The sequence below is a fragment of the Cavia porcellus genome, unplaced genomic scaffold (assembly GCF_034190915.1).
Source record: "Cavia porcellus strain 051 isolate PalLab524CR breed Dunkin Hartley unplaced genomic scaffold, mCavPor4.1 scaffold_4, whole genome shotgun sequence".
Classification (NCBI taxonomy): Eukaryota; Metazoa; Chordata; class Mammalia; order Rodentia; family Caviidae; genus Cavia; species Cavia porcellus.
This window is the reverse complement of record NW_026947487.1, coordinates 56075018-56135965: the sequence shown is the minus strand read 5'-3', so window position 1 is coordinate 56135965 and position 60948 is coordinate 56075018. Positions and strand designations below refer to the sequence as shown.

At 38.9% G+C, this 60948-nt stretch overlaps 1 pseudogene; it reads right to left on the bottom strand.

Annotated features, from left to right (window-relative positions):
- Positions 1–2729: 2729 nt before the first annotated feature.
- On the bottom strand, positions 2730–31438 carry LOC100723858 (liver carboxylesterase 1-like; annotated as a pseudogene).
- Positions 31439–60948: the final 29510 nt, after the last annotated feature.

Genomic DNA, 60948 nt, shown 5'->3' with positions numbered 1-60948 from the left:
TGTCTCTGTGAAAATGTATCATTTTTCAATAGATTCTGCTTGGATTTTGTATCACTTCCAATGTGTATTGGCTGAATTCTTCTGTTAAATATACAAGAAGCAATGAGCTTCATGGGTTGCACATGGCATTGGGACCTGGCTTCCCAATGACAGCATACGGACTCTGCCGATTCTAGCATAGTTGTGTGAGGGATGATTCTGAAAGTGTTTTTATTGCCTTGTTCCACACTCAGCTTCAGGCCTGTCCTATACACCTACCCTTCAGGAATGGTGTTTGTCTACACATTCACTTTTCCCTAGCAGATTTCAGGTACTCAACATCTAGTATTTTCTAGTTTGAAGGTGGCATCCATGGAGTTCCTCTTGCCTTGGTCTAGTCTCAACTTCAGGGGACTTGTTTTCTTCAACCTTGAGATGGGATTTTTCAATGATTCTGCCTTTCCTAGAAGTAAAACATTTCTAATGATTTGAACCCAGAATAATTTCCATACTAAGAAGTGTAAAGTTTTGAAGTTTTCATTTTCCTCCACCTCAACAGATCTATGAAGAGAGTCCCTGAGAGAGATCATGTTTGCTGATCTTTCCTAATGATTGTAGGATTTGTTCTTTAAAAGAAAGGATCTGAGCATGGCTTCACATCTGAACTTTTGGCAAGTTTTCTTTAGTTTTACTATCTTCTTCCAATTTTTCCCATGAACACCCAATAAAAGTCCATGTAGAAGGGTCTGTAAAGGGTGTAAACACCCCTGTGGGTCTGTGGGTCTCGAATATTGTGGTTCTGTTCTTTGTTCCTGTTTCCTGGTGTAAAACTTTCCCAAACAGTAGAATCTCTTAAGTAACCAGTCTTTTTTGCTTGCTATTGATTTGATTTATGGCTGTCATTTTCTAGGTAGCTTCAGGATGGGGAATGGTCACAGGGAAAAATAAGCAGGATTAGTGATATGGGACCTAAAGTCCTGCCTCCACCACTCGTGGGAATGGAAGGGGCCCAAGGGTTGAGTTGATTGGCAATGATCAATGATTTAGCCAATCACGTCTACAGAATAAATTCTCCACAAGTAACTTAAAGGACAGGGTTTGGGGAGATTCTAGATGGCTGGATATGTGATGTTTCCTGTAGAGTGGAACATCTTAGAGGCCATGGAAGCTCTGTGCCTCTTCTTCCATACCTTACCCTGTGTATCACTTCCATTTTTATTGTTGGGGTTAAAACTTTAAATGTATTTCCTTGAAATTGTAGAAGATGCCCCTGTCCTCATCTAATATACTTCAGTTTGTTAGTTGCCCAGTAGTATTTCTGTTACTTTTGTTTTCTTAAAAAGAGCTGGTCACTATGATGCATATTGTAAAAATTCATCTGCAATTGAAAAGCCATTCTGCTTATCCCATATAAGCCCTAGACCACCAGAGATCATGGCCTGATATTTTGGAAATGACTCTGATCAGTGCCTGTCGATGTAAAATAAATCTGCATTCAGATCCTGGATGTCATTTTGACATTTCTGTTTGCCATTGCAAAATCAGTGTGTTACTCGAGCAGACTAATCAAACTCAAGAGGGGGGGGGTGAGAATTCAATTTGCAACTAGTCCATAAGAATCACAGGTATACTGACCTCCAAGAGAGAGACAGTCCTGTTAGATTGAACCTTCTACCTGTGTGATATGAGACTAACCTCAGGTAGAACTAAACAGAAGACACTTAGCTGGTGTCTGCTACAGAATTGATTGGTACATTAGGGCAAAAGAAAGAAAAAAACCCTGATACCTCAGTGTCAGAAACAGTCAGTGTTGTGAATATACAAAAAAGAATTTTCTTTGTATTCAAGTTCCAAAAATAGTTACTCATGTCCTAGAGACATTTGATCAATAATCCTTGATTAAATTAGCCAAGTGTCACATGACACCCCCCCCCCTCCATCTACAGATGGAAACTAAGTTAAGGCTTCTTTCCAGCTGTCCTCAAAGTACTTGTCTTCCCCCTGATTTCTTTTCCCAATCATTCTCCTTGTAACTTCTGCTCCTTGAGGCAAAGTTTATGACCTTGAGGATAATCTAGCTGTTTCTTTGCAGGGGTGTGAGTAAGACTCTGGAGCTTTCCATATCCCAGCTGAATATAGAAGTTACCCCTCAGATTCTGAAAGAGTGTGATACTTTAGGGAAGGACTTATTCCAGTATGGTCATTGTCTGGACACAGTTTTGGAAGGCTCATAGTCATAAAGGGGCATAGGAGACAACTGTGTACATTGAAAAAGGGGTTGTAGACTCATGGAAGGATCAGTATGACAATGCAACAGTGCCAAAGACTCTCCACTGAACTTCTCCATTTTCCTTTTCTAGAAACATGCTTGGCATGTGCCATATCCATCTCTATGGGCATCTCCAAATACAGAGGTAATCCACCCTGACTATGCTACCTTGATGGGCTCTGAGCCTACAGGCCAAGCCATCTCTATAGAGGTGAAACCTTTCTTTAAATGCATCTTCTCTACTTACTCTCTCAGAAGAGGATGGATTCATTCCCAGTCCAAGACACAGACACTGGTTTGATCTTCAAAAGAACATTTATTTCACAAATTGAAGATACAAGGACAAATATTCTTTCTCCCTGTCTGCTGCTCATGCCCAACAGACAGCCTCCACAAGATGTAACTTCAACCTACAAACAACTTCTGTAGAATACACAAATGTTGGCAGCTCCAATTTCCCGAGGCAGGCTGATCCTCTCACTTACTGTTCCATGTGTTCTCTTTGGGTGAGTTCTCTGCTGACTCCTTGGCCCTGAGATCAGTCTGGAAAGTCACTTCCTTCTCTTTCAGCCTCTGGGCAGCCTGGGTACTGGCACCGATTTGCAGGTTTCCTTCTTTTTGGTCATACTTTGGAAAGTGGGGCAGCCCCTCCCCTTTGGGGCTCCTAGGAACAGAAACAAATATAAATTTCCCAAAGCTGTTGTATGGTCTCCATGTTTCTCTGAGATTTTCAGGGATCCTTGGTTTATTTTCCCAGAGACCTTTGTACCTCCAGAGATGGTGATCTCTCTATCGCTATCTATGGGTTTGTAGACACTAATTTTCAGGATACATGGGTCACAGGATCATGAGTTGGATCACTGAGTCTTTAGAAGCCACTTTTCCTGATAGCTATGTCCCACCACACCCATCTCATCTCACTACCTACCCCCCCATTACACTTTTGCAGCCAGCCCCACCCATTGCAAGAAAAGTTGGCCCAGAATTTCATTACCATCTTCATGAGGTTGATCTCTTCTTCTGAAGCATGTTCTAGAGGAAGAAAGAAAAAACTCTTTGCTATACAAAGCATGGTTGATGGATCTGAAGCAACAACAGCATGACTTAAAACTTATTAGAATGGGATCATAATGTATATCTAAAATGTACCAATAAGTTTAATTAATTAAAAAAAGAGATGCATTATCTTGACCTTTGCTCCACATCTACTGAGTCAAAATCTGCATTGCAAGAATACACTGCATGCATTTCCAGCCTGAGAATGGCTGATCTAGGTCACGAGCATGCAGTCCATCCATGAGTTTATTGCCTTTGTCTTTCATACCTGTTCCCTCTACTTCAGGTAATAATTCTACACTCCTCTACTTGAATGGATTGAGGGTTCCTCTAGATTTTTTCTTAATATCCCAAACACACCTACATTTTACAGTCTAAAAGCTATCAGAACTGCAAAAGTCTTAAGCAGAGGACTGGGTGGACCCAGCCATGAGGTGGGTCACAAGTGACATGCAACTGTCGGCAATGAAAATGTTGAAAACACTGGTAAAAGATTTTCTTTAAATATTACATTTTAAAATAGATTAAAATTTAGAATGTATGAATTTTAAATATATAGATGTAGACAGGCAGAGATGTATAGATTTTTTACTAGACCCTACTCAAAGTTAGCATCTGTTCTACCCTTCTCCACCTTCACATTCTAATAGGGGCTGGCAAGTCACAAATCAAGAAGTGTTATTCTTTTCCAAGAGCAGGACCCTACAGTGACCCACTGTCTGTGCTCTCGATGTCCCAGACCAGGTTTCTGACAGTGACTATGGCTGGGAGCATTTAATACGCATTCTTCTGCATGTATTAGAGCAGGAGAAAGCCTGGGGACTGTCCAATGCAGCTTCTCTGAGGGAACTAAGAAAAGGAAAGAAGGATAAATTTGCTCATGGCCACCATATCAAGCCTGGAAGTCAGGTCTCCTTGTGGACAGCAAAGGGGTCATTACCTTTTAAAAATGGGATCCCCAAGACAGAGTAGACCTCATCCTCATGGTCTGCTATCGCTGTCTTGGGTTTCAAGTCTGATGAGACATTTGGATGAGACTGAAATTGGTACATGCAGGTGGGGGCTCTGGCATCTGAGAAGACATGAGTCATGCATGGTTCACATTATCAGACACAGTATGACCGATGTCAAGGTCTGTAGCCATGTAAAAACCTATGGATTTCAAAATTGTGGAGAAGCAGATTTCAGGAAACTTTTGAATTGGCTTAGGGCTATAAACCAGGTGAGGTGAAAATGGGACTTGAGTCAGGTATTGGTTCATTGAATGAATGAATGCATGAATGAATACTGACAATTATGGATCACTTAAAATGACATTATAAGGACACTGACTTATTTCCCATACACCCCTTTGCCCCCTGATTCATGTATAAGAATATTTACACTTACATACATCCAGTTCACAGTGGATGTATTGCATTGGCAACAGACAGGTGCTGATTTATTTCAAGATGTGCAGACTTGGGGGTTGTCTGCTATTCAGCCTAGTTTTGAACATTCCCTGTGTTTTTCTTACCCACTCTGAGAGGAGTAAAGCAATTCCAAGCTGCTCCTCTGGAAGCAAAGGTAACTAAATTCCAGCTTAGAGAGAGAGAAAACAACTTGTGTGTTGTGCCTCAGGAAACTTCAATACTCAGGTTTCTTATTTCTCTGTCACCTCACATACCCATGGTTCCTTATTAGTTCAAGGAGAGTTAAGGTAATGGAATGGCAGCAGATAAAAGTCAGAGAAAGGTGAACCTATCTTCCTTCCCACTGCCTTTTTCTTGCATCCCCCAAACCCTCCTGTCCAAGTCTCAAGAAGACATCATTTTTTCCCTCTGAGTGGATCATTGAAGCCATCAATCCCTGCTCCTCAGGACTAACTCAGGGACCCCAACCTGGAAGCCAGACAGGTTGCACTGATCATAATGCCCACAAAAAGTAGTGGAAGTCAGCCCTATATTAACCCGGCAGAGAAATCCAACATCTTTTTATTCTTCAGATATCGTAAAGAACCTGAAAATGCCGGAAAAAAGAAAAAACAAAACAACAGCAAAATCACGCTAATCCCACCATTCAGAGAAAATCTCTTTTGACGTTTTAGCATACATCTCTTTTATGTATATAAAAACAGAATAATATCTATATGTTAATTTTAAGCATACACAACCATTTCTTCATGAAATTTAAGACTTATTCAACACTGTATGTTATGTATGAAGATGAAGAATAATTTTTTTATTTATTTAAAGAGAAAAAAAAACAATAAAAGGGTAGAAGTAATACAGAATTTCAAGAAAAAAATATACAGTAAGAAATCACTAGTTAATAGATTACATATTATCATCTTAGAAACAGTTGTCCAAATTACAAAATTAAAGCATACAAAGTGGACATTAAAACAGTGAGACTGCAGACAGTTCTGTTCAGTGATCCAACAAAAACTCAGTAATATGGTTTTCTACCCTACACACTTAAATATGCATGCAGTTATATCCTTTAGATCACTTTCTTTTCCTCTCTTTTTTACAATAACAATTACACATTTTGGGTTTTATTACTCCTACAGTTCTTATTACTTTTTTTCTGAAGAGAAAAAAAAACCCAAATGTGACAAAGCAAAACAGAGTCAGTTAGAACAGAAGGATGGACATAGTACATGATGCAAAAAAAATACCAGGTGATCAACAATGGTTACCATTATGCCTCTTGCTATCTTAAAAAGAGTTGCCTATATCATCAGGTATAATAGAATTGAACAAAGCAGTACAGAACAAGACCAATAAAACCTACATTGGAGACCTTACAGAACTTCAAAAGAAGATAATAGTCAAACCATAATGGGCATCATAGTAAATCTTATTGCCCTCAGAGTGGTTGCTTATACCCTCAAACCTGATACTATCAAACAAAACAGAATATAGTAAAATCAGTCAGAACAAGATGGGGAGAGCAATACAGGTGCTCAAATCAGTCTAATAGGAAAACAAAAAAGTTATTATAATATATCTTGCTATTTTTGTTTAGTTTTCCTTAATTAAAAAAATAAGAAAAAATAAATTATTTAAAAAAAAAAAAAGGAAAAAAGAGGGGGAGATTGAGATAAAAGAGGACATAGCAACAGAACAACACAGGTCACAACCGAACAATTTAAGCATCACTGTGTTTCACCACCAGATAACCTGACATAATAGTAGATACCATAGTGTCTCTTTCCTTGAAATATTTGAGTATAACTTTGTATACTATAGCATCAAACATATCAAGACAGTGTGAAGCCATTCAAGAGAATTAAAGTATTATAGGGTATTTAGAACCAGCTAACAGAAAACGAACAACAGTCTCTATATTATCTCTTTGCCTATAAAAAATTTTGTTTATACTATTGCATATATTAAAATATAATAAGACACAACATATTAAAACCAATGGAAACAGATGAACAACAGCTTGATGAGACTTCAAAACAACATGATATTAAATCAGCACTAGCTATTATGATATCTTGTTTACTTCAAAATAGCTATTTGTACTATCACAGACAATAAAATCGAACAACCCAGATTAAAACCATTCCAATTAATGAGTGAAAACATTATATGGCTTCAAACCAATATGTTTGGGAATCATGATTGTCACATACTTTTATGTGTTCTTATCATTTCTTACACTAGGGAAACTATTCGGTATTTATACATGTGACTTTGATTTATTTCACTTATGAGTATGGCCTCAAGCTGCATCCATATATTTAGAAATATTTCAATGTGATTATTCTTTATAGCTGAATAGTACTTCATTGTATAAAAATACCACAACTTTTTTATCCATTCCTCCGTTGATGGACACTTAGGTTGTTTCCAAGATCTGGCTATTACAAATTGTGCTGCTATAAACATGGGTGCACATGTGTCACTGTGGTATGATGCTTTCAGTTCTTCTGGGAATATGCCTAGAAGTGGAATAGCTGGGTCAAATGGGGCTTCCAATCTCAACTTTCTGAGAAATCTTCAGACTGACCTCCACAACAGCTGCACCAGTCTACACTCCCACCAACAGTGCAGGAGAGTTCCTTTTTCCCCACAGCCTCTCCAGCATTTGTTGTTGATGGTTTTCTTGATCTTGGCCATTCTTCCAGGAGTGAGATGAAATCTCAGTGTGGTTTTAATTTGCATTTCTCTAATGACTAATGATGATAATCATTTTTCATGTATTTATTTGTCATTTGTATTTCCTCATTTGAGAATTGTGTATTCATCTCAGATGCCCATTTTTGGATTGGGTCTTTGAATTTTGGGGATCTGATTTTTTTAAGTCTTTATATGTTTTAGACAGAAGTCCTTTGTCTGAGGGGCAGTTGACTAAGATTTTTTTCCTAGTCTGTGGGTTTTCTTTTCACTATGTTGGAGATTTCTTTTGATGTGCAGAAACTTTTTAATAAGAGGTGAGCTTAGTTATTGACTCTGGGAAGTATTTCCCATGAGGTTTGAGTCCTGTTCATGAATTCTCTACCTGCTCCTATGTCTTCAAGGTTTTTACCCAACTTGTCTTCCAATAGATTTAGTGTTTCTGTTTTAATGTTTAGATCTTTGATCCATTTAGATTTTATTTTAGTACATGGTGATAGGCATGGGTCTAGTTTTAGTTTTCAGCATATGGAGAGCCAGTTTTTCCAATACCATTTATTAAAGAGACTGTCATTCTTCCAGTGAACATGTTTGGCCCCTTTACCAAAAATAAGGTGGTTGAATGTGTTTGTAGTTGTGGTTGTATCTCCTAATCTATCCCACTGATCTTCGCCTCTGTTTTGGTTCCAGTACAATGTTGATTTTACTATGGTGGCTTTGTAGTATAACTTCAAGTCAGGGATTGTGATGCCTCCTGCCTTGCCTTTGTTGCTTAGAACTCTCTTTGCTATTCTTGGTCTCTTGTTGCTCCAGATGAATTTTAGGAGTGATTTCTATAGATCTATGAGGTATGCTGATGGTATTTTTTATTGGGATTGCATTGAATCTGTGTAAGAGTTTTGGGAGAATGGCCATTTTCACAATATTTATTCTTACTATCCATGAGCAAGGAATGTCTTTCCATTTTCTGAGAGCATCTTCAATTTCTTTTTTCAGTGTAATATAATTTTCCCTGTATAGATCTTTCACTTCTTTTGTAAGAGTAATTCCTAAATATTTCTTTTTTTTTTTTTTTTTTTTTTGGTTGCTAGTGTGAAGGGTATGGCTTCTCTTATTTCTGTCTTTGTGAGTTTGTTGTTAATGTATAGGAGTACTATTGATTTTTGAGTGTTGATTTTGTATCCAACTACATTACTGAATTTATTTATTATATCTAAGAGTCTTTCAATGGAGTTTAGCTAGTCTTCTATGTAGAGTTTCATGTCATCTGATAATAATGATAATTTAATTTCTTCTTTTCCTGTCTTTACCCCTTTTCTCTCTCTCTCTTGTCTAATTGCTCTGGCTAGTATTTCCAGTACTATATTCAATAGGAGTGGTGATAAAGGACATCCTTGTCTTGTGCCTGATCTTAAAGTGAAGGCCTTCAATTTTTGGTCATTTAGTATGATACTGGCTGTTGGTTTGTTGTAGATGACCTTTATTATATTGAAGTAAAGACCGTCTTCCGATTTTCTGTAAAGTTCTTATCATGAATGAATATTGGACATTATCAAAAGCTTTTACTGCATCTATGGAAATGACCATGTGATTCTTACTTTTGGCTTTATTGATATGGTGGATTACGGTTATTGATTTACATATGTTGAACCATCCCTGCATGCCTGGGATGAATCCCACTTGGTCATGGTGTATAATCTTCCTGATGATTTGCTGGATCCTATTTGCCAATATTTTATTGAGGATTTTTACATCTGTGTTCATTAGGGAGATTGGTCTATAGTTCTCTTTTTTAGTTGGGTCTTTCTCAGGTTTTGGTACTAGAGTAATATTTGCTTCCAAGAATGACTTAGGAAGGATTGCTTCCCTTTCAGTGTCATTGAAGAGTTTGAGGAGTGTCAGCATTATGTCTGACCGGCACAGCTCCAATGAAACAGGAGACAGGAGACGCTTTTGTGGACGACAGTTAACTGCTAGTTTATTTACGTGGGCTCTGGTTTATATATTTGGCCGTGACCAATCACAGGCTGCCACAAGGAAGCAGGGCGGGAATGGGACGCAGGCTCCGGCTACCATATCCAGCTGTGGCCAATCAGGAGTTGCCACAGAGTATGGAGTGAGCACGAAGTGCGCACGGGTTGGCTAATTTAAAGAGGGACGTAGCGCATTGCGGAAGCTGGCGTGGTCCTTAGTCCCAGGTGGGGTATGGTATGTTGAGCGCCTGCGCCCAACATCTCCCCCTTTCTTTATAACTGACGCAGGGTCTCCAGAGGTCGGTGCCCCTCGTGAGGTGTCACGCTGCAGTCATGACAATGCCTCACTACTCGTTGGTGCTCTTTTGGAGGGGGCAGGAGTATTGTTTTATGAGCCCAACCCGCATGCTCACCGACATGGGGACCAGGGTGTCTCCTGGCCAAGGACGACACCCCCTGCGATGCTTTGCTCCACACCTGCATCACAGCATGGCGAGCCATGCTGCCGGGCTTTGACCAGATTCCATGGTCAGCAATGCTTGTTTGATACTTTGTCCCTATTCGTTTGTCTGCGAATCCGACAGAGCAGAAGTAGACTGCCGAATGCGGCAAGTGTAGTCATGATAGCCAGAGCCCCTGTTCCTGCCCATTCCTTTATGAAAGCCAATTGGAGAGTTGGCCCGAGCTGGATCACAGGAAACTCGTCTGAGTCTGCCATAACTGGAATCGGTGCGAACTGGAGTACCTGCATAACGACAGCTGAAAGTGTACTGTTATCCCAACATTGTAACATATAACAGGTTGCGGTGGAGCAATTTAGAAAAGTCATTGGCTGCAAGGGCTGTACGAGATGCAAGAAGGAGGGGAAAAGGAGGCTACTAACCAGGGGAGTTGGCCAAGGTGCCATAGTTAATGGGAGTTGTGTGTATACTTGCTAGGTCTGGCTTGTGAGGCTCCTGTTGGTTCCCCTGTTCTGTGGTTGACGTTTCCTCTGGGTCGGGGTCTGGTGGTTTGCAGGGACGTATCAGGCGTTCCGGGACCAAGACAGGTTCGCTGCCTTCTTCCTGTGGGAAGATACAAACCGCCCCTCTCGCCCAACTAAGTACTGGGCTGGGGCCTCTCCACACCCCATGCAGGAGGTCTTTCCAGCGTACCCAACCATGTTTGGGTGCGACAGGGTTGGCATGTAGCTGTGCTGGCGTGGATCCTTGTGGGTTGATGTTTACAAAATTGTAAGTAAAGAGAGCGAGATTTAGTCTGGCCCTAGGTGTCATGCCCTGGGCAATACCCTCCTTTTGTTTAAACAGAATAGACTTGAGGGTTTGATATGGCCTAACTTTAATTGCTCTTGAATAAGTTTGGATGCGGCTTCTGCTTTGTCTCGTGGTAGGGGCCACTGATTTATCCAAATGGGGTCATTAGAGACCCATGTCAATTTGAGAGGGGCAGAAGCCGAGTCAGTGACCCCCACTAAAAACCCAAACCTTGCCTCTGAGCACGTGGTTGTGCCTGGATGGGGAAAGGCCTTCCTTGCAGGTCTTTGCCTAATCCTTTGCCTGGTTCATACCCTTGATTTTTAAGAATTCTCCTGGCTGTGTGAGAATATTCATTGCACAAGGTCAAGTCTAGGGCAGAGAGCACTTCTCTCCCCCATAGGGTAACTGGAAGCTGGAGAACATAGGGTATGAATTCTCCTGAGTGTCCCTCATTGTCTTCCCATTTAATTATCTGACTACTAATTTTAGGTGCATGAACTGATCCCAAGCCTTGCAGTGTTTGTTGTGCCGTCTGGGTAGGCCAGGTTAGTGGCCAGTCCTTTTCAGCTATAATAGAGCGGTCTGCTCCTGTGTCTAGCAGTCCGGATATTTTTCGCCCATTGAGTGACAACATTAGCATGGGGCGCTCATCCAAGAACGAGGGCGGCGAAGGCTGGGTCTGATGATCCAAATCCTCTGTCTCCTCTAATACCAGACAATGATGGATAATCCCCATGACGGCTGGATAACACTAGCATCTGAGCGATGCGGTCTCCTGCCCCTACGGCTACTGGGCCTTTAGGAGCCTGCATCATCACCTTTATTTTTCCTGTGTAATCAGAATCTATAACACCCGGTAAGACCTGTATTCCTTTCATGGAGAGGGATGATCGACCAATTATCAACCCTACTGTGCCTTCTGGTAAGGGGCCGGACATATCTGTCTCTATGGCCTGTATCCCCATTTTCGGGGTTAATACGAGTCCAGTGGTGGCACAGAGGTCAAGTCCCCCTGAACCCAGAGAGGCTCTCCTCGGTTCTGACCTGCCCATGTTGGCGTCATTGGCAGTGTCTGGTCTACCATATACTCTCTGGCTGGGTAGAATCGGGGGCCCACCCCCCGGGGGGGCCCCCAATCCCATTTTTTGGCCTCTCTGTGTTACGGCCCTTACCCGTGAGGGGCAGCCCATTTACATCAAAGGTGGAGCGGCACTCCGCGGTGGAGTGATTTCCCTTTTTACATCTGGGACACTTTCGGTCTTCAGGAGGGGGGGGTTGTTCTCTTCCAAGTCCCCAAGATGGACAGTCTCTTTTTATGTGTCCCTGTCTGCCGCATTTGAAGCAGCCTTCTTTTGGGCGGGCGCCATTCTGTGGCGCCACTCTGCCTTCCTGACCTTCTTTAGTTAGCTTCATTAGCATGGCTGCCAAACCTGAGTTGGTTAATGGCCCCCCAATCTCCTGACAGAGTTTCATCCATTCCTCAAGAGGCCTATTTTTGTATGGACTAATGGCAGAGTGACATTCTTTAGTACATTGCTCAAAAATGAGCTGCTTAATGAGCGGCATGGCTGTCTCAGCGTCCCCAAAAATTCTCCCCGCCGCCTCCATCATGCGGGCCACAAAATCTGAAAAAGGCTCGCTCGGGCCCTGCAAAATTTTTGTCAAGTGGCCTGAGACTTCTCCCCTAGCCAAGACCCGTTTCCATGCTTGTATGGCTATTCTATTTACCTGTGCATACACCTCTTGTGGAAATATCAGCTGGTTATTGAGATACTGCCCTTGTCCTAATAACATATCCGTGTTCCAGGCAGCCTGATTGTTCTGGGCATTAGCTTGGGCCTGTTCTGTGGCAAGTTCAACATTCCAAGCTTTCCAATCAAGATATTGGCCTGGGCTGGGCACTGCCTTGCACAAACTGGCCCAATCAGCAGGTGTCATGGCATTTCCTGCCAGGGCTTCTATTAGGGACAGGGTATACGCCCCGTTAACACCGTACATGGTGCTGGCCTCCTTAAGATGCTTTATCGCCTTTATATCTATGGGCAGGTGGGCTCTGTTTCCCTGAGCATCTACAGCAACCGGAAAAGCCTGGAGAAAACGGCCCAGGCCTCCTGGGTCCTCTCTTTTGACTTGATGCCAAAGGTCTTCCTGGAATGTCCCAGGGGACGTCTGGACCTGTTGCGGACAGCTACATAGCTGATGGCAGGGTCTCCGGTGAGCATGATAATCTGGCGGGTCGGGAGGTAGAGCCGTAGGTCTTATATGGGGCGGCCCTGGGATCCCATACTCACTTTCATTGACCCATTTACTCTGAGAAATCCTGCATTGCAGCTCATTTATGGCCTCAGAGTAAGGCCCTCTCGACTGCGTGTGTGTGACTTCCCCTCTTTCGGTGGTGTCTGCATCCACCATTTTGTATACTTCTTCTTCCTCCCCCTCATTATCTGATGAGTCCTTTGTTTCTGGGTTGGGTGGGGTCACCTCGCCTGCGGCACTGGGCTCACGAGATTGCTCACGGGAGGATTCTGCCTGATGGCAATCAAGCGCCATGGCGCCAGCCCTTATATGGTCATGACAAGAGGTGTCTGCAAGGCAGCTTCTCACCACTGCCCAAAGGGGTCTGACTCCTGGCTCTAGGAGGCCATTTTCTGCTGCAAAGTCAAGATCTCTCCCTAATTTATCCCAGCTGGGGATGGTAATGGACCCCGTGGGACCAAACCAAGGTGCTACCTTATCGACCTGATCGAGGAAGTTTTGAATTTGTTCTCGTTTCATTTGTAATCCCTTTTCTCTCAGTAAGTCACTTAAGGCGACTGACAGTGGCTGAGTAGCCGTGTTACCCATGTTAACCAGAATTTCAAGAGTTTCTTTTTATTTTTATTTATTTATTTTTTTCCCTTTTTCCTTTTTTTTTTTTTTTTTTTTTTTTTTTGTAACAGGGACAGCTTAGTCCCCGCGCCCCTTTACGGCGCCCCCAAAACCTGCCTCTTTACGGCACCGGGAACTCTCTTTACGAGTTCCTCGACCCTTGTGACGCGTCCGCCCAAGGTTGCCCGATAGCCCCCACCATCCGGCCCTGCAGCCCCCGCTGCCTGTTGCGTAGCCCCCGCTACCAACGTTGAGCAGTTTAACCTGTCAGCCCCCGCCTGCTGAGTAGCCCCCGCTATCGGTGCTTGACGGTTTTACCTGTTGACGCTCTGTTCCATCGGAGAGAGGGTCTCAGCTCTCCTCGTACTGTCGGAGAGAGGGTCTCAGCGCTCCAGGTTCCCCGTACAGGCCACCAGTTGACCGTCGCAGCTCCAATGAAACAGGAGACAGGAGACGCTTTTGTGGACGACAGTTAACTGCTAGTTTATTTACGCGGGCTCTGGTTTATATATTTGGCCGTGACCAATCACAGGCTGCCACGAGGAAGCAGGGCGGGAATGGGACGCAGGCTCCGCTACCATATCCAGCTGTGGCCAATCAGGAGTTGCCACAGAGTACGGAGTGAGCACGAAGTGCGCACGGGTTGGCTAATTTAAAGAGGGACGTAGCGCATTGCGGAAGCTGGCGTGGTCCTTAGTCCCGGGTGGGGTATGGTATGTTGAGCGCCTGCGCCCAACAATGTCTTCTTTGTATTTCTTGTAGAATTCTGCAGTGTATCCATCTGGGCCTGGCCTCTTCTTTGTAGGTAAGGACTTAATTACATTTTCAATTTCATTAATAGAAATTGGGTTATTCAGCAGTTTTACGTCCTCTTGACCTAGCTTTGGTACTTCATATGTTTCTAGGAATCTATTTCTTCTGTGTTATCAACCCTTTGAGAGTAGAGGTTTTCAAAATAGGTGTTGATGATCTTCTGTATTTCTATAGCCTGTAGTGATTTCACCTTTTTCATTTCTTATTGCATGTATTTGAGCTTTTTCTTCCTTTTTTAAAATAAGGTTGTCTAAGGGCTTATCAATTTTGTTTATTCTTTCAAAGAACCAACTGATTCATTGATTCTTTGGATTGTTTTCTTAGTCTCTATTGCATTGATTTCTGCTCTGATTTTTATAATTTCCTCTCTTCTTTTGGCTTTGGGCTTGCTCTTCTTTTTCTAGATGCTTGAAGTGTAGCATTAGATTATTTATTTGTATTCATTCTGTTTTCCTGATGTGGGAACTCAGTGCAATAAATTTTCCTCTGAGGACGTCTTTCATTGCATTCCACAGATTCCAGTAAGTTGTATTTGTATTTTCATTTTCTTGGAGGTATTGTTTAATTTCTTCTTTAATTTCCCCTCTGACCCATTGATTACTCAAGAGTGTATTATTCAGTTTCCCTGTGTTTATGGAATTTTTATCATTAATTTCTAATTTCATGGCACTATGATCTGATAACATGCAAGGGTTAATTTCAACTCTTTTGCATTTATTTAAATATGTTCTGTGAGCTAGTATATGATCTATTTTAGAGAATGACCCATGTACTGCTGAGAACAATGTGTATTATGGTGTTGTTGGATGGAACACTCTGTGCATGTCTATCAAGTCCATTTGTTCACATGTGATTCAGGTCTGTTATTTCTTTGCTGATTTTCTGTCTGGTTGATCTGTCCCCTAGTGTCAATGGTGTGTAACAAGGTTCTACTGTTACAATTGTGTTACTGATAATTTGATTTTTCATTTCTGTTAATGCTTATTTTATATAACTGGGTGCTCTGGAATTTGGTGCATGTATATTTAAGATAGTTATCTCTTCCTTTTGGAGTTTTTCCCTAACGAATATGTAGTGACCTTGTTTGTCTCTTCTGATCATCATTGGTTTAAAGTTCACATTGTCTGCAAACAGAATGGCTACTCCTGCTTTATTTTGGATTCCTGTTGTGTGCACTGAAGTTCTTTCCAGCCAGAATCTCTTCTGGTGCCTTTGGTAGCACCACTCCATCAATCACAGTGGTCAGAAATGGATAGCTGTAGTTGAGAGAGAAGCAACTTTCTGTGAGTCCACTGGCCCAGGTATCACCTATTTTCCCCTCTGTGCCTATCTGAGGGCAAGGACATGAACTGTGTGGCCATAAGCAATGACCACAGAAGCTCAACCTCTTTTAAAAAAGGATTACATCTTTGTAACCTCAAGGACCATGCCTTTGTGACCGCAGAGGGTAGAATTCTGTCTAGCAGCTATTACTGCTTAGGTCATGAAAGAGTGGAAAATTTCCCTCAAGGTAAATACAGATTGAGTATTCCTTATTCAAAATGTTTGTGAACAGTAGTGTTTCTTTTGTGGGGTTTTATTCCGATTTTTAAATTCTGATATATATAATGGAGATCTTGGAGATGAGATCCAATTTCAAGCATGAAAATAATTTACTTATCATATACACCTTACACAGAGATTGAAGATAATTTTATACCTTTTCTGTGTATCTGTGAGGGCACCTATTGCATTATGTCAGTCCTCAAAACATTTTGAATTTGGGAGGATAGTGGATTTCATATTTTCAGATTAAGAACCTTCAATCTGTCAGATAGATGAGATAGTTCATTTAGTTTGCATATGCATATAATATATATGTAATATGTGATTCAATTTGAAATATATGTATGCATGTGTGTATGTATCACCTATCTTCCTATCTGCAGTTGATTCTTGTTATTCACAATAGAAATGCTCTATAAAGTTGTCATGGACACTGAGTTTATGAAGACTGAACCATTGCTTGGAGGAGAATTCAGGAATGAGACCCTGGTTCCATTTTATTGTCATTTGTTGCATGTAGAAGTTTCTATTTTAAAATACTTACATAATACATATTTCTCAAAAAGAATTAATCACAAGTAGTATTTATTTGTATAACACACCAGTCAGGAAGAGCTTAGCGTTTTCTCCAGTTTCAGCCTCCCAACAATGTTGTTCACTACACTTTTTAATATTTCAACATTTTATTAATTCACAACTTTATGATTTTTTACAGTATTGATAATGTTACCACTTCCCATAATGGCCTCAGCTGCAGATGGTTAACATTCTTCCTTTTTTGGATATATTAGTTGTGCATTCATTACCACTGAACTCAAAGTCAACCGCACCGTAACGCAAGCCTGAAGAAAGCTGCTGCGTCACCTGCATGTTCTCTTTAAGTCATAACACAGCCACCTGTGTTTAGGAAGCCTAAATAGCATTTCAGTGCTGTGGTTGGGAGTTGTTTTAAACTGATAAACCACTAACAGAAAACACCGAAATGCCACAGACAAACAAACAAAGAAAACCACACCCTGCATGACACTAAATGTACCACAAATGAACATTATCTAATACAGATAATAGAACAAAAAAGAACATCGCTTTATTTAAGATGGGAGCGTGTGTTTCAGAATAATCCACTCTCACTACTCTGAACATATCCGCTGACAGCCACAAAATGTGGAGGTTTGACATTTGGTCACAGATACGATTTTGCAAATAGATGAATTCACAAGAACAGAATCTGGATTGACTGTGCATATCTATGTACCTATATATCTACCTAATGATCTATCCATTTATAAAAAGAGCTCTTACTGACAAAAAGGTTGCTTTGTGGAGGAACTGAGAGCTCCTCACCCTCAATTAAGAACACTATGAAGAAAAGAATCTTGGATGGGCTAAAGCTCTATGATAAGTATATTAATTTTAAGTTTTACCTTTGATGAAAAACACATGCTGACATTTAGTGGAAACTGATTTACGTGTCCCCATATGGAAAGATGGTTCTGAGAGCAATTATATGTCACATTCATAAGAGAAAAACTTGTCTGTTGAACTGCTATCTTCTAGGTACCAAATCAGATTCTGCTAAGCAGACTGTGCTTGTGAAATCTTTGTCAAATGGATGAATAGATCTCATTTTATTCTCACAAAACCTCTAAGAGAGTGTTATGATGCCCAAGGAGGGAGCAGAGGGCATGATTTTCAAATGCTGCAGAGTTAATGTCACCAGATCTAGGAAACCCCTGGGAGGTGGGAGAGGAGGAAGCAGGAGATGGAGGGGGACTGTAGGAGTTTCCTGGGTGGTGGAAAAGGGGGGTGTCCTCAGGACTGAGAGTCTATGCTCCCTTCAGGCATAGCTAACCAATGCTGTGTCTTCTCAGGAGATCTGTCCTCTTCCCAAACCCTTTACTCAGTTTTCTTTGCCTATGGCAAGTGGAAGTTTCTAGCATGAGTGATTTCATCCCTTTTTGGGAGCAGAAAGTGCAAATGAAAATGAGACTGGCTTAGTCTACAGGACACAAAGTTGCTAAGTAGGAGCACTGGAAATCAAAGGAATAAATTCCAATCTTGCCTTGATTATTTTGGCTATGTTAACCAGAAAGTCACTACCCTTCTCTGTGCCTTAGAAAGATACACTCAAGGAGTGACTGTAATTCCACAAAGGAGATTTCTTTCATTTATCCTGAGTAGATACTTAAAGGTGTTAACACTTGAAACCTGTGATCAGAAAAGCAAAGGTCCTTACTCCTCTGGTATCTCCATGTAAATTAAGAGGAAAAAATTCTGTAAAACAAGTCAGATAATGGAGTAAGTATTCCTTGGGAAGAAGCTAATCCTCTGAGCTGTGCCCAAAGGTATCATGTATTCTCACCTTGTGCCTTCCTTGCTAGGCTTGGCAAAAGTGGGCAGGACATGAGCTCTCCTGGGCATGAGTAAAGTGTAGAGGAGTAAGCCATAAAGAGGTAGGCACCAGTAAAGGAAGAACAGACCATGAGACCTCAAGCCAAGGTTCCCGGAGCTCCAAGAAGGAACTCTCTGACTGTGATTAACTTTCCTTATAAACTGGGTCATCGTGTGCCATAAAGAGAGAAGATGAAATATTTGCTTCTTTCCTGTCATTAGAGGGTTGTTTTGTTTTCATTCTTTGAATAACCTGGGTCACTTTATGTGAACTATAAATCAAAACTCAAGTCCCAAAGTCACAGTGGGCTCAGTCTGTGTGTGTACAGACAGTTCTTTGTGTTCTAGTGGCCTACCTCAGAGATACTGGAATAATCTTCTGGGTTCCAAGATCCAAATAGAGAAATCAAGGACTCAGGTGACTTCGGAGCTCACATTCATGCCTTCCCCTACAAATGAGTAGTTCTTATGGGACCTGGGACCTGGACACTGTATTCTCAGGATGCTTACCCTATTCAGGTTCCCGTAAGGACAGACTGGTATGGATCACACATCAATCTTTCAGTGTCACCTGCCTTATGGAGCATCCAACCTGGGTATAATGAATGTTTCCTCTCTCTGTGCACTCACTTAATTTAACCCATGAAATACTTTGATGTACTTCTCTTCAAACAATTTTTTGTTAGCAGATGTGATTTTGCTCAATTCGTGTCTGTTTGCTCCCTGTGACACTCTTCCTCTGTATAACTACCATGAGTGGATCCATGAGTATATGGCTATGTGAAGTTTCTCAATCTGTGGAGCACTGGTTAAGTGGATGACCATATGAATAGAGAATGAAAACTAGGAAATATATGATGAGTGGTTCATTGCTTTTGTTGGAATGATAACAATATAGATATATGATAACTGAATGATGCATGGATTTTAAAATTATTGAAAGAGGATGAATAAAACATTATGTCTAAATTCATATTTGATTTGTAAAAGTATATCAATGGATTGAATGGATTAGTGGCTCCATAGATGGATAATTAGATAATGGATTAAAAATGAAGAGTTGGATTGATGAACGAATAGAGAAATGTTTATTCTATAATCATAAGTGAAGCAGAATATTAGAAAAATCTAGTAAATTTGATCAATAACCCTTTGTGCTTAGTATATTAAGCTCCAAAATTCAAGATGGTGGCCACTTTTGTGAATATAAAATATTTAATTTCTTACAAATACATCTGATTACAATAATGGCAAAATAATAAGTTTTAAAAGGGTTAAAAGATTATGTAATTTTTATGTTATGTTAGACTTTATTTTGCATTTGGGATATTTCAAAATAATAATGGAAACAAAATTCCTGGGTTGGATAGGAAGACTGACCCTGTGCAGGATATGTGAGAAATTTCCCATTTGATTTGTGTAAGACAAGAGAGCTGAATGGCTGGAGTCAAAGGCCACATACCCAGATTGAGGCCACTAGAATGAACCTACTTACCATTTTCAGTGTGGTTTCCAAAAGCTCTCCCTCCGTCTTCTGGAGAAGACACTGAGCCATGGCATCTGACATGGTAGTTTTATATCTAGCAGTAAGGGCAACTTGCTGCAGCGATCGTAGGCAAAAAAAAAAAAAAAAAAAAAATTCAAGAGCAACATCTCTTCCCTTCATTAGTACTTACAAAGACAGTTTATCCCATGCTAAAGTTTTGAGTGCAACAATGAGATGCAAGAATCAGAAATATTCTAGACTAGGAGGTATTGCTTTTGGTTTTCACAAGGAGTAAAACACCATTACTAACTGTGGCATAAGCCATTATATAATAACTGTGTCTTCTGTAATCTTATCTCTGTTAAAATGGTTTGATGATATGAAAACTGAAATCTGAAGAATAACAGTATGTATTAAAATTGTAAGAATGGAGCCCCAAATTCTACATTCTGGTTTGAAAATTCCAGTAATGGAAAGAACTGTTAAGTAAACTGCTCATTTCTAAACAAAAACGAAAGCTACTACTGTGCAACCAAAGGGGAGTTTCTAAGCCCATAGGTACTGGAAACAAATTTTGGCAGAGGAAGAAATGGTAGATCAATTGAGGCATGATTTATTATGGTGGGCCATGGTGAGTGTCTCTCATACATGTTCTGTTGTAAGGCAAGGCAGGGAGAGAAGGAAGGGAGAGAAGAAGGAGGGAGGAAGGCAGAAAGGAAGGAGGAAGTAGAGAGGGGGAAGAGAGAGACAGAGACAGATAGAGAGAGAGAGTCATCCAAGGTAGAAAAGGAAAAACATCATTAGTGCAGATTCAATTGGGGATTCTTCTGGCTCTAGAATGGGTAGCTGAATTCTGAGTTTCCTCAGAGCCAAGGAGAGTTTGGGCTTTGGCCTTCCACTATATGATGCCATGTATTGAGTACAGTCATCTCCCCAAACCTAGGGACTTGTCAGCAAAGATAGTTGGTCTCTAAGACATGCCAGTAGCAGCCTTGTGAAGCCTGGGGAGAGACCTGGTACCAGGAGCACTTACAAGAACAGAGACTCTTTCACTTCCTGCTGTGACTAGACAGTCATGTAGTCTGGGTTTCCTCCAAAGTTGAAAATGTTGTCCTGGACCTAGTGCAGTGAAGCTACCTGGTCCAAGTGTTCTCAGTTTCCCTGGCTGTGTTTGTCTCCAATGCTGCAAGAATACAGGGCAAGGGTGGAGAAAGAAGGGGCAGAGATGTCACAGAGAGTTCTCAGGAGGACCTCAGGTGGCCTGGGGACTTGCTATGGTAGGATGGAGTTTGTCTCATATGAGTAGATGTGTAGGAGACTTGATCCTCAGTGCGGTGATTTTGGGAAGTGATAAAACTTTTAACAGATGGACACTGGTGGAGGACCACTGGGATGTGGAGGATCTCTTTTCAGGAAGAATTAGCATAGTTCTGCACGGGACTTTGGTTAGTTCTTGAGGGAGGGGAATTACCAAAGAACAAGACTGGCTCCATTTACTCTCTGATTTCTCTTGCTATCACATGTGTACCTACCATGGTGGCATTTGGCATCAGCTAAAAGACCATTACTACAGCTGACACCACGATGTTGGATAGGAAAGGAACAAAACATATGTAGAGATGGAGGCAAATGACTACTTGCTAAAGATTAGCAGAGATGATAATTATAAAGACAACTGGAAAAGGGCTTAAGACCATCTCAGAAATCATTGAGGTAGCCATTCCCATCACAGGCTATGCTTTCAAAGGCACAATGCTTTAGAAGTAAAAGCCTGGAGCATTCTGCATGAGCTTGTTGACAAAGAATGCCTTGAGGTTCTGCTCCCTGGTCTGAAGCTACTCCTAGAATCAGAACTACAGATATCCTTATAAGGAAGCTGGGAACCATCAGTAAAGGTGCAACAGACTCAATTTGTGTCATACAATCACTTCAGCTGCTCTATGGAGTGACCATCATATAAAATATGCAGGCTGCACACTCGACTTCTACTGTATTACCACAAAATTTCTCTTCCTTTTCCACAAGGTACCCTGCACAGTTACCAAAGCTTCATCCTTACTGTTACTCAAGAGGATGGCAGCCTGGATTGCTTTCCTTCTTTATATCCCCTATCCAGTTAGCCACCAAATCCTCTTGGCTTAGCCTTGTGGAAAAGGAAGAGAAATTTTGGGGGGATACAGTGGAAGTCAAGGGTTCAGCCTGTCCCTGTGAAGTAGAAGGTCCTCTACAGACTGTCTGATGAGAAGGGAAGATATAGTTAAAGATGAGGACCACACCTCGTGACCTGTGGAAATTCTTCTTGAATCATTCAGAGAATTAGGGGAGACAGAGTCACAGAAAACTGAGAGAGCAGAACCAGTCAAAGGGCTGAAAAGGAATAGGTAGGATAGGTTGCCAGAGCCAGGGGAAGACAATATTTTCAAGAGGCTGAATGGTATTTGTGGGTACTACTGAGAGATTACATAGGATTGTGCCAAGGTGACCTTGAGAAGCACAGACCAGAGGCATGGATAAGTGACAATCTGCCTGGCATAGGCAGAAGAGAGGCAAGGGAGAAGGAACTGGAGAGACCTTCTGTGGCAGGCTTACTGGAGCAGGAACAGAGACACAATACTTGAGCGAGAAAGAAGTGGTATCCAAGAAGGTCACAAGTATGGCTTAGGATAACTCTTTAGCAACAGACCTGAACTCTCCTCGAGCTTCACAGCCTTCCTAGCAGTGCTCAGGTCTCCTGTTCCAGGTCACGTATTAGTTGTCTAGAGGTCATATGATCTGGGCCACACACACTCAGAAGAGGCTCACAGTCACTGCCCACTTAGAGAATCTGACTCTTACTCCAGGACAATGTGATGGATAAGATTATTGCCCTGACTCTTGCACCTGTCAGATTCCACACAAAGAAGTGAATTGAGTGGACTCTTGAGCTCCTCCAGGAAGCATTGCTCACTGGAGTCAGACATTCTAACATTGTCCCTCTGCAGTCACCATTCCTTCACCTCCCAGCATTCGCTGAACTCACTCCACAAAACAAGTCTTTCCTTTCCCTCAGAAGATAAGTTTCAGTTGATCTGCTCTGCTGCCAGCTCACTGCCACCATAGAGGGTCACAGTGTGCAAGGTGAAAAGGATGAGTGTTTAGAGGTGGAAACATGAGAACTGGCCAAACAGGATAAAGACGAGTTTGACAAGTTGAATATCCAATGCAGGTAAAACAAAAGCTCAGAAGCAGGAGAACAAATTTGACTGGGGAATAAGAAGTTAAGTGGGGTCCAAATATTAAGAAACCCAAATACTTTATTAAAGAATTTAGCTACAATCCTTTTGAGAGTTGACATGACAAAAACTGGGTCAAAAATTTTTGCTTGGTTATGAGAAATGGAAAATGAAAAGAGCTGAGTACGTTAACCTGAAGAATCCCCAGATTCCCAGGTGATACTGAATGCTTACTACCACATCTCATGGGTAGAGAGTGGCACTCCATCAAAAGTTGATGTCACACCACACAATAAACCACCTCTGTGGATCCATACCATCACCTTGAAGAAGCAACCATGCTGGTTATAGGAAGCAGACAAGAAGGACATAGGATTGATTGTTTGATTTGGTTGCCTATCTCTTGTCCAAGACTAAGGAGGCCATTACCCAGAGTCTACAGTGCTCAGTAAAGAATGGGATGTACCTTAGTGGTAGAGCTACTGTGGGACTTGTGTGGAACCCTGAGTTAAAAAGATCTGAGTTAAAAAAAATGATTGTGTTACAGACTTGTCTCTAGGACTCTTCCCAGCTCCAATTTTATTGGAAATTATATTTTTAACTTATCTGGAAATTAAAATCTTGAGCTAGTAACTAAAGAAATAATAGTCTCTTTTTATTATTTTGAGAAAACTTAGAAAATTTAAAACATGCCTTTTATATGTACAGGAATCTCTTTCAGAAGCCCAGTGACACTGAGGGAAATTGAGACATCAAAAATTGTTTTTCCCATGGTCAAATAAAGGCAGAAGTCTGGACCATGACGCCTCCTCCTTGGGCTGTCTTTGTTCACTCCAGTCTGCACTGAAATGTCCTGGATGCTGACAGTCTCAATCATGGACCCCTCATTTTCACTGCTTACTGGCATTTGGCTGTTCATTAGGTCATCAGGAGAGTAAATGTGTAAGACAGTTTTCTGAGTCCTCAAGAGGAATGTTTTCTAGTCTGTTGATAAAAGACCTCAGAGAGCACCGGCCCTGCTCTTGTAAGTTGGGAGCACCTGGAGAAGAGAGAGAGAAGAAGCTCTGAGATTCAAATAGATCTAAGCCAAGTTCTCCTGGACCCAGACAAAGCCTTTGATCGGGTGGTTTATTCTTATCAATAGAGTTCTTATAACCAGACTCAAGGCAGTGGAATGTACAGGAAGATATCTATGCATCTAGAGTCCCCAGAGATCATGCAAAATGAGAAGCCCTTGACAACTCACTAATCAAACAACAGATCCTAAAAAGGCCTGACCTCAGTTCTAACCTGCCAGATGAAGTGGGGTTGCCATCTGTATAATATAATATGTGGCTCACCATTTTCCACCTTGCAGTAGATCCTGAAGTGACTCACTCAGATCTGGCTGCTATAATAGCAATCAAAGAGCTGCCCCTCTACATGGAAAGAGTTGAGGAATGTGCCTTTCTAGTCACTGAGACAGACTTCACTTTATGTACCTGGGCGCCTTCCAACACAGCTTGGGCCTTCTCCTTGGGTCTTCCTCAGGTGTACCTATGTCAGAGAACCCTAGCAACCTTGGAATCCTTGTAAAATTCATTACAAATCTGGACTGTGAGAGCAATGCCTATAGTCGAAGAGGGCACAGGCTTAAGGGGCACAACACTGAGTCTGCTTAAAGTCTTTGGAATTCAGTGTGCAGACACTGTAACATGACCACAAGCATCAAAAACATCCAGGAAAATAAGACCTCAGTGAGCAGTGTTAGGCATCAAGGAGCCACAGTCAGTGAGACAGAAGTATGATCTCCTAAAGAAATAATTCCAAATAGTCAAAGTCTTGTTTGTTTCAAGGAAGCTCAACAGATTTTGAGTACAAAGGCAAACTATTCATGCATTTGTTGAAAAAAATAAACACAAAGGATGAAATGTTAAAATGAATTGAAATCCTTCAGCTGAAAATACAGTGACTGTAATGAAAAGTGCATTACAAAGCATCAACAAGAGACTTCATCAAGTGGAACAAAGAAGCAGGAAGCTGGAAAGCAGACTGTTTGAAAACATAAAATCAAAGAGGAAGAAGGGGCCAAAAACGTAGACTGAAGCAAAGATAACCTTTTCTACAAACAAAGGTAGGAAAAAACTAGCTATCTGCATGCAGAAGATTGAATCCAGACCCATATCTAAACTAAAATAAAAGGGAATCAAAGATCTGAATATACAAGCAGAAACAATCTGTTGGAAAACACCGTAGCTAAAAGTCTTGGTCATAGACATATACAAGGACTTTCTGAATAATACTCCAGCAAAGGAATTAGTAATAAGAATCCACAACTGGAATAATATCAAATTTTAAAAACTTCTGTATAGCAAAAGAAAAGAAATCCTAACACAATGAAGAGACAGCCTACAGAAAGGAAAAATAAATTTCCCTGCTATTTCTCAAAAAGAGAACTAACATGTAAAATACATACAGAACTAAAAAAAATTAGACCCCCAAATAAAAGACCCAATAAAAAAGATGGACAACTAAAATGAATAGACACTTCTCAGAAGGAATACAAATGGACAGTAAACATATGAAAAAAATATTTAAAATGACTGCTAGAAAAATTGCCAATTAAAACAGCACTGAGATTTCACCTTACCCCAGAAAAAATGACCATCAAGAAATCAACTAAACAAATGCTGGTGAGCCTACAGAGGAAAAAAAGACTCCTTCCATCCTTCTGCTGGGAGTGTAAGCTAGTGAAATCAGTATGAAATTTCATTAAAAAAAAAAACTAGACATTCCAGTTGACCTAGCTGTTCCCCTTCTAGTATCCTCCCCAAAGATAAAGTTAAAATCATCTGGTTACACATCCATATTTGTAGAAGCACAACTAAAAGTAGCCAAAGCTTGGGAATGGACAATATGTCCATCAATAGATGAATGGATAAAGAAAATGTGATATAAACACACAATGGAGCACTGCTGTGCCCTAAAGAAGGATAAACTTGAATAATATGCAGGAAAATGGATTTATATTGAAATAATTTTATTTATTTAAAGAAAAAGAAAGAAAAACAAGACAAAACCGAAAAAAGGGTAGAAGTTATACAGAATTTCAAAGAAAAATATTAACTTTAAGAAATTACTAGTTGATATGTTACATGTCCTCTTAGAAATAGTTGTTCAAATTACAAAATCAAAGCATAAAAAGTGGACACTCAAACATTGACAGTGCAAACCATTCTGTTCAATGATCTAATGGGAACTTATTAATATGATCATCTATTCTACACACTTAAATGTCCATATAGTTATATCCTTTAGAGCACTTCCCTTCTGTCATTTGAAATGATAATATTAAGTGAAATAAATTACACACATGTTTAAATATCATGTGATTTCTCTTATATGAGAAACCCGAAGTATATAAATAAAATAAAAAGCAAAATAAAGCAGAGAGAAGAGGAAACAGGAAGTTAGATAAAAAACAGAATGAGAGGGGATGAAATGAATTTATGTCCAAGTGAGATCTCTTGGACAACATGAAAGGATAAAATGTTCAGGTTATTAGAGTTGAGGATAGAGATGAGAGAAAAAGGGATGGAAGGGATGAAAACAGAGAATGTTCCAAACCTAGAGAAATATATTAATATCCAGATAAAATAATGCCAAAGAGCAGACAGCAAGATAATCAAATATGCAAAGATTAAAGACAAAGAGAAAACCCAGAATGCAGAGGGAGAAAAGAAGCAAATAGCAGAATAAGACTCCAGCAAACCTTTCTCAGACAAACAGAAACCAAGGGAATTCACTGTCTCTGATTTGTCCTACAAGAATGTTTAAAGGGAAGTCTTCAAATGCAAAGAAAATGATACCAGTATAGCACAAGAAAATATCAAAAGATTGTTTGTTTTCACTGGCGAAAGTAAATATACAGACAATTATTAATATGTTAAAATCATAGTTGTTCTACATAAACCACTGGTATCTTTAAAAAGACACTATTAAAATAACTATATGAATTTGTTAATGCTAGGCAAGATAAAAATATGTTATCAAAAACTCAAAATAGGAGTAACAGATGTAAAGTGCAGGCTTTGTTTTCTTTTTGATCAAATGTAGGGTGCTATGAATTTAAAATATTTATAATATTTATACCTTAGGATGTTTTCTGTAAGTCTTATGGTTACAAAGCAAAGCAAAGCAAAAACCTGTGATAAATACATTAAAATTAAAAAGCAAAGGATCAAAAGGTGCTACTAGAGAAAAACACTTAATCACAAAGAAAGAGAGTAAAAGACGAAGAAAGGAAATAGAAATCTACAAAAGGGAAGCACCTGAGGGCCAGTGAAGACTTGAGGGTTTTTGTCCAAGCTCCATAGGTTGACTAGAGAACGTGAATCATTCCCCTGTGTGTGACGAGGTACATGAGTTTATACACAGCTGGGAGTGGAGAGCTTGCAGTGTCAGCTTCAAGACAGCAGAGAATAGAGCACAAGTTCTTATGTCCCTCACCTGTTCAACTAATACTTTTCAAAGCACTAATCACTACTTATGCCCTAATGCAGCATATAATTCAGCTTTTTAAGTTTGTATTTGTCTGTCTCTTTCCTTTTAGAAAGTAAGTTCCATAAGCACCCTAGCGATCCATGTTTTGCTCACTAATGGATGCTGAGAACCTATAGTGTGCTTGATGCACAATAGTTAAACAGTAAGTATGTGCTCAAGACATACTCAAGTAAGCTCAAGACAGACGTGATGATTCTGGAATGTCTTTTAAAAAATCTATAGTGTTCTCCAGAATTTCAGAACAAAGAATGAGCTATGCAGAGGATGGTTTTGTCTTTTCTGCATCATGCTGAGACAAGCAAGCTCACTGAAATATGTCAAGTCACCCCCAAGGTTAAATGGGAGGGTAAATGGTAGTGCTTCATGTCATCCATGGCTCTGCAGGCTGTGGAGGAGCAAACCTCAGGGATCCAAGCAGGATCCTTGGCAAAAGGAACTCCCAGGAAGACAGCCACAGGTTGTGCAAATTCTTCCAAGCTGATGCATTTCCCCAAGACTTCACCTTGCACGGTATACATCCCTGGGGGTGAGAATGGGTGCCCTATTGGACAAGGAGAGGAAAGAAGACCATCAGAGGGGAACATTAAGCCTTGACTCTGGGTGGGCTTTTGCTACTTTCTAGGCCGATGACCTTGAACAAGTGACCCACATCATCTAGTCTTTTTATGTAAAATAGGAGGTTTCTTGTGTAAAATAAAGATGGAAAAATAGTTTCTTATATAAAACGAGGATGGGGAAATCTGTCCTACCTCAGAAAGCTGGATAAAAGAGCAAGTCATAATTGGAGGCAAAAAGCATTCACCATAAAATGGATGCACAAAGGAGAGGTGCTGTGAGGGATGAGCAAGGGCTTGAGTTTCCTACTTACAAACTTCTGGAAACACGGATCTTTTGAGATGCTGATGTTGAACTACATGTTGGAAGAGAGGATGAACAAGAGGTGCCCTATTCTGCTCTTAGGAGGGCTGCCCTCATAGGGAGATGGAACCACACACATATTTAATGTTATTCTGGGAAGAAAGAGGTTTCATCTTACAAGAAGCAGGAAGGTGCAACTGGGGTTGGAAGAGAGTATGAAGGCTCTGACTGCTGCGACCACGGAGAAGCTATGATTTACACCAGAGGAAGGAGTGACTAAGGGAAGATGGAAGGGGCAGGGCATAGTCATAAGAGGACGTGCTGAGATCTGGACTCTGAGAAACATAAGGTCTGGGTGGGAAAGAGCAAGTGGCATATGGGTTCTACTAGATGAGTCCTCATGTTATGGAAGATCATTCTAGAATGAGCAGGTGAATGTCAGGGAGGACCTCACATGCCAGGCTAAAGGATTGAATTTAATTTTGTGAAAAAATGAACAGGAACAGTTCTGACTCATAGGTCACAATAGGCTTTGAGAATATTCTTCAGGTAACTAAGAAAGCTAGCAAAGGAGTTCCTGTCTGCTTTATCCTGTCCATTTTTATGGTGCAAACAATTATTCTTCATCTCTCTGCAGTTTCCTCATCAGTCCTGGTTCTACTCACTGTGGGACCAGAGTGAACTAGTCTTTCAGGTGGATTTTTGGGCACTTGATCATGGCCATTCCTATTTGCTGCAGCCTCAGTTTGGCAGAGTCCTTCACAGGACGTGATTTATAGTCTCTTCTCCTCGTTCCTGGAATTTGGATACAAACAACATGTCAACATCTTTCTCAAAGTAAGTGGCAGAACAGGAACGAATAATCTATATTTGGTTTTAGGAAAGAATAGCAAATGACCTTGAAAATTCAAACTAGGTTACAAGGCAGTATCTGTTTCTCATGGTATTAATAGCCAATCACATACTGTGGATTCATGTTGGTTGTTATTGTTGCTAATTATTACAAATAACACCAAGCCAAACTTCTTGGAAGGCACCTACCAACTATACCCACCTCCTTTGGTTTTTATTTAATACATTTCAACTTCTTGAGCATGAGATTATCAGGATATAATCTCATAATAAATGTATGTGTATATTGAGATGCCTGTGGATGGTGCCAATGTAAATTAGTATTTTCTTTGTTCTTTCTGAGTTGTTTGCATGGATCATAGATCACCCTTGAGAACAATAAGAATAATTTTGTGAGGAAATACAGCAATGTCTATAATTAATTCTGAAGAAAACATCTCTGTGGACTATGGAGTGAGGGAAATAGAGGGGAAAGGAGGAGACTGAAGAGCACACGTGTGGTGCTGGCTCCACGTTAGACAGATGCAGGGGGCAGTAGTGAGGATCCTGGTAAGCAGATGCCACAGCAGGATGTCTCACAGATCTGGAAGGAGACAGAAGCAGCCACATGAAAGTGCAGGTGCACAGCATGGGTGTGCGTGACTGTGCTGCAGACCCTTGTGCAAGAAGAGAACCAGCTGAGAATAAAGCAGAGAGACAGCTGCAGCTGAGACTGAGTGCATCCACCGGAAAGGAGGCAGGAGAAGGGCACAGCGTCTGGGCAGAGAGAAGAGGAAGAGAGGCTGCCAGGAGTGCAGAGTGCTCCAAAAAAGTGCTCCAAAGAGGGAGGGAAAATCAGAGAACAATGTCCAGTCGTGGTCTGCGTTGGCTCAGTAATAACATTCCAGCCAGATGAGTGTGGTGGAAGCCAGACTGCCCAGGATGAAAAATGTGAAAAGTATGGAAGACTTAAACAAATATGATAACAACAAGCACCACTTAAGTTACGTGAACTGTGTACTGTGTACTGAGCAGTTACTATGTGCCAGACATGCATTCCAGTTCCCTTAAGTCAACCCTTAAAAAAGCCTTGCTATGAATGTCTCTGAGCCTCAGTTTCTCAGCTGATAAAATAGCACAAATGTGTGTTGAGGTTCCTTGATACAGCTCTGTATTTATGAATTACTTAATTTCTGTATCTGATGCTTATATCTGAGGCCCTACTGACCCTGGAGGAACTACCTGGGTCCCTTCCCTTCAGATCCCACATCCATATCATCTTCTTTGTCAAGGTCTCATACTTCTGATCACCATCTGCTTTGCTCTAATCAAGCACAACCAGAAATCATACCGACAACCTCCATGCCTAAAAAAATCCCCTGAAGTTATTCAAACTACCCAGCCCTGTGCCCGCTTCCTGTCTTTCCTCCTCTTTACAGAGAAAACCCTGATAAAAGCCTTGTCCACAGTTTTCCCTTCCCTCTGCCTCCTGACTGACCAGGGTGCTTCCCTTTCCCCAAGTGGGTGTGACCCCTCTTATCTGGAACTGTGAGCAACAGATCATCTTTCCAATGGCCGTTGGATTCCAGTCCAATCTTACCATATGTCAAATTTCCTATGAATAAACTCCACTTTAATCAACCCCTTTGTCCATTTACCCCTTTATCCATTTTATATACCTCCTCTCGACCAGGACCATCCTAAGTACTTCAGAATCAAAACTCCGCTTTGTCCTCACTGCATCCTACTGAGGTAGGTATGAATGTCATCTCTACTTTACAGTTATGGTGATCCAAGCAGAGCAAATTAAAGACCTCACATATTGACACATAGTTCAGAAGTTCTGAGCTGGGATTCAGATCTCCACACTGGCTCCCATGTTGGTATTTTTATTATTCTGCTAAGCAGCTTCCAAGATCTGGCCACAGCTACATTAAGAATTAAGGAAAAAATAAATGGAATTCTCTTGGTTTCTCATGCATGAAGTTAGTTTAATGTTCTCCTAAACCTGCCCTGTGTAGCTGAATTTCTGCTCTCTCTGTAGGGTTAGGTCTGACTGTGCTGCTCCATGATCAAGCCCAAGTCCACAGGGTGAACATCTCAGTGGATGTGGATCTGTTATTGCCCAGCATCCCTTCCCATCTCAGCTAGGATAAGGATTTCCAAATGTTTTCCTAAGGGTTTGCATTTCAGAACTCACCCCAGGCTTTGAAAGCCATGAGAACCCAACACTAGAGCACAGAGCCACATCATGGAAGGCCAGAAGCTGCTTCTCCAAGTCACTCTAAAGGGGTTCTCAGGTGCCACTACAGAGGCTGAGGCCCAGTTCTTGTAGTTTTGCCCCTGCAGGTGGATTGCCTAATCACAAGATAATTTTAAAAAAGAAAAGAAAAAAAATTGTTCCACTCCACAGAGCTCCTGAGGAGCTGATGCAAGCTGGAAACCAGGCCCAGGCTGAGTTCACACTCTTTTATCTAAGGAACTCAAACCCAACTCTTGGATTACAGCTAACCACAAACTGGAACAACAACTTCTTTCTTAAGACTTTCTCCCTGCTGAGACCCTAAACTCAGTGCACTGTGAGCTTCCCAAGAACAGGCACAGCAGCGGATGTCTTCAGATGCAGCACAGTTTGGTCTGGTAAATTTTAGAACACCTCACATCCCCAGAACTGTTCATTTGGGAATTTAGGACACATCTCTCAGCTTTGCTGGGATGGAGCTTCTTAAAGTTGTGGGCTCACAAGTTTGCAAGCAATCTTATACTTCATCTGGACCCATTTTGATGCCTAAAGTAGTTTTGCAATATGCCTGCCAATCCTTCTGTCTGCTGTTGCATACCTCCAGTGTCAAGAAATTCACTACTTTTAAAAGCAGGGATTTCAGAACAGAATATTTTTACACTGACTGGACCCCCTGTTACCAGAACCCCTTGCTCTAATTATCAATTCGTTTATCCATTCATTCTTTGAACATTTCTCAAGCTGCCTGGCTTTTGACAGTAAAATTAAAAAAAAAAACTGGGAAAAATAAAAGTATAGTCCCTAATCTCAGTTCTGCCTGTAAATTTAATCTTATCAGGTCATGGATTATACTATATTTCCTTTATACATGTTACAGAAAGAAGAACAATATACATAGTATTGACTTCTAACTTAATGATTTGGTATAGCTTCTGTTTTGCAATATCTCCCAGCCACAACTCAGTAGATTTTGAGTGGGAAATTTTCCTCTGTTACAGTGCTGCCCTCTGCCGGATATGGGGAAGTTCACAGGTGAAGTCGAACGTTTTGCTCAGGTTTCATGTACAGTACAAGCTGAAAGTTATTTGGGGGGAAAATGACAATAGACTTTCTATAAAAGTGCATATCTATAATTTTAGTAGAAAGTAACTAGATATTTTGTTTCTACAATGATGGAAAATAGAGGCAAGTGTGAAATATGTCATTTGAGTATTTAGGAAGTGAGTTTGTAAAATGAAAGAACAGGAAAAGGCTGGCCTTGAACCTACTTGTGCTGAAAAATTGGATGCCATAAGTAATATTTTAAGAAGTATTAATTCCTGAAGTTGTTGATCAAATTATGGGTTTAAATTAAGTGTTGAGGATATTAAAGCAGTTGTTTTGAGAGGGGGTGGGAAGTTTCTGTCAACTTGGGAAATACACATGACACACCACTCAGATGCCGCAGTTCTTAGTCAAAAAGTGTGCACCAGAATGTCTTAAAGCAGAAAAATTAGGTTTTAAGATCCCATCCAAGAAGATTCTGCCTCAGTGGAAAGGTAGTATGGCCTGGCCACTGGAAATTTGGAACAGATCGCCAAGTGATTCTTCATTAGACTCCCTTAGAAGAGCTTGAGTTGAATGGAAACATGTACACAGAAAAAAATGGATATCAATATCACTTATATGCTGCCTTAGTTACTTTTATTTTGCTGAGACAAAATACCAGACACCCAAAGATAAAGAAAGAAAGGTTTATTTGGCTCACCATTTGTAGAGGTTTCAGTCCATAGTTGGTTGACTCTGAGGCAAGGTGGCTTGAGGGCGGAGCATCACAGAAGAGAAACATTCATGGTAGACAGAAGGCAGCAAGACAGCGAGCAGCAAGCTACATTGGACAAGCAATAGCTCTCTTTCTATCCCTAATACTTTAGCACCACACCATGAATCAACCCCAGCGTCATCACATCCCTTATCCTAACAGCACGCACCCTAATCATGCCACCTGTGAAAATCCCCGCCTATGATCAAATGAAGTTTGGGCAAGGTATCTAGACACAAGCCATAACATTCAAAGACTCATGCATATTCCTTTATGCAAAAAGTATCTAGTCCATCTCTAAGAGTTGTCAAAGTCCTAACAGTTTCAGCATTGCTGAAAAGTACAAGTCTAAAGTCTCCTCTGAGACTTGAGGCAAACTCTTAGTTGTAAGCTCCTTTATAAAGAAATAGAAAGTTAAATACTTTCAACATATGGAGGCACATGATAAACATTACCATTCCCAAAGGTACAAATGGAATAGAAAAGAATGGGACCAAAGCAAGTCCAAATCTAGCAGGGTAAATGTTAAATTCCATTGATCCATGTCTAGCATCCAAAAGAGGTTAGCTCCAAAGGCTTCAGAGGCTTTGCCTCTATGGCACTACAGATGGTTAGAGCATCCATGGTTTCTGTCTTGGACTAGTTTTGCTCACTCCTTAAAACTTTTCTCAGACAATCCGTATTCCTGGTTTCTCCAATCTTCTGAGGTCTCTACAAAACCTTCTGCTTCACACTCAGGTTCACAACCTGCCTTCATAGAAACATACTTCCTGGCCTCCCAGGCCTTCTGAAATCTGAGTTGAAGGCTTCCTGACCCAACAGCTCTTACTGTCTGCATGCACCTAAAACCAGAGCCATGCGGACAATGCCTATGTCTGATGCCAGCTGGTACAGAAGCCAGGTTTCTTTATCTCATAGAATTTAACTGCCTGGATTGCTGAGTACTCTGAATCCAATCCTGAGACAGATATTCTTTAGGTTGCTGCCATCTTGGAATTTTTGGAACTTCTAAAGCTCTATTATCAAAGCAGTCTTTCACCTTTTGAACCTTGAGGCTGAAAATAGTGGAGTCTTAATGTTTCTTGTGATGTCCTTAGGCCATCTTTACCATTATCTTGGTCCATTTTCTTATTCTCACCAACCAAGTTCTCTGTGCTCTATCTTTGAAATCCACAATTTTACTAGAGCTTCTTTTCTGGCCAAACTCAAATGTTCTAAATCATTCTTCCAGGCCATTTGCTCTTGTTTCTCAACATAGATCTAACAACACACCACCAGTAGCCATTCCATTGCCATTCTATGTAATATTTATTCATACAATATTAATAAGGCCACCCAACATTTTTGTTTAGTATCTCTGATGTGGATCCTTTCTTTCCACTTTTAACAAGGGTCCTTATATTTATAGTATATTTTTACCCAAAATTTGTCTTGAAAGTCAAGACTGATGATGCCAAAACAACTCCAGGAAACTGAAAAATTTTGTTACATGCTTATTAAGGTTTTTAGGAAGGAAGCAATTTACCCTTTCCATCAGCTCCAACATGGTTTAAGAGAGCAAATAATAGACACTGGGCATGATTTTTTATGTGGTAGAGACCATATTAAGCAATATAAAATTTGGATTTTCAATCAAATCTAAGTTAGGAAGAACCCAGACTTTCTTGTTAGCTTCTCCAGATAAAAGACAAGCTATAACAGAGAAGAAGTGAGGGAAGGGAAAAAAAGCACTGGAGGGAGAAGAGCAGAAGAGGACAATCCCTCACCCCAGGATTAATATGTATTATGCACATGTACAAATTCCTCAAGATGAATATGATTGTTATGTACTGAAAACACGTGCTAAAAAAGCCATGAATAGTCAAATATCAAAATATGGAATCAGATTCCTTTGATTCAGGATTCAGTTTAGTGTTGGTCTTTAAATCCAATGTGACAGTCTTATTTCATTGATGTCTCTAAATCATTTTCATTTAATGAATTATTTGATTGTATTAAATTCAATCATCTTAACAATGTTTTTACATGTGCTTATTCATGTGTTTTAAATTTCTTTTTATTTATTTCTTCACATGATTTGAAATTGCAGTTTTTTACAGTTCCATTTTATCTCCACTCTTGGGTTGTTATGCAGTATTTTTTAAAATGGTAGTGGTTATTCTAGTCATATAATATTCAACTTTGGTCACCTAAAATCAAAAAATATAATATCAATAATATGAAGTTTAAAAAACTTTTAGGAGTATACTGAAAAGTAGTGTCTCCTATTTTTGATTCTATTTTTGTCATATTTTGCCTTCCCTGGTGCATGTGTGATTCTAATTCTACGCTTTCAGTCTTCCTTAGTAGTATATTTTTGGCACATGTTACATGGCATATCTGATGATTTCATGGTAACAGCCAGGAGTGGTTCCTCAAATCCTGATCTTCTCACCATCTTAGGGGTCCTGGTGTTCCTCAGTGTTGGAAATGGGGCTTTTTCTGTGGTCCTACCCTCTCCACCAATAACTGATCTCTAATTGTCATGATGCAGAACAATTTCTCATTCCAAACTAAAGAAAATATAATATTTTCCTTCTCTTCAGCCTCAATAGGTCTTCACTGGTCCCATAAGGGAAATAAGATTTTCTGCGTTTTCCTCAATGGAGTAGGACTTTCGTTCCTTTTTTTTTAGAAAAGTGTCCCAAAAGACTTTGCACCCCTGGAGGAAGATGGATTCATCTCTAGGTGAAGACACATTTGACCTTGAAAATAATATTTATTCTCCAAATTGAGACCTTAACCATTCACATTGTCCCTCTCTGGAATCTGTCCATGCCCATGGTTCTCCAGTCTCCACAGTACAATGCCTTTTTCATGGACAAACACCTTCTGAGCATATTCCTGTGTTGGCTGCTTCAGGCTCCCAGAGCTGGCTATACTTCTCATTCAGAGATCAGTGTATTTTCTCTGGGAGAAAGATTCTCCTTTGCACCATTGGTTCTGAGCTCAGTCCAGAGAGTCATTTCTTTGTCTTTTAGCCTCTGAAGTGCCTGGATAGTGGCAGTAATCTGCAAGTACCCTTCCTCCTGATCATACTCTGGCCAAAGGGACAAGCTCTTGTTTTAGACAGTGACCTCTCCCAGACAGTGTAGCTTCTTAGCTGCCCAGGTAATAGCTCCTGTTGCAGTTCTTGTTGCTTCAGTCTGTAGGAATGGCTGGTTACCATGATGCAAAGCTGGTCACTGTGATGCATATTGTAAGAACCAATTCTCAACTCACAAGTCATTCTGTCTCTATACTTCCTGCTTGCTTATACCATATAAACCCTAGACCAGCAGAAACATTTGGGGAATGATCCTGATCAGTGCCTGTCAATGTAAATAAGTCTGTCTCCAAATCCTGGGTGTTGTTTCAATGTTTATGTTTGCTATTGCACTCTCATCTTTGAGGTTCCTGGGAAAAGGATCCAAGAACAATTAAATAAATTTCCATGTGGTCCCCATATTTCTCTGAAATTTGCAGGAGTTTTGTAGTTTATTCTACTACAGGGCCATATACCTTCAGAGACAGGGAGTTTTTCATCTCTTTGGTAGCTTGTCAGTCTTTGGAAAGATCTTGTTATGTTTTGGATCTGAAATATTGCCTAGACACTCATGTAACTAAAGCTTGTTCCATATCCATGGTCCACTGAAAATGAGTGTAGTTGGAGAAAAGGCCCTTGAGGATCTTCTCTGGAACTATGTTAGGACACTTTCTACTTTGTTTCCCTGTGTCCTGGCTGCAATGAGGTATCCTGCTCTACCACATGCTCCCTACCACAAAGTTCAGTCTCATCATGGACATAATATAATGGTAAAGTGACCAGGGAAGACATCTCTAAGACTATGAGCTAAAATAAACCTTTCCTCCTTTAGGTTGGCCTGAAGTATTTTGTCACAGTCATGGAAATCTAACACAGAACACTCTTTGTGAGAAGAAAGGACTTTGCTGTGACTATATCTGGTGATGTAATGTAGAAGCCTTTCAACTGGTTAGTGGGAGGAATTTGTAAATGTTTGGAGAAGTAGGTGAGAGAAAGCTTAGAACGTTACAAGTGGAGCTTAATGGGTGTCTCAGGTGAGAGGTCAGTAGGCAAAAATGCCGAAAGGACTGTGGAAAGGAAAGACTGTGCTAGAAGGTTTCACATGGGAATGAAGAGTCTATTGGGAATTGGATCAGAGGCCAGTCTGGTTTCATTCTGGTGAAGAACTTGTTTGCCCTCTTTCTGAGATTTTGTGTGAGGTTGAATTTAAAAGTGATGGGCTAATAAATACGATGGTGGAATTTCAAGACAGCACAGGATTGATGAGATTTAGAGCTATTTTCAGCCAGGTTTAGAGTAAGAATCAAGAAAAAAAGTAGAGTGGAAAGATTTGAAAGCTTGCAGTTTTGTCAGAAAAGGGAGGTCTTTAAAGTTGTAACTGAGGAGGGAGCAGCTGTTAAAGTGGCTGGCACTGTTAAAAAAAAGAAATTCAGTATTTTCACGTGGACAATGAGATGTTGCCTTAAGGGGTTCTGGGAACCTGCAAGACTTTCTTGAATCACAGGCTCAGTTATGTAAAGGGGCAAACTCATGTCAATGACCTGGCTTTGAGAAAAGATCCGAGACCCTCTGCTCCCAAAAGTGGCCTAAGAAATTATTTCCATGGGATTTATTTCCACCTATAAATTCATCCAGACACTCAGAGGGTACTAAAGCTCTGGCTCTATAACTACACCTCAAACTAATGGCAGATCTTTTCCTCCAATGCTGCTGTTTGTCTAAGCATGGTTAAATCATGAGTTTTGGGGTCGTGGAGGCTTCTACCGGTATTTCAAAGGAAAGACTGGGAGACAGGACAGTGTATATCAGCATCACAGTCACTATAAGCAGTTCTTGAAAGGGAATATGGAACTGTGAGGGTAAAGTAGAAGCCACAGTATAGATCTCACAAAGTTGGAGATGTTAAGAATGTAGAATGTCATCCCAAGAAAGCCAGAGAAATTAAGTCAGCTAAAGTGCATGATGAGAAAGACAGAGAGAGAGAGAGAGAGATACCATAGGGGTTGCAGACAGCAACCATAGAGACAGGGCTACTGAAACCACCAGGAGCCCACAGGTCACTAGTATTACCAGGGTATAGAAATGGTGCTTTATGATTTAATGTTTATCCTGTTAAGATTTTTCTTGATTGATTCATATTTTGATATGAATCAAAATATGATATTTTCTAATCCTCTCTTTTGGAGTGGGAATGTTTCCTGAGAGCATTTGGGTAAGTACCAACCTTGGAAGTAGGTAATTTTTTACTTAATTTATGCAAGTGCTCACAGATAAGAATTACCTTGAGTTTCAGAGGAGACTTTCAACTTGCTATTAAAGTTATAATAAATCTTGAAGATGGACAGAATGCATTTCACAATGTAAAATAGACACCAGCCTTTGGGAATCAGAAAGGAATATTATTGTTTACATCATAAGCATTCACAAACATTCATCTGTTGAGGGCTAGATCCCAAGTTAATGGTGCTTTTGGGAGATGGTTGATGTCTAGTTGTGGTGGTTAGTTGGAAGAAGTAGGTCATTGAGAGTGTCCCTTGGAAAGTATGTTGTAATCACAGCCCCTTGCAACTCTCTATGTTTTCTGGCTTCTATAAAATAAGCAGCAACACAATTTCATGCCATGGAGATCTACTACAGTCCCAACTGACTAGAGCCAAAGACATTGGATTGCAACTCTGAAACTATGACCCCAAATAAACTCTTTCTCCCTGAAATTAATTTATTTCAGGTATTTTCTTTTCTTTCTTTCTTTCTTTTTTTTTTTTTTTTTTTTTGTACTGGGTATTGAACTCACAACCTTCCGCATGCTAGGCAGGTGCTTGTGCTGCTGAGCTAAATCCCCAGTCCATCTCAGGTATTTTCTACCACAAGAAAATTCTTACTAAGGAAGATCTCATTTTTAGATCATTAAATCCCTAGGGTTTGGAGTTTGATAGCTGAAACGTCAAAAGTTTTCCTTTCCCAGAAGATATGACCACCCACACATCACCCTGTTCCAGCCTCGACCATTACCTGGGAAGTTGGCCCAGAATTTAATCACCATCTTGCTGAAACTGACTTTCTTTTCAGAGGACCACCTGTGCAGAAGATGAAACTAAAATGCTTCTGTACTCACAGAAATGCCTTTGATGGGCTCACGGCCATAGCAACACTTAAGAGTGTGGTAGAAATGCAGAAATTTGGATTTTATTCTGCATCTGCTCAGTCAAATTTTGCATTGTAAGATGATTGTGGTTACTTGGTGTATTCATTCCACTCCTAATGACTGCTATGACTCAACAATAGGCATGAAGTGCATCTGTCTGGAAGCTTGCTCTCATGACCTCTTGAACCTCAGGATCAAAATGCCAACAGGGTGCTTCCTTTGCCTGCCAAGATTTCAGGCTTCTAGCCTTTTTTTTCATATGTTACACACATCTATATTTTCATATGGAGAAAAAATATCAAAGCTGCAAAGACCCTAAGGATTCACAAAACAGAAAGATACTAGAGGCACCTTCATAAATAGACATAATGCATGTGTCATAATTGCCATTATACACTACATACAACCACTGAGAGCTAGGGGGTTAAAGACCTTGTGGAAGATTATCATTAAATATTATATTATTAAGTATATATAAAATACATGAGATTTACTATATAGCTAGGTAGACGGATGGACATACATGACATTGTCCATTACACCTGTTGATCTTTCACTCATTCACATTATGATGTATTACTGTGAGTGAGAAATCAAGCAGTAGCCTGCAGGTACCCAACTTCTCTCAGCCAGTTTTTTTTAAATTTTATTTAAAAGGAAAAAGAGAAAAAACAAAACAAAAGAAAGCAGTGTAAGGGTACAAGTAATACAGAACTACAAAAAAAAAAAAAAAAAAAAACAGTAAGAAATCACCGGTTAACAGATTCCACATTATCATCCTAGAGATAGTTGCTCAAATCACAATATCAAAGCATACAAAGTGGACACTCAAACATTGAGACTGCAAACAGTTGTGTTCAATGATCCAACCAAAAACATTAATATGGTCAGCTATTTAACACCCCTAAACACTCTTGCTATCATATCCTTTAGAACTCTTTTTTTTCCCTCTCTTTTTTACAACAAAATTTACACATTTTGGGTTTTATTACTCCTTAGTTCTTATTACTTTTTTGTGGGGGGGAGAGAATAAAGTCAAATATGGCAAAACAAATCTCAGCCAGTTTTGAAACTACTAAAATTACGAGAAATCACACTTCAAGACTCTAAAAGTGATTTCCTTCTTACATGTTAGAGCAGGAGAAAGGTTGGCTCTGTCCAATATGCTTCAATTCTGTCACAAGGAATCAGAAGACATTTTCTCAAGGCTACCAAATAGAGACTGGTATCTAATCTTGCTAAATTAAGCCAGCAAAGGACAATTACCTTTTAAAAACTGGAGCACCAAATGCTGAGGAGATCTCATCCCCATGTTCTCCTACTACTGTTGCTTGGGCAGTGCTGAAATTCATATGCGTATGTAGGGGCTCCAGCATCTGAGAAGACACAGGTCATGCACAGTTTGTGCTACTAGATACAAACCTGCATGCTGTCAAGGTCCTTCACCTTGCAAGAAACCACTACTTATCAGTGCAGGAGTGAAGTAGTGTTACAGGCAAGTCTTTGACTTGCTTAGGGTTGCATAGCTAATTGAAATGAAAGTAAGATTTGAACCAAAAGTGTACTGAAAACATGAATAAATATGGTACATCCAATGAACAGACTGAAAATGTTTCACTAATACTTTAGTGTTTATTCATTAAGAGAATATCTACATTCTAACACACATCATCTATTCAGTTACATTTTGGGTCTTTCCAGGGTTTCTGTCACCCATTTAAAGAGTAAGGCAACTCCAAGCCTCTTTTCTGAATGGGTGGATATTCAAATACAGACACATGCAGGAAGGGAACAATGTACCTCATAAATTTCAGCAAAAGACAACGCTCAGGGATTTATGTTTCAATCACTTCATATATCTGGTTTCTGCTTGGGCAAGCATGTTAAAGTATTAATGTGGTAAGTTGGTGCCACAAAAGAGAAATGCTAAAGAACTTTTTGCTGATCGCTCTTCTTTCTTCTGTTGTTTTTATTCACCCTAAAAATTCCCCAGTCCATGACCCAAGATGCTACTTTTACTACTAATTGAATTGTTACAGACACCAATCTCCTTCAAGACTAACAATGGTCCTTACATCCTTGATCTCAACATTTTACATTTGTTGTAAGGTTTACAGATAAATCATATTGAGGCAAATATCAGTCATAAGTTAGGCTGGTGGTGAAATTTTACACTTTTATCTACTTGCCTAGAGTGAAAAATACAAAACATACAGGAAAAAAATGAAAATAAAAAGAAATCATAATTCCACTGTTCTGAAAAATCCTCTTTTGATATTGTAGCATAGATCAGTTTTATGTATATAAAATTAGGAAAATATTATGCAAGATTCCTTGCAATATACTGTTTTCCTTAGTTTACATAATTAGCTGTCCACCTACAAAATTCCTTAACAATATAGGCCAACCCAACATGAGGATGAAGAAAAATGCATTCATCACCTCCCTTAGACTGATTATCCTCACCCTTGGTTCATGAAGAAGAATTATGTGAAGTGCTTTTGTGATAATATAATCCACTTATTAAATAGTTTCTCCAAGATCCAGAGGAACTTGAAAGCACAGTTTAACCCTACTCTGTCAATTGTTTTGTAAAGAAACTAAGAACCTAATTACAAAACAAAAATGTCAAAGAGAGAAGTTATTTTAGGCATCATGTTTTTCTTTTAACTTCTTGACTAAATCACTTAAATTTATAAAATTCCACAGTCAAAATACAAGTATTCAAAGGAAAGTGGGTCACAGATTTTGGAAATTACAATGAGGAGCAAACAAGAGGAACACAGACAAAGGGAAGCCATTGTGCAAAGCAATAAATTTCATGGTGATAAAGATACTGAATCAAAAAGGGACATGGATCAATAGAACAGAACTCAGGACACAGAAATCTCCCCAGACATACTCAACTATTGTATCTTTGACAAAAGTTCCAAAGACATATGTTGGAGGAAAGACAGCCTATGCAACAAATGGTGCTGGGAAAACTGGTCATCTGTTTGTAGAAGAATGAAACTGGACCCTTATTTGTCATCATATATACTAAATTAAAATCAAAGTAATTCAAATATCTAAACATTAAAACAGAAATATTAAATTTCTTGAAAGTCAGATAGGCAAAGCACATGAAGACATGAGTATAGAATTTCAAAAATAGAAATACAAAATAAAATTGAAGCAGCTTTGTGTGTCAGACAACCGGTGAACCAGTCCAGGTAACTTAGCAAGGTCTTTGTCTCAAAACGGCAGCAATAAATAATGAATAAATAAATAAATAAGAAGGTCTGTATTTGGCCCACTTTTCTATCATTCTCTTCTCCTACTGTGAATTTTGGAACACTGGCAGGAATCTTTATTTGTTAAGATTTAAAATGCAATGTAATTGTTTCCAAATAGATTATTTCAGAAACTTAATAAAATGCTGATTTTATAAAGATTAAAATGGGCTTATAAATAAAATACTATTATTCTTTTTATTTTAAAGACATTAAGACAAAAGAAGACAGAACAAAGCAAATCAGAACAGACCAATGTAAGCAACACAGCACTTCACTACAAGACAACCAGATATTAACGGTAGCTACCATAATGTCTCTTTCTTTGAAATAGTTGTACCTTCACATACAATAGTATCAAACATAACAAAATAGTTTAAAACCATTCAAAAGAATGGCATTGAGAACCAAATAACAGAAATGAACAATGGCTACTGTATTATCTTATTTTCCACAAAAATTTGCTTATACTATCACACATATTAAAATCCAATAAGACAAAACATGGTAGAACCAATGGAAACAGAAGAACAAAACATTGGTATGACTTCAAAGCAAGATGAGATTAAATCAGCAATGGCTATCATAATGTCTTGTTTTCTTGAAAATAGCTGTTCATAACATCACACATAAAAAATCAAACAAAACAGAATAAAACCATTCCAACTAATGAACGAAAACATAAAGCTTCAAAGCAATGTTGGGGAATCGTGATTACCATAAAATCTTACATACACTTACCATTTCTTACACTAGGGAGACTACACGGTACTTATACATGTAAGTTTGATTTATTTCACTTATGAGTATGGTCTCAAGTTGCATCCATTTATTTATAAATATCTCAATGTGATCATTCTTTATAGCTGAGTAGTACTCCATTGTATAAAAATATCACAGCTTTTTTTATCCATTCCTCAGTTGATGGACACTTGGGTTGTTTCCAAGATCTGATTATTGCAAATTGTGCTGCTATAAACATGGGTGTACATATATCTCTGTGAACGATGCTTTCAGTTTTTCAGGGAATATGCCTAGAAGTGGAATAGCTGGAACAAATGGGACTTCCAATCCCAGCTGTTTGAGAAATCTCCAGTCTGACTTCCACAATGGTTGCAGCAATCTACACTCCCACCAACCGTAGGGGAGAATTCGCTTTTCCCCACAGCCTCTCTAGCATTTGTTGTTGGTAGTTTTCTTGATTCTGGCCATTCTTTCTGGAGTGAGATGGAATCTCAGTGTGGTTTTAATTTGCATTTCTCTAATGAGTAATGATGATGAACATTTTTTCATGTATTTATTTTCCATTTGCATTTCTTCATCTGAGAATTGTGTATTCAATCTCAGATGCCCATTTTTGAATTGGATCTTGAATTTTGGGGTCTGAGTTTTTAAAATTCTTTACATGTTTTAGGTAGAAGTCCTTTGTCCGAGGGACAGTTCACTAAGATTTTTCCCAGTTTGTGGGTTTTCTTTTCACTATGCTGGAGATTTCTTTTGACATGCAGAAACTTTTTAATAAGCGGTGATCCCAGTTATTGATTCTGGGAAATATTTCCCGTGTGTTTTGAGTCCTGTTCATGAATTCTCTACCTACCCGTATGTCTTCAAGGTTTTTACCCAATTTGTCTTCCAATAGATTTAGTGTTTCTGTTTTAATATTCAGATCTTTGATTCACTTCGATTTTAATTTTGTACATGGTGATAGGGATGGGTCTAGTTTTAATTTTCGGCATATGGAGAGCCAGTTTTTCCAACACTATTTATTAAAGAGACTGTCATTCCTCCAGTGAACATGTTTGGCCCCTTTATCAAAGATAAGGTGGTTGAGTGTGTTTTTAGTTGTGGTTATGTCTTCTAATATATTCCATTGATCTTCAGCTCTGTTTTGATTCCAGTACCATGTCGATTTTACTACAGTTGCTTTGTAGTATAAGTTCAAGTCAGGGATTGTGATGCGTCCTGCCTTGCCTTTGCTGTTTAGAACTGTCTTTGCTATTCTGGGTCTCTTCTCACTCCAGATGAATTTTAGGAGTGATTTCTCGAGTTCTATGAAGTATGTTGATGGTATTTTTATTGGGATTGCATTTAATCTGTATTACAGTTTTGGGAGAATGGCCATTTTCACAATATTTATTCTTCCTATCCATGTGCAAGGGATATCTTTCCACTTCCTAAGATCCTCTTCAGTTTCTTTTTTCAGTGTATTATAATTTTACATGTGTAGGTCTTTCACTTGTTTCATGAGAGTAATTCCTAAATATTTCATTTTTTTGGTTCGTAGTGTGAAGGCTGTGGTTTATGTTATTTCTCTGTCAGTGATTTTGTTGTTAGTGTATAGGAATGCTATTGATTTTTGAGTATTTATTTTGTATCCTGCTACATTGCTGAATTAATTTATGATATCTTGGAGTCTTTCAATGGAGTTTTGGGGGTCTTCTATGTAGGGTATCATGTCATCTGCAAATAATGATAATTTAACTTCTTTTTCTATCTTTACCAATTTTATTTCTCTCTCTTGTCTAATTGCTCTGGCTAGTATTTCCAGTACTATATCAAATAGGAGTGGTGATAAGGGACATCCTTGTTTTGTGCCTGATTTTAAAGTAAAGGCCTTCAATTTTGGGCCATTTAGTATGATGCTGGCTGTTGGTTTGTCATAGATGGCCTTTATTATATTGAGGTAAAGACCATCTATTCCAATTTTCTGTAATGTTCTTAGCATAAATGAATGTTGGGCCTTTCTTTGTATTTCTTGTAGAATTCTGCAAATGAATCCGTCAGGGCTTCAGCTTTTTGTACATAAGGACTTAATTACATTAATAGAAATTTGGTTATTCAGCAGTTTTATATCTTTTTACCCCAGCTTTGGTAGTTTATATGTTTGTAGGAATATGTAAATTTCTCCTGTGATATCAAACCTATGAGAATATAGGTTTTTGAAGTAGATGTTGATGATCTTTTGTATTTCCAGAGAGTCTGTAGTGATTTCACCTTTTTCATTCCTTATTGCATGAATTAGAATGTTTCTTTCATTTTTTAAATAAGGTTGGCTAGAGGCTTATCAATTTTATTTATTCTTTTAAAGAACCATTGATTTGTTTGTATTCCTGTCTTAGTCTCTATTGCATTAATTTCTGATCTGATCTGTATAGTTTTTTCCCTTCTTTTGCCTTTGGACTGGACTTGCTCTTCTTTTTCTACATTTTGAGGTGTAGCACCATGTAGTTTATTTGTGTTCATTCTGTTTTCGTGATGTGGGGATTCAGTCCAATAAATGTTACTCTGTGACCACTTTCATTTCACCCCACAGATTTCGGTAAGTTGTATTTTACTTTCATTTGCTTGTAGGTATTGTTTAATTTCTTCTTTAATTTTGTCTGTGATCCACTGACTGTTCAAGTGTGTATTACTCAATTTCCATGTGTTTGTGGGGTTTTTTTTGCAGTTTTTTCATCATTAATTTCTAGTTTCATAGCACTATGATCCAATAATATGCATGGTATAATTTCAACTCTTTTGCATTTACTTAAATATGTTCTGTGAGCTAGTATACGGTCTATTTTAGAGAATGTCCCATGTGCTTCTGAGAAGAATGTATATTCTGATGTTGTTGGAAGGAACACTGTGTACGTCTATCAAGTCCATTTGTTCACAGGTGTGATTCAGTTCTGTTATTTCTTTGCTGATTTTCTGTGTGGTTGATCTGTCCCTTGTGGTCAATGGTGTGTTAAGGCCTCCTGTTATAATTGTGTTATTGCTAATTTGATTTTTCATTTCTCTCAATACTTGCTTTGTATAACGGGGTGCTCTAAAATTTGGTGCATATACATTTAAGATTGTTATCTCTTCCTCTTGAAGTTTTCCCCTAACCAGTATGTAGTGACCTTCTTTATCTCTTAGGATCATTCTTGTTTGAAGTTCACATTATCTGCAAACAGAATAGCTACCCCCATTTTGGGGGGTGGTGGTTCCTGTTGCATGAAGTATTGTGTTCCATCCTTTGACTTTCAGTCTGTGGGTTTCCTTTCAGGTTAGATGGGTTTCTTGCAGACAGCATATGGTTGGATGTTGTTTCTTTATCCATTCTGCAAGTCTGTTTCATTTAAGTGGTGAATTGAGACCATTTACATTAATGGTTATAACTGTTATATATTGGTTTATTGTTGACATTTTGTTTCTGCTGTTGCATCTTTATCTTTCCATTCTGTTTAATTGTCTACCTTGCTTACTGGCTTTTTCCTATGTGTAGCTAGCCTGTCTTTCAGTATTGTTTGCAGGGTTTGTTTGGTGTTCATGAAGTTCTTCATCTGTTCTTTGTCATGGAAGTATCTTATTTCTCCATCCATTTTGAAGGACAGTTTTGCAGGGTACATCAGTCTAGATTGAAAATCATTTTCCTTTAGGATCTGAAATACTTCACTCCATGCTCTTTTTCACTTCATTGTTTGGGTTGAGAAGTCTGCTGTGATTCTGATAGGCTTTCTTTTATAGGCGATCTGTCTTTTCTAATAGCTTTTAGTATTCTATTCTTATATAGAATACAATGTTGGATTCCTGGGGTGGTGATTATTATATGTCTGGGTGTAGTTTTATTTTGGTTATGGCTATTTGGAGTTCTATATGCTTCACTGATCCTAATGTCAGTTTTCATTGTCATGTTTGGGAAATTTTCAGCTATTACTTATGTAAATAGCCTCTTGATATCATTCATGTTATCCCCTTCTTTCTCATTTATCCATATCAATCTTATGTTATTTTTCTTTGCATCATTTTGCAGCTGTTGAATTGTTATTTTCTAATTCCTTGTTATTTTTCAAAGATCTTTCCTTTCCTGTTCACTAGCTGCAATCTTGTCTTGGAGGTCTGAAATTCTTTCTTCACTTTCATTGAGTCGGTTTACAATCATTGCTCCCAGTGCTCAAGGACCCGCCCAGATCCCAGCCACACTAGGCTGCCATCCAGAGCCCTGGGAGACTTTAAGATCATCACTTCCAGTGGTCAAGGACCACCCCCTACCCCATCCCCCAGCTTCCAGCCACACTAGACTAGCCTTGGGAGGTTTTGTTACCTGAGTAGCTTATGCCCAGTGACCTTTTTCAATCAGGGGAGTTGAAAGCAGGTGAAGTGAGCTCCAGGACACTGGTCCTTATGCAGGGAGAGTTTTAGGCCATCATCCACAAGTGGTTAGGTGCCTGCCCAGCTACCTGGAACACTGAGGGTGGCACAAGAGGTCCTGAGGGCCTGACTAGACCACGCTCAGCAACCTCCATTATGTCCCAGGAGCCCAGGGCATAGGAGATGATTTCCAACACACTCGGGAGAAGCCTTGGAACAACACTTGAAACACAGAAATATAGGAAAATGACAAAATGAAAGACCAAAAGGTAATTCCAAATTCCTTCTATGATGACAGCTTTGCTCCCATACTAAAATAAGACTAGGATGTTATAAGAAAAAAAATTATGCTTATATTCTTAATAAACATGGATTCAAAATGCTTACCAAAACATTAATAAATAGAATTTGACAATATATTATAAAGATAATCTACTATGATCAAGGAAGACTTATTTATGTGATCTGGAAACATTTCAACCTACATAAATTAATAAATGTGACACTGAAAGAAAAAGTTATATAAAAACAACACTTTTCAAAAAGTTTTATAAAAACAACACCTTTTATGACAAAAAATTTTCACTAAATCAGTGGTAAAACAAATGTAGTTTGATACAATAAAAACCATACATGAGAAATTTATATGAGTTGACAGTATGCTCAGTCATGAAAACTTGAAAACCTTTCCAACAAAATCTCAAACTTAATAAGGACACCTATTATTACTTATTCTATTCAATATTGTATTGTAATTCCTTGTCAAAGCAATTAGAGAATATAAATAAGTAAATAGGAAATACAAATACAAAACTATCGCTGTTTATTGATGACATGTATGAAGTCTTACAGACTTCATTGAAAAATAAAAAGAGAAACAAATATAGAAAATATGTAGTACACAAAATGAAAACACAAATATAGCTAAATACTACTAGACTTTTAAAAAGAGTAATTCTTTGCTCCTTGTCATCAGGGATGAAATTGGAGAATGTTATGCTAACAGGGCTAAGTCAAGTGGAGACTGAAAAGATCTTATGTTATCTTTAATATGTGGAGTTTGAAAGCACTGAACTCATGAAACAAGAGGGAAAAAGGGTGGCTACGTGGGTTGAGCATAAGGTAAAGAGAGAAATAAAAAGCAATGAAAAGAGCTTTTCTTGTCTTAGATTTTATACTTTCTCACTGTCATTTCCTGTGGTCTCAATTACAGTTTTGACATAATTTCTACAACCTCGTGTTTTACCTGTTCAGAAACTCCTGTCAGGGACTCTGACTTTATCTCTTTGGCCTTTCAGGCTTTCCTTTGAAAGCTGGGTGGAAGCTTCTGTGAACCTCTAATACTTGTATTCTACATGCTCACAAAACCAGTATCATGTGAATACCAAGGTCTGTCACCACTTGCACCGTAACTGGAATCCCATGGTTCTTGGCTGAAGCAGCCTCTGAGTGCCAAAATAGAAGAACTCAGGGAAACAATAATATATGTGTCTATGTGTGAGCAGGATAGCCTGGGGGTCTTTTCTCAAAGAAGTCTTTCTAAGAAGTTCACACTCATACACTCTTGAGCCTGTGAGGGAGGGTAATCTGACCATGCAGACATCTTTCCTACTGTCCTACACCAAAGAAGTTGGCTTCTTTTTAATGTCGTCAATATCTCACCTGCTTTGTCTCCAGATTTTCACATTGTTCTGTTTTGGTCAAAGTGCAAGATTTTCAAATCTTTCAGCTCTGCTTTTTGCCCCTGATTATTACTGTAAATCTCCTCATGTCACTGCCTGAATTCCATGCTATCTTGAAATTTCTCCTGCCAGATTATTTAGTTTGTCATCTACAAATCCAGCTTCACAGTTTTAGGGCATACACAGATGTATAAAAATTCTTTGACAGATTGTTACTTAGTCTTCAATACAGTCATCAGTGCCATATAAAACTTCATTAGCATGGCCTTTACCATCCACATTAATATCAGCATTCTAATTTTCTGAACTCACGGAAGCATCATCCATTCAACCCTGCTTACAAAATTTTGAGGTTTCTTTAGCCTGCTCCTCTAGCATTTCCAAACTTCTTCCTCAAATGAGTTCCAAAATCTTTTGAACCACATGGTCAAGTATAGTCTCTGCAATGACCTCAATTCCCAGAATAAATTTTCTATATTTGTTACTTTATTATTGCTGGAACAATATATTCCTGATATACTCAAATTAAAAAAATTATTTAAGTTATGATTTCTCGGCTTTCAGTCCATGATCAGCTGGCTCCAAGGCAGAAACATAGCAAAAGGGTGTGGTGGAAGAAAATTGCTCAAATGATAGTATTCTGGAAGCAGAGTGAGCTAGAAAGAGACAAATGGAGAGGAAGGGGAAAGACATAAGATTTTACTCTTCCAGATCATACCTCAGTAACCTATTTCTTCCAATTAGCTCTCACTTCCTAATTGCACATTCAGCTGCAATTAATTCATTGATGAGGTTAGTAATCCATAAAATGATCACCTTCTAAGAACCCATTTCTGAAAACATAAGTCATTTGGGGGACATTGTTGTCCAAAATGTAACACATTACTACATTTCTGCTCCAAAATAGTTATGCGTATTAAATCTTTTCTGAATGAATGGATAAGTGAAAGTTATTAAAATAATCTTTTAGCTTCTTTATAGAAGCAGCAGAAATAGTGTACTATTGTCATATGCTGCCAAACTAATGTTGCAAGACCTTGACAACTGTTGGGAAGTGGGGAAAAGAAAGGAGGATTCAAGTTCTTCCTCTCACAGCTAATTACCCTTGTGGCTTACTGTAGACTCCGGAGCTGCTTATGCAGCTATCTCTGCCTGCTGAGAGTGAAAGATTGTAACATAGCATCCTATCTCAGGGCCATTTTAAGCAAAAAGAAATGTAAACGAAAAAATGGTAGCCAAGCCCATGAGATACAGATTTGCTCACTTGAAACCATGAACTGGAAGACAAAGAAGTAAATGCCAATCCCATCTCTGTTCCTCTTGATTACATTACTCTGGCTTCCTCTTCTAAAAGTTACAGCATTCTAAATAGAAGTGACTATGATCCCAGAAAGCACCACACTTTCATTCATAGTTAACTGAAAGTTAAAGAAGAAAAAGAATCATAACTTGTAATCATGAAGTCAAAGGCCCTGTCCTCTCTTGGATCACCATGAAAATCAACACTAAGAAGTTTCTGTGAAGGCAAAGGCAGAGGATGTGGTGAGAGCCTTCCTGGATTAAATGTTGATTCTTTGGGCTGTGCCCCAGCAGTATCAGGTTCTCCCTGCTGTTCTTTGTCTAGAGGTACCAGCAGGTACTTTGTCTCAGGAAACAAGGATTCTCCATGGGCGGTAGTGTACATGAGTATAGGGTGGGGTAATAGGAAAGGCTTTCTCCAAGGAAAGTGGGTGGTGGATCAGATAAAATGTGTGACCAAGTATACAGAATAGGACAACCTGAGTGGACAAAATTACCAATTTCAGTGTGGTGTCTAAGAGCTCATCCTGTCTCTGGCGCTGGCAATGAACCATGATGGCTGATATGGTGATTTTACATCCAGCAGTAACAGCAATATATTACAGAAATCACAGACAACAGCAGAGTTCAAAAACAATGTGTCTTCCTCCTGAAATCCACATACAGTTTCTATCCAGTGCCCAGTTTCTAAAAATGGCAGAGAATAACTCCAAATATACCACATGGGAGTTCTGAGTCTCACAGAGTGTTGCCTTTGGTAATAACTGCAAATGTGGCATGAAGAAGCTACATAATATTTGCATCTTTGATACATTATCTCCATTAAAATTGGCACAGTCTACTAATTCTATTAGTTCTTTAACAGTTAACATTCATAGGATTGGACCCATTTTGTGTGTTTATATCTGATAATCTGAAGAACACTTTTAAAGATTACTATGCAAAATAACAACCTTACTTATGTTTCTACCACTGTTTTGGAAGCATATATTGTCATTGTTTTGGGCTCTTTGTTATTGTTATTTATTTGTCTTTTTGTTTCTTGTTTTTCTAGAAAGGATAGATGTAGAGGCTTATACATGCCTAGAACTTCTCTTAAAGAGCTTGAGAGAATTGTTTAAATTATGTGTGATGATATGAACAGCTACTTTGAAGAAAAAAAGATATTATGGCAGCCATTGCTGATTTTCTATCATCATGCTGTGAAGTCCAGTAGTGCTTTTCTTCTCTGCTTAGATTGGCTTTAATCTATTTTCTATTATTTCATTTCAATATATATGAAGGTATGAACAGCTATTTTGAAGAGAACAGCAGACACTATGGTAACCATTGTTGATTTTCCTATTGTCTGGTTTTGAAGATCAGCAATGCTCCCATTATTCTGTTTTGGTCAGTTTTATACTCTTTTGTTTTGTATGAATTCATTGTGTATGAAGATATGGACAACTATTTCAAAGAAAACAAGAGGCATTATGGTAGCCACTGTTGATCTCCTATTATCTTGCTTTGAAATCCGTGTCACTTGCATTGCTTTCTTCTGATCTACTTTATTCCATTTTGTTTTATCCTTTTTGAAACAAATTAAAAAAGAAATCTTAATAAAATAAAATAGGCACAATCTCATTCCCCAGTACATACACATGCACATGTGTGCAATATTCTCACAATTGAACACGTTAAATGATGCAAATCTTCACCTGCCTCTCATTCCTACAGCAGTAATCTATGAGGACTCCATTCCAGCACCTGTGCACTGAACCTCTACTCTGCATCCTACATGGTGTGAAATCTAGAACACATCTAGTGAAAAAACAGGTGAAGTCTTTTACTACTCTCAAGTCACACTGAATATCACAAAAAATAGATGAAAAGAAAATATAAGTTTGCAGAAAAAGAGAATCTGATAAAGAGGCATGGGGCCAGGGAGTGATATTTCAGATTTCATCACCAGGAAGGACTCTTTGAGGTACTGGGCCTTTGTTAAATACCTAAATAAAATGAATACATGAGTCTAGTAAATATTCAAGGAATAAAATTTCATTTTAAAGAAGCAGCATGGGCTTACTGTGTGACTCCTGCTGGCCCTGAGGAACAGGGGTCACCATCGGACCTCGGGCCACCCCACTGCATGCTTCCTGCTCGATCCCCACCAGCTATGAGGAAAGCCATGCTGCCCTCACACCTTGTGTCCGCCAGGCTTCCTTTGTGACCCCTGCCAGCACGGAGGAATGCTAAGCCAACAGCCGCTGCCCTTGGCGACCCTCCCCATCTCCTAGAGCAAGTACTTGCTCTTCGGCTCCCACTCTTTCTCCCAGAGCCTTGAACTGCAGTGTATTAACCATGCTGAGTTGAAGGGAGACTCAGTGACCTCTCACCCAAACAGACGACCTCAGCAGGCTCCAATCACTATGCTCCTGTGCTTCTCCTGGTATTCGTCCTACAACTTCAACAACCAGTTGAAGTTACAACTTCAGTAAGTAGAATAGGACCAAATAGGATGAAACAGAATGAACCCACTCAGAACAAAACCATGAAAACTATATAGGACTTCAAAACAAGATAGTGCCCCACAGATGCCCATACTGACACCACTGGCCTGCCCCTCAGCCCAGTACCACCTATGCTGCTGTGCCACACTTCTGTGTGATCAACAGACACTTGGATCCAGGACATCTGCTGGCCCCTCAGGGGCACTCCCTACCTCCTGGACCTAATACTGCTACTGATCTTCAGGTCTCACTCTTTCTCCCAGACCTTTAGACTACAGCAAATTAATCGTGCTAGCTCGATGAGAGATTCAGTAACTGCCTCATCCAAACAGATGATTTCAGAAGGTTCCAGTCAGTATGGTGAGTAATAAAACTCCCTCCAACTAACTGTAAGACCTTGGTGAGTCTGGCAAGAATGTGGGTGACTCCTTTCTGCACACAGAGAACATCAGACAGGGTGAGGAGTGTGCCTATAAGGACTCTCCCAACTTGGAGAAATCAAAAGGGCTTATGAGATACACAGAAACACAATAGGAACACAGTAGGGCCTCATGCAACACAAACACTATAGACAGGGAGATCTGGTGACCTGAAATAACCTGAAGATAAAGTAACAGCAGGAACTAAAAGTTGACCTACATCAATACTAGTAGGCTTGTCAGCCCAGGAAGAATACAGGACTCATCAAAAAGGCCCTGCAGGGGGTCAGGTGACTGGCCCATCTCTTCATTGTGGGACCCAGAAATTGGACAAACATTGACCTTACAGTAGGACCCCAAGATACACACTACCAACAGTTGATGCTAGTGGGACTGAAGGACCAAATATTAACTTGAAAGGGGAAAATGGCAAAATGAAATCTCAAACATCTAGTCTACCAGGAGCAAGTACACAAGACATTGAAATAGAGGGCTTCAAAACTAACACACCAGAAATCTCTGAAAAGATAGCAAGTGAAATAAAAAAAAATCCAGGCTATAGAGGAAATCAAATTAGAAATAATCTCTTATGTAAAGACAGAAATAACAGACTTAGTAAAGGAGTTGCTCAGCACAGCTAAAGAAGAAATAGATAAAAAAAAGTGCAGGATCATGGGAAACTGAAGCCTTGAATAAACAATATAGAAGGAAGTAGAATTCATGAAACAAACTCAAAGAGACATCCAAGAAACAAAAATTTCTATTCAGAGCTGGCAAAACCATTTAAATAAAGCTGAGGTGAGGAGTTCAGACCTTGAAGACAGGATCATAATTAATGATCATAAAAAGATAGAACTTTTGCATTTGAAGGATCCTGGATACCTTCAAGCCACACAATGGAAAGAGTGGCCTTTGAGGATGTGGCTGTGAACTTAGTGTGGAAGAGTGGGCTTTGCTGAATTCAGCCCAAAAGACGCTCTACAGAGATGTGATGTGGGAAACATTTATGAATGTAACTGTTACAGGAGAAACTTAGAACAACCAGAAAATTGAAGAAAAGTACAAAAATTTCTCAAGAAATCTAAGAAATAAAGAAGTAGAGCAATGCTTTCAACATAAAATTTGGAATAAGCAAGAAGAAATATTCCTTTGTACTCCAGATGCCAGTGTGAACATGCAACAAGCTGCTTTCAAACCAGCAGGAAGCCTTACTGGTAGAAAGCCCCAGACTGAGCATTTATCACTGACTGTGTCCATTAGAGTTCACATTGCACTGAAACCATATGAATATTTTGGATTTGGAGAGAAGCTGTATCAATGTGATGAAGATGGATAAGGCAATGATTTCCAGTCCTTTCACAAGCACACAAAAGGGAAAACTGGAGAGAAACAATATCAATATGAACAACATGGAAAAATGTACTCTGACCTTAGCGAAAGGACTCACCCTGGAGAGAAGACCTTTGTAGGTAAGAGAAGTCTGAACGCTTCCAGTACACCCAGGGGTGTTCAAATCCTTGAAAAAAAAACAGTGAGGATAATTTACACGTAGGCAAACAATGTGGAAAAGCTTTTATTTCCTCATACTATATTCAAGTACCTAAAAGAAGATATGATGGAGAGAAGTCTTATGTACCTAAGGAATATGCAAAAGCACTATCTCATCATTTTGCTTTTCATACTCATAAAGGAATTAACACTGTTGAGAAGCCCTATGTATTTAAGCAATGTGGAAAAGCATTCATTACACAGAGTTATTGTAAAATACATGAAAGAAATCACATAGGTGAGAATCCTTATGCATGCAAACAATGTTGGAAAGCATTCTCTGTAAAATACATGAAAATTCACACTGGTGAAAAACCCTATGTATATAAGCAATGTGAGAAATCATTCACTACACAAAATAACTGTAAACTACATGAAAGAACTCACAACAGTGAGAAACCCTGTGTAAACAATGTGGGAAAGCCTTTACCATACACACTTATTATATCATACATGAAAGAAGTCACACTGGGGAGAAACCTTATGTATGTAAGCAATGTGGGAAAGCTTTCAGTACACACATTATTGTAAAATCCACGAAAGTATTCACAGAGTAAGAAACCCTACCAATGTAAGCAATGTGGAAAAGGATTCACCACTAAGTTCTCATTGTATAGTCATAAAAGAACTCACATTGGTGAGAAGCTCTATGTGTGTAAGCAATGTGAAAAAGCATTCATGAAGCTCAGTAATTGCCCTAGACATAAAAGAAATCACACTGAGGAGAAACTTCATGTATGCAAGCACTGTGGGAAAGCTTTCAGAACACACAGTCACTGTCAAGTACATGATAATATTCACACTGGGGAAACATCTCATGCATGTAAACAATGTGGGAAAACATTCAGCAGACACAGTTATTTTGAAATAGATGAAAGAAATCACACTGAGCAAAAACCTTATGTATGTAAGCAGTGTGGGAAAGCTTTTAGTACACACAGTTATTGTAAAATACATGAAAGAATTCATACTGGGGAGAAACCATATGTGTGTAAGCAATGTGATAAAGGATTTTCTAATCGGTCTTCATTTTGTAAATATAAACTGACTCATCCTGGGGAGAAACCCTATGCATGTAAGGAATGTGGGAAAGCATTTAGTACACAGTTATTATAAAACACATGAAAGAATTCACACAGGGGAGAATCCTTATTTGTACAAACAATGTGGGAAAGCATTTACTATAAATAAATATTGTAGAATTCATGAAAGAAGTCACATGGGAGAAACCTTATGTGTGCAAGCAATGTGGGAAAGCCTTCACTACACACAAATATTGTCAGATACATGAAAGAATTCACAAAGGTGAGAAACCCTATATACGCAAGCAGTGTGGAAAAGGACTGGCCACTAAGTCCTCATTTCATAGACACAGAGGAATCCACACTGGTAAGAAACTCTATGTATGTAAACAATGTGGGAAAGCATTCACTACACACTGTTATTATAAAATACATGAGAGAAGTCACACTGGAGAGAAACCTTATGTATGTAAGCAGTGGGAAAGCTTTCAGGACACACAGTAATTGTAAAATATATGAAAGAAGTCATACTGGGGAGACACCCTATGTATGTAAGCAATGTGAAAAAGCATTCAGTATACACAAATATTATAAAATACATGAAAGAAGTCACACTGGAGAAAATCCCGAGGAATGTGAGTAGTGTGGGAAAAGATTTTCTGCAATCTCTCAGTTTTGTAGGCATAAAAGGAGTCACACCAGGGAGTAACTATGTATGTCAGAAACATGGGGAAAAATATGCAGTTGACAAAGTATCAAATACATGAAGGAAAATTACATTGGAGAGAAACTAGAAAATGTTCTAGAAAATATATTCCTAGATGAAAGAAAATTCATTTTGTGTTCTCTAGTAAATCAAAAGACACATTTGAACTATGTGTCTATAGTCCTTGCTATAAAAAATTTAGTTGACATAAAATAGGGTAGTTTTTATTTTGTCTTTACAATTGGGAAGTAAACATTAAATTTTATTAATTTGTTGGGATTAACTACTAGCTTTGATTTAAATTGTTGGTGCATATACTACATATATTGTATAACAAAAATGTTTGAACTTGATGTAATAATATATATATTTATAGATTCATATATAGAGAAATATATATAAATATATATTTATATATAGAAACTTTGTTTTTGACAAAGTTCAGTTGTTTTCATATAAATTATAGATGAGTAAAACATTATTTTCATATCCTAACAAGATAGATGCATTATCCCAACGTATTGTATATTATATCAAGTATATAATTTTGACTATTTTCCATTCATGTCTAAGGCAATAGCTAAATTTTTATGTTTTCTCATCAATTTTTACTTTTCTTGATTGTATTGTGACAACTTTAAATTTTGTGGCAATTTTTCCACTACATGCACCAAAAAATAAACCATACTGCTGTGAAATTCTGATATCATAAATTGTAGTAATAAATCTCCAAAAAGCATAATAGTGATATGATTTACCAGTAACAATATGTTCAAAAGAATTTTGTTGACAGTGGAGTTGTTTGAGGGGGAAAATGATTGTTACTGGATGTAATGAAGCAAATTCCTTTATTCTCTGCTATCACGAGTGGCATTGCTTTTGTTAATCAGTATTACTTTTATCTAAGAAGGTGAGATGAAGGAAAATAAACATTCAGTTTAGTAAAAAGGGGAAATTTACTAATATATGATTCAGATTGTGTCTTATTTTACCAATTTCACCATAGATTTATTCATTATCTAGGAATATCACTGTCTGATGTTTAAGCGTGTGATAAGTACTTTCAAATCCATAGCCTTATCCAGGCAATGAGCATGAGGCCCAGTTGATCTCCTTGACTAGTCCTTTGCCTTTCTTTTTAATATTGAAACTGGGCACAGAGTGCACACCTGTAATCTAAGGACTCAAGAGGCTGAGGAGGAGGATTACTGAGATTTCAAGGCTAAGCTGAGCTACATAGTGTGTTCAAAAGCAGCCTATAAAACAGTGAGATTGTCTCAAAATAAAACAAAAGAAATAATATGAAAATTAAATTTAACAATGAAATATTTTGTAAAATGTTTTATACAAACAAAACACCAAAAACACTTAAAAACAAAACACCATTTCTGATGGGAAAATGTTATAAACCTATGTTAATGTGAAAATATAAGTATGCAATGAATTCAAAAACCATAATGCAGTGAATATTATATAGCTTGCTCTACTTTTAACTGTGCTTAGACATAAACTCCCAATTGGGTAGTATCATCTAAAATTATGTCTACTTTATATCTGAAATATCTTATGTAATTTATGGAATGTAACATACTACAGAATACAATCTTAACTTTTTGTGACTTAAAAAAAGATAGAACTTTGGCAGATTTTTTTTTGGTCTTTTTCTTTTTTATCGGAACCAGGGATCTAGCTCACGACCACACACTTGCAAGGCAGGTGCTTATGCCGCTGAACTAAATCCCCAGCCCCTTGAAAAGATAGAACTTTTAAAAGTAACAAAGCAGCATGAAATGACAATCCAGCAGCTTCAAGATGATGCCAAAAGCAATATAAGGTTAATAGGCGTCAGTGAAGATGCAGGAGTCAATGCAAATGACATAACTAAAATATTCACAGAAGCAATAACAGAAAATTTCCCAACCATGGGGAAAAGTCTGATATGCAAAGTGAGGCATACAGAATGTCAAACAATCACAAACAACATGAATCTACAGCCAGACATATAATAACTAAGATCCCAGATATACAACATGAAAACAGAATACTAAAAGCTGTTAGTGAAAAGGTACAACTCACCTATCAAGGAAAGCCCATTAGAATCACAGCAGACTTTTCAGCACAAATCCTCAAGTAAAGATGAGTTTGGAGTAAGGTATTTCAAGCCTTGAAGGAAAATAACTTATAACCCAGACTGATGTACCCAGAAAAACTTTCATTCAAATTTAATGGATAAACAAGACACTTCCATGACAACAACTGAAGAAATTCATGTACACCAAAACAAACCTAGTAGCGAAAGATATGCTAGATAGAGATAAAAGTGACCACTAGCTCCAGAACAACAACAGAAAGAAACCACCAAGCAGGAAAAACAATTAAACAAGGGGGAAAAGCAGAAAGAAAACAACTGGAGCATAACATGGCAAAGTCGAGTGAGTTCATATCAGTTATATCCATAAATGTAATTGGCCTCAATTCACCTATCAAAAGAAATAGGTTGACAGAATGGATCACGAAACATGATCCCACATGTATATGTTGTATATAAGCAACACATCTGACCCAAAGGAAGCTCATAGATTAAAATTCAAAGGATGGAAAACAGTATTCCATACAATAGGAACCCAGAAAAAAGCAGGAGTAACTATTCTATTTGCAGACAACATGAACTTCAAACCTAAAATTATTAAGAGATAAAAAAAGGTCACTACATACTCGTTAGTGGAAAAATTCAAGAGGAAGAACTGACAGCTACAAATATATATACACCAATACAGGAGCACACAATATAAGACAAATACTAATGGGCATGAAAAACCAAATACACAAGAATATGATTATAACAAGGGACCTTAACACCCCATTGTCACAAAGAGATAGATCAACTAGACAAAAAGTCAGTAAAGAAATAATGAAACTGAATCATATCTGTGAGCAATTGAACTTAGTAAATGTTTACAGAGTGTTCCACCCAACCACATCAGAATATGCATTCTTCTCAGCTGCATATGGGACATTCTCCAAAATACACCATGTATTATCCCATAAAACATTCTTAAGTAAATGCAAAGATATTGAAATTATCCCATGCATAGTATCTGACCATAGCACACTGAAATTGGAAATTAATGGCAAAAGAATTTGCAAAACCTGCATAAATACATGGAAATTAAATAACAACTTTCTGAACAACCAGCGGGCTACAGATGAAATTTAAGAAGAAATAAAGCAATATCTACAATTCAATTGAAATGCAGAAACAACATACTGTTATCTGTGAGATGCAATGAAAGCAGCCTTAAGAGGGAAATACATAGCAATAAATTGTCATATCAAGAGAACAGAATGAGCACAAGTAAATAACCTAATGCTTTCTCTTAAGCTTCTAGAAGAAGAGCAAATTAAACCCAAAGCTCATAGAAGAGAGGAAATTGTAAAAATTAGAGCAGAAATCAATGCAATTGAAACTAAAAACAATACAAAGAATTAATGAATCAAAAAGCTGTTTTCTGAGAGAATAAACAAAACTGACAAGCCTCTAGCTAACCTTAATAAAAAGAAAGAAAAAACCCAAATCCATGCAATAAGGACTTAAAAGAGGGAAACTACTACAGATCCCTTGAAAATTCAAAAGATCATGAATACCTACTTTGAAAATCTCTACTCACATAGAGTGGAAAACACAGAGGAAATGGACAGATTTCTAAAAACATATGAACTGTCAAAACTCAACCAAGAAGATACAGTAATTTTGAATGACCCAACATCAGCTATTGAAATTGAAAATATAATTAAAAACTTACCCACAAAGAAAAGCCCAGGTCCTAACGGATTCACAGTTGAATTCTACAAGAAATTTAGAGAAGATTTGATACTGATATTTCTTAAACTCTTCAGTGAAACTGAAAAGGAAGCAATCCTCCCTAAATCATTCCTGGAGGCAAGTATTGCTC